Below are 69,333 nucleotides of genomic sequence, written 5' to 3'. Positions count from 1 at the left end.
ATATGTAAGAGGAGAGTTATTATAGGAATTACGTGATTATGGAGGCCAAGAAACCCCACAACGTGCTGTGTGCAGACTGGAGACCCAGGAAAGCTGGTGGTCTAATTCAGTCCGAGTGTGAAGGCCTGAGACCCAGGAGCATCGACGTCTGAGGGCAGAAGATGGATGTCCCGGCTCAGACAGAGACAGCAACACCCTTCCTCTGCCTTTTTGTTGTCTTTGGGTCTTCAACAGATTGGATGATCACGCCCGCCCACGTTGGTGAGGGCGAACTTTCACTGTCTCCCAGTTCAAACGTTCATCTCCTCTGGACACACCCTCAGAGACACACTCAGGAAATCACGTTTTGCCAGCTATCTGAGTATCCCTTAGCCCAGTCAAGTTGACACACGGAATTAACCATCACAGGGAGTTCTTTGCATGGTCTCCAGGCAAGAGGCTGCTATTCTCGAGCAAGGAGGAATGGGCCACTTCTGCTGGCTCAGAGGGGAATCTGGGGTTCAAGATTCTCAAGCCCATCTACTCGGATGTCCCCATGCTAGCTGTCAGTATCCCGCTCCTTCCCTTTTGTGACCTTGACTTGAGCACAGGCCTTACAGAGCTGTCTTTTTGGCCTGCTATGGAACACCACTGTCCTCAAGCAGGTTCTGGGCCTTCACCAGCACAGTCCGCCCTCCAGCTGCGGTAGACGAGAGTCTTTACACACTGCCGTGGAGGGCTCCTGGCTTGGACACCGGGCCAAGAGTTGATAAACGGCTGTCCTGAGCCTGTTATTTTCTTCCGTCAGCACATGGACGCCACTTAACAACAATCAATCAACTTCGCTTTCCTTATAAATTACAGTTGCCCCCTGTGTCTCACCTGTTAGAGAGATTGCCTAAGCCTGGGCGCCCCCTCCCCACTGCGCGCCATCACAGTGCAGAACAGATGAGTCTGAGGAATGGTGAGGACTCAGCACAGGTGTTATCAGCACACGGTCCAGCTAGCTGTTGCTATGTAACAAACTACCCCAGAACTTAATTGCTCAAAATAGTAGCCATTTTATTATATCTCATGATTTTATGGGCGAGGAATTCGGGCAGGGCCCAGCTAAGTGATGCCTTTTCTCCATGTGGCATTGACTCAGGGCGCTCAGTGGTATTCAGCCGGCATATGGGCTGGTCTGAAGGGTCCAAGTCAGCTTTACTCACATGTCTGGCACCTTAGCAGGGATGGCTGGAAGGCTGGGTTCATGTGGGACTGTCAACAAGAGCGCCTACCCATGGCTTTCCCAGTATGTGGTCGGTCTTCTTATATAGTGGCTTAAGGCCCCCAAAGTGTGCTCCAGGTGCAGGAAATGGGGAAGCTGCCAATCTCTCAAAGTCTGGGCCCAGAGGCTGGCTGGGTCATGTCCGGTCAAAGCAGTAACAGAGGCCACTCAGATTCAGGAGGGGCACAGACCCCACCTCTTGAAGGGAAGAGCGTCAAATAATTTGCTGTCATATTTAATCCACCACACCATCCCAGTTTCCAACAGCAGCTAGGCCTTTGTTGCCATCTGGCTGGTGAGCCTTCCACTGTCGGAGTCAAATTCTGAGGATCTATTTCATAGGCCCCCTTCTGGTACCAACTGTTGTAGAGTGGGTTCTCCCAGAAGCAGACCTTGGGACAAGGATTCAGGTGCAAGTAGTTTATTTGGTAGGCGATCACAGGAGACAGCACTAAGGGAATGTGGTGATGGCTCTAAGTTCCCACACTCCGCCTCATGTAGGCTGATAGCCTTGTCCCCTGTTCCCTCGTCAGCCTTTGAAATCTGGCATTTAAGTCCTTGTGATCAACAAATAACATCGGAGTAGCGTAGCTCCACTGTTGACTTCACATTCCAGAAGCTAGAGTCTTCGCTTTTGTACCTGGAGAGATTCCTTATTTTCCCGGGTGCACAGCTCTGAAAGGAAGGTTGTCTGCTATGTGAAGAGTCTGTAGGGGTTTTGTAAGGGAAGGGTTTTCCATGTTACTTAGTCCTGCTTATTGCTGGAAGCAAAGGTCCTGTTATTTCAGCCTCAAATGGTCTCTGTGGGAGATTTTTCTAAAGATGGCCACCAACGATTCCTCCCGTCTCTGTATGTGCATGCCACTGCTTTCATCAAATGGGGGGTCTATGTCTCCTCTTGAATCTGGCCAATCTGTGACTTGCTCTGTCCAACAGAATGTGACAGAAGTCATAAACTGGAGTTTTCAAGCCCAGGACTTAAGCTTATAGCTTCCAACCTCTTGGGATCCAGCAGTGTAAAGAAGCTTGACCTAGATTTCTTTTCTTTCTTCCTTTTTTTTTTTTTTGAGGAAGATTAGCCCTGAGCTAACTACTGCCAATCCTCCTCCTTTTGCTGAGGAAGACTGGCCCTGAGCTAACATCCATGCCCATCTTCATCTACTTTATATGTGGGACACCTACCATGGCGTGGCTTTTGCCAAGCGGTGCCATCCGGGATCCGAACTGGTGAACCCTGGGCCACTGAGAAGCGGAACGTGGGAACTTAACCACTGCGCCACCAGGCCGGCCCTTGACCTAGATTTCTGATGAGACCACATGGAGAGAAAGCTGCCAGCTCAGGTGGTAGGCACACGAGTTAAGTTGCATCGGATGTGCTAGCCCCAGCTGAAGTGACAAAATGAGGCTGCACCAGTGACCCCCAATAATACCATGTGGAGGAGACGTAAGCCATCTCTGCTAAGCCCTGCCCAAATTGCAGAACAGTGAGAAAATAAACTATTCTTGTTGTCTTAAGCTGTTTTTTATAACAGCTTTATTGAGATATAATTCACATACCACAAAATTCACTGTTTTAAAGTATACAATTCAGTGCTTTTTAGTATATTTACAAGGTTGTGCTACCAACACTACTATCTAATTCTAGAACATTTTCAGTATCCTAAAAAGAAACCCCATACCCATTAGTAGTCACTCTCCATCCCTCCTTCCATCCGCAACCCCGGTAACCACTACTCTGACATCCCGTCTCTGCGGACTTGCCTGTGCCGGATATTTCGTATATATGGAATCAGACAACATGTAGTCTTTGTGACTGGCTTCCTTTACTTAGCATAATTTTTTCAGGGTCCATCTATGTTGTAGCTTGTATCGGTACTTTGTTCCTTTTGTAAAATTGTGATAAAATATACATAAAATTGACCATTTTAACTATTTTTAAGTGTACAATTCAGTGACATTAAGTAAATTGACATTTTTGTGAAAATGTGTCCTTTGTCCATCTCCAGAATTTTTTGATCATCCCAAACTGGAACTCTGTACCTGATTGCCCCTCGTCCCAGCCCGTGGTAACCACTATTCTACTTTCTATGAATTTGACTATTCTAGGTACCTCATATAAGTGGAATCATGTAATATTTGTCCTTTTGTGTCTGGCTTACTTCACTTAGCATGGTTTAAAGGTTAATCCATGTTGTAGCATGTGTCAGAATTTCCTTCCTTTGTTAGGCTGAATGATATTTCATCGTATGCATGTACCCCATTTTGTTTATCCCTTCATCTGTCAGTGGCTGTTCGGGTTTTGTGCTCTTGGCTATTATGAATAACGTTCCTATGAACATTCATGTACAAGTTTTGTGCAGATGTGTTTTAATTTCTCTTTGGTATATATCCAAGAGTGCAATTTCTTGGTCATATGGTAACTCTATGTTTGACTTTTTCCAAAATGGCTGCACCATTTTACATTCCCCCCAGCAATGTATGAGGTTTCTGGCTTCTCCACATCCTCGCCGATACTTATTGTCTTTTTTTTTCATTATCGCCATCCTAGTGGATGCGAAGCAGTATCTCATTGTCGTTTCGATTTACATTTCCCTATTGATTAATGATGTTGAGCATCTTTTCATGTGCTTATCAGCCATTATCTAATCTTTCTTTTTGAGAAATGTCTACCGAAATACTTTGCCCATTTTTCAGTTGGGTCGTCTTTTTATTGTTGAGTTGTAAGAGTTCTTTCTCTCTTCTGGATACAATTCCCTCATCAGATACACAATTTGCAAATATTTTCTCCTATTCTGTGGGTTGTCCTTTCACTTTGTTAAAGGCGTCTTCTATAGCACAGATGTTTTTGGTTTTGATGAAGTTCAATTTATTTTTTGTGGCTATCCAGTTGTCTTTGCAATGTTTGTCGAAAAGAATATTCTTTCCCCCACTGAATTGTCTTGGCACCCTTCTTGAAAATTAATTGACCAGATAGAGGAGGCTTGATTTCTGGACTCTCCATTCTATTCCATTGATATAGCTTTCTATGCTGATGCTAGTACCACACTGTCTTGATTACTGTAGCTTTGTAGTTACGTTTTGACATCAGGAAGTGTGAGTCCTCCAATTCTCTTTTTTTTTCAAGACTGTTTTGGCTACTCTGGGTCCCTTTAGTTTCTTCAACAGTGTTTTGTAGTTTTCAGAATATAAGTTTTACACTTATTTTGTTAAATTTATGCATAAGTATTTTATTCTTTTTGATGCTAAGTGGAATTGTTTTCTTAATTTTATTTTTATTTAATTAATTTTTTGGTGAGGAAGATTGGCCCTGAGCTAACAGCTGTGCCAATCTTCCTCCACTTCGCATGTAGGATGCCACCACAGCATGGCTTGATGAGTAGTGCATGGGTCCATGCCTGGGATCCAAACCTGCGAACCCCAGGCCACTGAAGCGGAGAGCGCAAACTTAACCACTACATCACTAGACTGGCCCCGACCTTCCTCTTTTTTTGCTTGAGGAAGATTAGCCCTGAGCTAACATCCCTGCCAATCTTCCTCTATTTTTTTACATGTGGGTTGTTGCCACAGCATGGCTGATGAGTGGTGTAGGTCCATGCACCGGATCTGAACCTGCGAACCCAGGCTGCTGAAGCAGCTCGTGCTTGACTTATCCACTAGGTCACAGGGCCGGTCCCTCTTAATTTGATTTTTAGATTGTTCATTGTAAGTATATCAATTGATCTTGTGTCTTGCAACCTTGCTGACTGTGTTTATTAGTGCCTGTAGTCTTTTAGAGGATTCCTTAACATTTTCTATGTACAAGACCATGTCATCTACAAATAGAGATACTTTCACTTCTTTCTTCCCCTGAGTCTGGATGCTTTTTCTTTCACCCTAATTGCACAGGCTCGAACCTCCAGTGCAATGGTAAACAGAAGTAGTGAAAGCAGACATCCTGTCTTGTGTCTGATCTCAGAGGCAGAGCTCAATCTTTGACCCAGAGATTATTGATTCCACTGTGAACAAAGACACACTGTGTGATTTCAGTTCTTTCGCATCTGCTGAGATTTGCTTTACGGCCCAGGATGTGGCCTGTCCTGGCGTGTGTGCCGTGGGCACTGGAAAAGAGCTGTGTTCTTGGGTGGAGTGTCCTATGCTGTTTGGATCCTGTGTCGATGGTGTTAAGCTCTCCACCCATGCTGATCTTCCATCTAGTTCTACCAGTTGTTAAGAGACGGGTGTTGAAGTCTCCAAACATAGGTGTGGATTTGCTCCTTCTTCAATTCCACTAGTTTTTGCATCACGTGTTTCGCAGCTCTGTTGTTTGGTAAACACATATTTAGGATTATAATGTCGTCCTTGTAGATTGAGCCTTTTTCCATTATGTAATGTCCCTGGTAACTTTCTTTGCTCTGAAGTATAATATATCTGATATGAATACAGACATACCTCAGCGATATTGAGGGTTCAGTTCCAGACCACTGCAGTAAAGCTAGTCACACAAATTGTTTTGGTTTCTCAGTGCGTAAAAAAGTTACATTTACTCTATAGTGTAGTCTGTTAAGTGCACAATAGCATTATATCTAGGAAAACAATGTACATAGCTTAATTAAAAAATTCTTTATTGTTAAAAAATGCTAACCATCACTGAGCCTTCAGCGAGTCATAGTCTTTTTTGCTGGTGGAAGGTCTTGTAAAAAACGCAGCATCTGTGAAGTGCAATAAAGCAAAGCACAATAAAACAATGTATGCCTGTAAATCCATTTCTTTTTTTTTTGCTGAGGAAGATTTGCTCTAAGCTAACATCTGTTGCCAATCTTCCTCTATTTTGTACGTGAGCTGCTGACACAGCATGGCCACTGATAGACAAGTAGTGAGGGTCCATGCCTGGGAACCGAACCCAGGCCACTGAAGCACAGCATGCTGAACTTAACCACTAGGCCCCCGGGGCTGGCCTCCATTTCTTTTTTTAAAAATTAATGTTTGCATGATATATATTTTTTCCATCCTTTTATTTTCAACCTACTTACATTGTTATATTTGAAATTAGTTCTTGTAGACAGCACTGTTAGATTGTATCTTTTTATTGACTTTGCCAATTTCTGCCTTTCAATTGATATATTTGGACCATTTATCATTGAACATACTTAGTGATATGTTAGGGCTTAAGTGTCCCATTTTATTTTTTGTATTCTGTTCTGTTGTCTTTTTTCTGCCTTCCTGTGATTTACTTGAACATCTTCTTAGAATTCCATTCTGATTTATCTCCTATTTTTGGGTGTATTTCTTATGTTTTAGTAGTTGCTCTAAGAATTCCGTTATATATACATAAGGTACCACGGTATGCTGCTGTCCACATTTTACCAGTTCAAGTGAAATGTAAAAAACTTTCCTCTATTTATATCCCTGTGCCCTCTCCCATTGTAATTGTTTTAAATATTTCCTCTTCATACATTGAGAACCGCATCAATGTTATAACCTTGGCTTCAACCATCAACCATAATTTAGAAAGCTCAAGAGAAGGAAAGTATATTATTGACCCAGAGTTGTACTGTTTCTATTGTTTTTTCCTCCTTCCTTTCTGATGTTCCCGATTTTCTTCATTTTTCCCTTTATGTTTAGAGAATTTCTTTAGCCATTTTTTTTTAGGGTAGATCTGCTGGCAACAAATTCTCCTATTTTTCTTCATCTGAGAATGCCTAAATTCCCCCTAATTCCTGACGGATATTTTTCACTGGACATAGAATTCTCAGTTGTACTTTTCTTTCACTGCTTGAAAAATGTGCCACTTCCTTCTGGCCTCGTGGTTTCTGATGAGAAATGTGCTGTCACTCAAATTCTTTCCCCCTATAGATAAAGGTCTCATTTCTCTTTTGCTGCTTTTGAGAGTTTTTGTGTTTTGTTTTCACAGGTTTGACTGTGATGTGTCTTGGGGAGAATTTCTTTAGGTTTATCTTGTTTACGGTTCTCTGAGCTTCTTGAATCTGCAAGTTTATATATTTTGCCATTTCTGGGGAGTTTACAGCTGTTATTTCTTGTAATACTTTTTCAGCCCTACCCTTTCTTCTTTCCTTCTGGAATCCTGAGGACACAGATTTTAGATTTCTTGTTATAGCACCATAGGTCCCTGAAGTCCTTTAGTGTTTTTTTTTTTTTTTTTGGTCTGTTTTCTGTGTTTTGTTCAGATTGGGTGATTTCTATTGTTTTGTCTTCGAGATTAGTGATTCTTTCCTTTCTCCTCCATTGTTGCTTGTTTGTTTTTGGCTATTGTATTTTTCAACCCTAAACGATTCTTCTTTATATTTTCTATTTCTTTGCTGATACTTTCTATTTTTCACATGTTTGAAGTGTGTCCATAATTGCTCGTTGACACATTTTTATAATGGCTGCTTTTTAAATCCTTGTCGGATAATTCTAACATCTGTCATCTCACTGTTGATGTCAATTGTCTTTTCTCCTTCGAGATTTTCCTGGTCCTTGGTATGAGTGGTTTTTGACTGAAACATGGACATTTTGGGAATTATGTCATGAAAAGACGGGCTCTTACTTCAATCTTCTGTTACAGGAGACCTCCTCTGACAGGGAGGGCAAGGCCCCACGTCATTACTGCCAGGTTCCTCACTCACTGTCTGCTAACACCCAGGGTGGGAGCGTCTCCTGGTCACTGCCAGGCGGGCTGAGCCCCATCATCCCTCTACACCTCTGCTGCCAACACCCTGCTTGGGAGAGGCTGGGGCTCATTTCTCCTCCTCAAGTGGCCTCCACTGAAAAAGTCCCAGCTCCCTACGTGCCCTTCTCTGAAGTCACCTCAGCAGGGATTTTGGGGTGCCCCCAGGACAGCCCAGTGAGGATGGAAGTCTAGGCTCCCAACTTGGCCTTTGCTGGTAAAGTTGGGGCTGGACTTTCATCTTGCTCAGGAATCTCTTTTCTACCCTTCCTTAGGACGTTTTTTTTGTATGCTTCTCCAGCACCCAGTTCAGCATATGTGAAGCAAAAAGAAAACCCAGAGAGCTTAGTGCCCGTCATCATTCCTTGGGTCTGAGGTCCCCAGCCAGTCTGCCTTCCTCTCTCTACCTTTCCAAAGTTACGTCTTTTATATGAAACGTCCAGGGTTGTACTTAGTGGAGGAGAGGGTAAGTACCTCCACTCCATCTTCCCACCAGCGACTCCCCCTCTGGGTATATACCCCAAAGACCTGAAAGCAGGGTCTCAAAGAGCTATGTGTACACCCACGGCCACAGCAGCATTATTCACAACATGTAAAGGGCGGAAGCAACGTGTGTCCATCAACGGATGAATGAGCAAAACATGGGACATATACACAACAGAATGTTGTTCAGAAAGGAAATTCTGAGACATACTACAACATGGATGAACCTTGAGGACATCACACTAAGCGAAATAAGCCAATTGCAAATGACAAATGCTGTATGTTTCCACTTATACGAGTAGTCAAAATCATAAAGACAAAGTACAGTGGTGACTGACAGGGGCCGGGGAGGGAAGAATGGGGGGTTGCTGTTTAATGGGGACAGTTTCAGTTCTCTAAGGTGAAGAGTTATGGGGATGGACGGTGATGATTGCACAACGACGTGAACGTACTTAATGCCACTGAACTGCACACTTAAAAAGTTGACAGTAAATTTTATGTGTATTTTACCACAATAAATAAAACAACTAGTTTTATTCTAATGTATAGCTGATCTAAGAGGTAAATTTCTGAGTCTAACCTCTTCAAACCAAGGCAAAGGCTCCCTCATTCCCTGGGAACAGATCCAACTCTGCTGGAGCGACCATGCTTACTACCCAGCAAGGCACTTTAGGCCCCGGAGGTGCTGAGTTACAGTGCCGGGCGCTTCCCCAGACACTGGTGCTCACGGCCAGCAGCTTTGGAGACTGAGGCTCAGCGAGTCCTGTGAGGAGCCGCTCACAGAGCTGGTGAGTAGCGAAGCAGAAGCAAATCGCTGTTTTCTGGTGCCAAGTTCCAAAAGAACACTTAGCAGAATCTTTTAAGAAACGACAGCTCGGGGGCCGGGGGCCGAGTGGTTAAGTTTGCATGCTCCACTTCGGCGGCCGAGGGTTTCGCTTGTACGGATCCTGGGAGCGGACATGACACCGCTCATCAGGCCATGCTGAGGCGGTGTCCCACATGCCACAACTAGAAGGACCCACAACTAAAATATACAACTATGTACTGAGGGCATTTGGGGAGAAAAAGCAGAAAAGAAAACCAACCCAAGATTGGTAACAGTTGTTGGCTCAGGTGCCAATCTTTTGTTTTAAAAAAAAAAAAAAGAAATGACAGCTCAAAGGTAGGAATAACAAATGTTTATTCAGAAATGGATAAGTAACACAGTCTCCTCCATCCCTTAATGCCTCTTCCTCTCCTTTTGGACAAGAGACACAGACGGGGGATGCAGGGGATTGGGAGGTGGGGAGGGACACAAGGACTGGCCCACCACCTTCTCTTCCCTGTTTCCCACAATGACATCCTGCAGAGCAGGGAAGGCAAACAGCCTCCACCCTGCGATGTACCATAGAGTTATCCAGAGGACAGGGCCCAGCCAGCCAGGCGGCTGCAGCTGGGGTCAGTGGGACTCTGGTAACCAGAGCAGCCTGGCTGGGACTGGAGGGAGAGCGGAGGGTAAAGCCATGCAGGCAGGATATTTACCAACCCTACTCAAAGCAAGTCCAAGCAGTGATCCAACTGTGCCCACTACCTGAGAAACCAGGTCCTACTGCCTTGTGGGTGCTCCCTTGGGCCAAGAAGGGACAGTGTAGGAGGAATGTCTTCCAGCTGCTGAAGAGAAGTAAGTTTGCACCCGTTGAAAGGGGGAGAGAGAGAACAAGAGCAGCATTCTTAAAAAAGCTGGAAAGTGAAGCACCAGCAGGCACATTCCTTGGACATCCCAGGCCCGGGCCACCTCTGAGCTGGAGGACTGGGCTGGGTTCAAACCCTGGGTCCTTCCTGCTTGACAGATTTAACTCAGTGAAAACATGAGTTTCCAGGTTTTTCTTCACCGGGCTGGCCCCATACAGTCAGCAGAGGCTCTTAATGTCTCAGGTCCCCTCTACCTCCTAGGTTTGTGCCCTTCACAGCACTTGCTGTGATTCTGTAGTGCTCCCAGCATCCTGCTCCAGCTCCGCCAGCCTTGATCTCCTTTCTAGTCCCAGCAAGCCAGGAGGAGACTGCGCATGACACGGAGCAATGCGCTCCTGGTATTCAGGGGCTGCCCCTGGGTTCTAGTTTTGCCCCAACTGCCTGGAACCACGCCAAAGGAATAAGCCCCCAGCTCTCCTGGAAGGGCTACTCTGCTCTCTAAACTCCCTCCCTCCCCACACCGCCAAGGCAGGAAAAATACCCCTCTGGTCATAGGTATTGGGATGGGTCTCCCAATAGTGGAGACAGTGCCCCTTGGTGGCAGCTGGATATATGCCTCTCAGCATCCCTATTATCTTGCAGACACCTGAGGCCAGAAAGAAAGAGCCAGGAGCAAGCCTCCATCTCCCATTCAAGGACTCCTCCAAACCCAATCCCTGTGTCATAAAACACGAGGCGGACTCTTTGAAAAACCCAACTAGCAGAGAGCTGGCATTTGCACCAAAACCAGAGTGAGATGAGGGCTGTGCTAGTGAGAACTGGGAGGGCTAACAGTGTAAGCCCCTCTCAGCGGGGACACCCAGAAGGCCAAGAGCTGAGTGGGGCACAGACCATAACCCAAAGGAAAAGGGAAATGTGAGAATTTACTCGGGGTCACCTGTGACAGCATGGGCCTCCAAGGCAAGAGCTGGGGGCCCTCTCCTTACCAGAACGGTCTGGAGCCAGTCATGGGGAGAGGACAAGAGGCCTGTGAGCTGACCCCCGCCCAGGGCCATCTCCATTGAGCCGGTGGGTGAGTGGCACGGCTCTCAAGCTAACCTGGCTCCCATTAGGATGGCAGGGGCTTCCATTCCCCGCTTTGTTTGAAAAATTTAAAAAAGAGACAGGGGAGGCAACCCCTCACCCCTGGAGAAAGCAGTGTCCTTCAAACAGCCCCTGCCCTGCGTTCCACAGGGCCACAAGAAAGCCACTCAGAGAATTTAGGGCACCATTTCCAGACAAGAAATCAGTTTGGGGCTGAGGTTGGGGGAGAGAGACTCTGAGCAACACGAGCCTACCTTGGTGATGAGGTGGAGGGGCAAGAAACATACTACAGGGAATGTTAATGTACACAAGAGCACAGGGTAGAAGACAACACGGAAAGGTGGGTTCCGTCCAGTGAGGAAGCTCTCTGCCCCCAGTGACCCTTCCCACGCTCAGGGGCCTCCAGTCCAATGGCCCATTGGTCAAGGCTTTGCTTTGGGAAACAGAGCCACCCTCCTCTGCCCCTGCTTCTGGCTGCCTCACGCCCCTGCTCAAAGTTTGATTTTGAATTCTGTGGGCTGTGTGGTCACAGAGGCCCCTGAGGACTTGAAGAGGGCCTTCAGGATGGTGTCAGGGTCCACTTCGGCAGGGGGGTTGGAGGACGCGGCAGGATTCACCCTGCGAGGCAGCTCACTCTCCTTCTTCACCGAGGGGCTGTCACTCAGCCGTCTGCGGAGGGCAGAGAAGAGTCAAAATCCCTGTCAGTTTTCCCTTAGACGGGGAGAGGACCACCCAGCATTTACTGAGCACCTGTGGTAAGCTAGGCGGCAAATGGAATGCTTTCTGTACCCCCTTATCTCATTTCATCTTGTAACAAACCTTTCATTTTTTAATTTGCTGATGACAAAATTGAGATGCAGCTTGCTGTGTTGTGGGATATTAAGTTTAGGAGACACTGCATGTGCCCCTGCGATGGTCACACACACATTAGTATATTATGCATTGTGAGAAATCTTTTTTTTTTTTCCTTTTTCTCCCCAACCCCCCCAGTACATAGTTGTATATTCTTCATTGTGGGTCCTTCTAGTTGTGGCATGTGGGACGCTGCCTCAGGGTAGTTTGATGAGCAGTGCCATGTCCGCACCCAGCATTGGAACCAACGAAACACTGGGCCGCCTACAGCGGAGCGTGTGAACTTAACCACTCGGCCACGGGGCCAGCCCCAAAATCTTGAAGTAAAGAAATCGATATACGTTTTTCAGAATACAACCTACTTCTGGAACATCATTTGAGAAACTTGTCTAAATCACACAATTTAATATCCAGGGTTCAAATTCTGGTCTTTCTAAGTTTCACAGTCTGTTTCAGGCCTGCCTCACATTACCCCACCCACCTTGGCAAGTCTAATATCCTTGCAAGGTCTCTGTCTCCTTGTCTTTATTATAAAAGGATGTCATGTCAGTCTAGACATTTTATACGTCTCAGGCTCCAAAAAATTCCTTAGTCCCAGGTCAGGCACATATGCCCAGGTGTGTGTAACAAAATGAGGGGTAGCACCTGGCACTGTCCCCATCAGAGTCAATGACAAGGAGGCCGGGTCTTCCATTCACTTAGACAATGCACACAGTTGTGGCAAAGAGGGACACAAGTGGCCTGCTCTCCACTTTCTTCTCAGGTGTTTCTAAATTAGAAGGCTGGGAATGAAGTCTTAAATGTTAGCCCCTGGGAAGTCCCCATGGAAATGAGACAACCTACTCTGTACAAATTTTAGCACCCTGACTGACCACCTGCCATCAGAGCAGAGGAAATGAAATGGAGCTGTGATGCAGGCAATTTACCCCTCAGAATAAAGAGAGGATCACGTAGAGTAATAAGCAAGCAGAAAAGCTCCACCCGCTCCCCAGCACCCCTGCCTTTGGAACTTACAGCAGGATGGGCTGGTCTGAGGTGATAACATTCCCATTCATGTGAAGGTTGCATTTCATTGGTTGTCCTGAAAAACCAAAAAAGAAAAGATCTGCCATGAGATTTCAGCTCCTCAGGCAAAAGGACAAGGGCTACCACCTCTACCACCTGGGGTCAAAGCACCCACCACTGGCAGCTCTGGCTCCACGGCTGGGGATGGGGCTGCCAGGTTTCAGCAAAACTCAGAGACTAAGAAAACCCCAGAGCATGAGGTCCATGAAACCTTTGCAGTGATAGCACCAAGAAGCAAAGTGGCACGAGACCTTGCTTCATGCAGGAGATAAGAGTCCAACTAAGGGAGAAACTTGTTTGTGAAGCAAGCAGTAAGGGAAAATGTTTACGTTATGAAATTAAGTGAAAAGTGGATTCAAAAGTATATGTATGGACGGACTTCCACTTTGTCCATGAAGGATTAACTGCTACAAGTACCGCACTCCCACTTTACATAATATGTGCTAAGTATAACAATGACAGCACAAAAAAAGGGGAAGAGGGAATGGAGCCATACAGGAGTAACATTTCTATGTCACTGGAATCAATGTTAATCTGAAATAGATTCTGATAAACTATGATATATACTGTAAATCCTTGAGCAACCATTAAGAAAGTGACTCAAAAAAAATGGTGAAAAAATCATTAAAGGAACTAAAATGTTACACTAGAAAATATTCATGTAATGCAAAGTCATATTAAAAGTGAATGTAATCCAACCAAAGGCAGAGACTGTCAGACTGGATTTAAAAAAAAGATCCAACTATATGCTATCTTCAGATTCAAAGACACAAAAAGGTTGAAAGTAAAGGGATGGAAAAAGACATCACCCAAACAGCAACCCTAAGAAAGCTAGAGTGGCTATACTAATATAAGACAAAATAGACTTTAAAACAAAAAATGTTAAGTAGAGAGAAAGAGGGACATTTTATAATTATAAAAGGGTCAATCCATCAGGAAGAAAATGCTTATAAACGTATATGCAACTAACATAACCTCAAATACACAAAGTAAAAACTACCAGAATTGAAAGAAGTAAACAAACAATAATTGTTGAAGTTTTCAATACTTCACGTTCAGTAATGGACAGAACAAACAGGCAAATCAACAAAGAAAAAGAAGACAACATTATAAGCCAACTAGACCTAAAATAGACATCTACCCAACAGCAGCAAAATATATATTCTCCTCAAACACTCATGGAACAGAAAGAAATTTGGTAAATTCAGAAATATATGGAAATTAAAAAAAACAATCCTAAATAACCAATGGGTCAAAGAAATCACAAGGGAAATTAGAAAATACTGTGAGATGAATGAAAACAAAGATGCAACATACCAAAATGTACGGGATGCAGCTAAAGCAGTGGTTAGAGGGAAATATATAGCTGTAAATGCACAGATTAAAAAGAGGAGTGAAAAGACAACGTACATAATGGAGAAAATACTGGCAAATCAGTTATCTGATAAGAGACATGTTAAGAATATATAAAGAATTCTTTTAAACTCAATTAAAAAGTGGGCAAATAGTCCAAACAGACATTTCTCCAACATATACACACATCCAACAAGCACATGAAAACATACTCAACATCATTAGCCATTCAGCAAACGCAAATCAAAATCCCACTGACTGTTTTCTCAGTAATGGCATCTCCACTTCTGGCACAGGGCCTTCGCCCACAAGTGCACTCAACAATCACTGACGGAACAAATCAGTGGCTAGAAGGGGTCTGGCAGGCAGTTTCCCTCTACAGGCTATCCTGAGATGAATAACGTGCATCTGAATGAGGTAAAATCGGTAATTTACTCACTAAGAGCAGAGTGCACCCAGGTGCCAACATTTGGAACCCGAGACCAAGCTGTAAGCAGACCAACCACTGGAAGGGGGAGGCTATGGCTCTTGGCTTCCCTGGCAAAGATCTCTTAAGAGAACCATCCAGGGAGAAATGGTGTTTTTCTGCTCGCTAGACTTAAGTGCTAGGGCTGAGTGAAAACCCAGGGTCCTGTGGAAGAGGCAGCTTAGTACTACCAGGAGACTGCACATCCCTGCCTGTTCTCGGTGCACAGGAGGCTCCAGAAGGCTGAGTGCACCAGGATGTCTTCCCACCCATCTCAGAGGAAGGCTTGCTCCAAATGCCCACTGCCTGACAGTGAGAAGCAGGAAGGTGAGGTGGCTGCTTTCCCTCTACTTACCGTCCAGACACCGGTTGTTATATTTCTTATATGCAGTGATAGCATCATCCTTCTTCACAAAGACCACCTCTGCTACCCCAGGATGGACCAGCCGAGCCCGCTTAAGGGCTCCACACACACAGAAAAGCTCCTGCAAAGAACAAGAGGGGCTGGTGTTAGGGGAGAATTGCAGGCTGTCACCCTGCCTGCCACTCACACACTCCAGAGGGCTCTGGGTTGAGTGATGGCTGCACTCCAGCTGAATACGCCCAGTGCCCGAGATTTCAGGGAGGCTCCATTCTAGGTGGTGTTGCTGGGACATCCATGGGCCTCAACATGGGACCAGATAAGGAGACAAGCTGTGCTGGCAGGGAGAAATAGGTCTGGGCTTATCAGGCTTGGAGTCCCTGTGACCTTCAGCAAGTCACCCCCAAAGTCCTCCTGCCTCAGTATCCACTTCCTCCACAAGAAGAATAGTCATGGAATATGGACTTTCTCTCAGAGAGCTCTGTCATGAGAATGAATGTTTAGGTTCATCAAAGATAGTGGCTAATATGTCACCTGGGAATCTGTTAGAAACACAAACTCTGGAGTTCTACACAGGGTGACCAACCATCCCGGTTTGGCTGGACTGAGGGACTTCCCAGGACATGGGATTTTCAGTGCTAACCAGGAGTCTCCAGCAAAATCAAGACAGTTGGTCACCTTAAGTCAGAGACCTGGGTTTGATCCCTGGGGCTCTGCCTCCTATCAGCTGTGTGGCTTCAAGTAAGTTATTTAACTTCTCTGAGGGTGAGTTTTCTCTTCTGAAAAGAAGAAAAGGACTGGTCTAGCCTACCTCTCACGGTTGCTAAAAGTGCAAATGAAAGCGTTCTTAAGGCAGTACACACGTGTTACCATCGTCATTTACTTCAGTCTCTCCTCATCTTACAGACCAGGAGACTGAGGGCAGAGAGGGAACACAATGTCGTGATGGACCACAGAGGCCAACTAGCGCCCGAGCCATTTCTTCACGGGCAACTGGCCTTCACAAGGTTATGGGGACAAAGAGAAGACTCATGAAGAGGTCATTGAGATGATTTGTTTCTAATGATAAAACGGAAAATGTTAAATATCAAAACCAAGACATGGAACTGAATACTAAGTGTGATCCCAATTTTACTACTGCTGTTCTTAAATTTTAACATTACCTATTTGGGTAGAAAAGAGGCGAGGGTGACTATTACTGGCAGTTTATTCTGAGTGGTGATCATTACAGCTGTTTCCTTTTTCACTATTCAGTATCCTTAAAGATCCTGCATACAAAGTGCCTGCCACACAGTGAGTACTCAGTAAATGATGGCTATTATTTTCTAATCAGGAAAAAAATTGTTTTAATTCTTTAAAACTTGTCAAGTATTACACAAAGTAGGTTGCAATTTCCATTCTTGTGTGCACTGTTCACTGGCATGCCTGCTTCGTTCTAAAAGCAACCACACAGCACTCACGTATTTCACAATTAAAATCATTAACAAACATGGTGGCCAGTGTGGCTGTTACAGAACCTGGGACTCAGGTGCAGGGAGAGGCTGGAAGCCAGTTACACTCATTCTGTGATGTGACAGTTCAGAGTTAAAAGGGTACCTGGATTGTTAAACTTACAGCTTTTTTTGGTGCCTGAATGAAAACAAGGTTGAAAAGAAGTCCTGGCTACATCTGGGCACCCCCTCACCAGGCACCTGAATTAGGCTTTGCCCATGACTGCCAAGAGTGGGAGAGGATGGCCCAGAAAGGCAATCCAGAGGGGCCAACCACTAGCTAACACCAACCCATCTCATTCCTTTTACTTTGAATCATAACGAAAACCTCTAAAGCAGGCAGAAGTTCCAAAGACTCGTGGGAAAATATGAACCACCAGATTTTGCACAGTGGGACTAAAGGATCCCATTCAAGACCCATTCCAGCACAATGCCCTGGCCCTGAGAGTCAGGCCGGACACCTGGCCCTGGTTTAGAAGCTGGGAGGAAAAGAGCTAACACTGCCAGCCTGAATGCTATCCTTTAGAAGGCCTGCTTCCGAGGTAGGCCCTTGGCTGGTGTCTGGGAACTTGGCTTCTAGGAGGGCTCCAACTACCCTAATCGAGAAGAGTGGCTCACTGTGCCTAAGCTGTTTGTGCCAACAATTGCGGTTTATACTCAATACCTGCCTTCCTTCTGGGAGTCTGGGATTTTGGTACGCGTGAGGCAGAGTGCCTACGTGACCAGGCCCCAGTAAACACCCTGGGCCCTGACTGTCTAAGGAGCTTCCCTGGTTTCACGCGTGTCGTCACAACTCACTGCTGGGGGAGTAAAGTGCATCCTGTGTGACTCCACTGGGAGAGGACTCTGCAAGCTGTGCTTGGTTTCCCCTAGCCTTTGTCCCATGAGCCTTTCCTTTTGCTGATTCTGCTTTGTGCCCTGTAAGGAATCTTGGCCCTGATACGACTCTATGCTGCATCCTGTGAGTTCTCCCAGAGAATCAGTGAACCTGGGGTTGGTCTCAGGGACTCCCGACAGAGAAGTGGTTTGAGATTTTAAATTCTGGCAGGCCACAGTACTTACAACAATGTCCTCCTCGGTGACTCGAGGATGCAGATTATTCACAGTCATCTTGGTGCCTTCCAAAGGGCTGAGGACAGGCTGCCAGACAAGAGCATTACCAGAAATCAAAGAAGAGCTGTGCACTCAAACAGCAGCACTCACTCCAGGGAAACACGAGGGAGGCCCAGAGGGAACGATCACGGAGAGCCCGTCACAACCAGGCCCCTCCAACCTCAGCGCCCAGCACACCCATCACCCGATGCTAAGGCATGGAACCTCTTATCATTTCCCAAACACGCCAGGTCCTTTCAGGCCTTTGAACTCTGCCTGGAACGCCACTCATGTTTCAAGACCCACGCAGCTCAGGCGGCACTTTCTCCTTAAAGCTTTCCCGGATCTGCCCAACGGAATTAGATGCTCTCTTCTCAGTGCTCCCAACAGCACTCTTCTGAGCAGACCTCTGTTGTGTCAGCAGACACAGTGCTCGTCTGCAGCTCTGTATTCCCCACTCGCCTGCAAGTAGGGGCCACTGGGTCTGGGTGTGCTCACTTGTAAAGAGGGGCGGCAAAGCCCATTTCCCAGAGGCGCTGTGAGGGCTCAACAGGGTACACACAGCACACCACCCACCCAGCACAGGCTGAGTCTCTCCCACCCCTGCACCTTGCCCTCACCTCAGCAGGCGGCAGCTCTTTGGGGGGCTCCTCCTTGTTCACTAGCGTCCGGGACATGCTGGTCAAGGCTTTTGTTCGAACAGAAGAGGGGAGAGTAGGAGCTGTGTACGCATCATTCTGAACCACTTTGGTGAGAGGGAGGGCCTTCGATGTGGAAAGCTTGGAACTGCTCAGCCCGGCCTAAACAAAGAGGCAGACAGGAATCTGAGAGGCCGGAGACCTCGATGCCCCAAGGGGCTGACAACCACCACCCTCGAGGCCTCCCAGCTCCCCAGTTCCATTACCAGTCTGGAGCCAAAAAGGCTGCCGGCTGCCAGTAACATGCCACAGGGAAGGGGCGGGAGGACAGAGAAACACACAGCCTGCACAGAAGCCACCTTCCAGGGTTAGAAGCTCTTGGCAGGAAGCTTCCATGCAGCCCTGACCAGGAGACACGGCTCACCCACACCATTTAGACTTTATACAAACCCTACAATTTGGGGCCAGTCAAAAGGCCAAAAGCTTGGGGTCATGTTCATTCCCAAATATGCTTCTATCACGATAGGCTGATCATCAGCTCTGGACTGGCTGGGCATAGGAACCCACTCTTAAGGCCCAGATTCACAGCTTTTCGGTCCCTGTTGCGGCCACACAAAGGCTCCACACATAGCCCCGGCCTCACCAGCTTCCAGACTGTCAGGGACGTGCTGGCAGAGCTGGCATGTGCAGACCAGCAGTGACAGTTCCCTCCCTCCCCTGCTACCCTGAGGCGGGATGTGGTCCCTTGGAAATATAAACCAGTGAACTCCCGGCTATTAATGCGTCTGAGGACAAAGATGCATGAGGCACAAGTGGCAGGTGGCCTTGCTGATTTAGGATAGGGTCTAGCAGGTACTGACTCAGGGACGACGGAGGAATGCAGCAGCCAGAGAGGCAGAGTATGGGGCGGGCTGATCTACCAGCTTCTCCGAGTCTAGCTGAAATGCTCCCCCCTTGCTGGATTCCACGTTTCTCAAGCCGCTTCCTGAGCCTCGAGGGCCAGTATGGTGTAAACCCGTGGCCCCGGAGCCAGACTGCTTAGGCTTGACTCCTGGATCCACTACTACTTACAAGCTGGGTGATACTGAGCAGGTGTGTTTAACCTCTCTGTGCCTCATTCCTCATCCATAAACCAGGGGTGATAACAGTACCCATCTCACAGGGACGGAGGGAAGGGCAGTCTTACATGAGTTAGTAAGAACACAGCGTGTTTGCAGTTAGGGTTAGCCACTAACTGAGCTGGCTGACAGGCCCCCTGGTGCAGACCCGAGCAGTCTAATCACTGGAAAGGCCCAGCCCCTTTGTAACACACTGGATCACTCAGCTTCCCACATCCCTTTAAGAGCTTCGAGGGTAACCAGGAAATTACACTGCACATTCAATGCAGTACCCAAAACTGAGTCTTTGGGCCTCTGAAGGCCAAACAAAGGCACTTGGCTTGGGTACCCAGTGGCCTCCTGTCTGTATCTGTTATACCCATGAGCTGAGCCGGGCAGACCTCCCTGATGTTCCCATACCGATACTGCTCTCTTTCCTTCTCTCATGGTATCTGACCAGCATCCTAGTCAACAAGTTTCCCCTGCATGCAGGCTGCAATGGCAGAGCCCACAGGCAAGGTTCAGCTTATTCTTGCTACACACCAGCCAAGGGAATCCAGATTCAAGAACGGGGCCAGAGTGCTGATCACAGAGGGAAGGGGAACATACAGAGCGTCCTGCCAGAAAGGGAAGAAAACTGGATTCCCTTCTGTGGGGCGCACCCGTTTCCCCCAAGGGGAATCAACACAGCAACTGGGAGCTGCAGCTCTGCCCTTCGCTAGCCGTGGGCGCTCTGACGAGTCACTGGACACCCTGCGCTCAGCATTTATAGAACGAGTGCTTGATTAGTTCCAGCTCTGAACATCTTATGACCCAAATGAAGAAATACTTTTGAATTGAAAGGCCCTACTCTCCACCACCTTCCCCATCCACCTGATCAGACACAGAGTGAGTGTAGGAAAAGCAGAAAATGCCCTACCACGTGGTGGAGAAAGCTGCCTGAGGTGGTGAATTTCATCTGTTTACTAGGAGTGGGAGCTACGACGTCTTCGTCTTCATCTAGGTCGTATAAATTCTGAAAATAAAGAGACAGAAGCTAACGTGGCATGCAAGTTCTCAACAGACATTTGGAGTGAGGACAGCGAGCAGATGACTACTGGAACGTGTGAGGCCAAGGGAGAAGTGGGCACAGGGGAAGTGCCTGGGGAGACTGTCCTGGGAGGCTGGGGCTCATGTCCTGGGAGGCTGGCTCCTGGCCCACAAGGGCCCGATCAAAGTGCCTCCAGGTACATCTGAAGTACCTTCCTACAAGTGAGCAGTACCCATCAAGAGTCCCTAAAATGTCTGCTTATATCCTTTGGCAATCTGGCCTACAGAAATCAACCCAAACCCTAGAAAAAGCTTTATCCACAAAGACGTTCAGAGAAGGATTTCTAACAGTGAAAATCACAAGAAAATGGTTTAAATAAACTGAAACATCAATTCAAGGATTATGTGATTATTAAAAATGCTTAGAGTAACTATGAACCATATAAAAATGCTTCAGTTATAAAGTGAAAACAGAATGACACAAAATTGGATAACAATATAACCACAACTACAGTAGGCATTAAATAAATAACAATGACAACTTAAAGAACCAACAAAACAGGCAGGAACCAGGGCAGAATTCCCACAGTGGCTGGCTTTGGAGCGCAGGAGCCTGAGGAACTCTTTTTCTCTTCTTAATCTTTCTCTATTTAATATTTCTATATTAAGCACATACTACTTTTTGTTCCTTTTTGGTGAGGAAGAATGGCCCTGAGCTAAGATCTGTTGCCAATCTTCCTCTTTTCACTTGAGGAAGACTGTTGCTGAGCTAACATCTGTGCCCATCTTCCTCTATCTTACGTGGGATGTCGCCACAGCATGGCTTGATGAGAAGTGCGAGGTCTGCACCAAGGATCCGAACCTGCGGACCCCAGGCCGCCAAAGCAGAGTGTCAGAACTTAACTACTATGCCACTGGGCCAGCCCCAAGCACATGCTACTTTTATCATAAAAAAATAAAGACTTTTAATTTGCCTCTCTGCCCCTTATGTATCACCTCCTCCACTTAAGAAGTTTCTTCTTAAAACTCAAACTGCAGAAAGCCAACTATAACCCATCCTCCAACTCTTCAAAGTGGGAACCTTGGGCCAGGCCTCAGTTAATTCACCCAGTGCCTCCCATGAAAACACAAGTGAGTATGTTTACACTCTCGTACACATAAATCACACATAAATTACATACACATTCTACCTGCTTGGCCTGGTGGTTATTGACGACATTGATCTTCATTCCAGCAGGATGGGCATGAAGTGGTGCCATGGCCTTCTGCTGAGGAACCTAGAAACACCCAGGAGTCATAACTCATCCCACAAAGATGGTGGGGACACAGTTTTGGTCTATGGTAAAAGGCCCTAGAGAGTGCCTCAAGTCCAAAGCAGGAGAGTGACAGGAAGACTCGCCTTCCCAGGGACCAGGTGACAACGCATGTGCAGGGCTCAAGGAACCTGACTCCATAAATGTCTGCTGCAGCGGCTCTTCCCGTTCCCAAAGTCGCTGTGCAGGTTAAATGATACTGTTCCGCTCCCTTTGGGCGGCAGCTGTGCAGGTGGCCAGGCCCAGCACTAGGAGCCAGGTCTGACTGGGCTCCTACTCTGGCTGTGTAACTTTGGGCACAATTCACATCTCAGGGCCTCAGACTCTTCTTTTATAAACTGGGGTGATAATCCCAGGGTTGCAGTGAGGAACAACTAAGGTCATACATGTTATGTGCCTGCCACGTAGCACGTGCTCAGCAAATGCTCTGTCCTTCCCCTCTCGTCCCTCCACCACAATGGCACTTGGGGAAGTCACTTACCTCCAGCAGACCCCCCCCTTCCTTTTACATAAAACTGAGACAACAGCTTGCCTTCCTCATATGGTTACTATACAAACACCTAGGAGAATTGTCATTTTGTCCAAACACTCCTGGGTCCCTGCACCCTGCCTCAAGCTGCAGTTGTAACTGGCTTCTGGGAATTCATGACAAGAGCCATAGGCTACCTGGATGGTTTTAGTGAGCTTCAGAGCAGGGGTCACTGTCCCGATGGGTGGGCTCATGAAGGCAGCAGGGGAATTTCTCTTCAAGCTGATCTTCTCTCGGGCATCGGCCACCTGGCGGGGCTTCTGGGGTGCCGTGCTCTGCTGCTTGCGGGAGTTCAGCATCTCTCTGGCATCCTGCACTTTCCCTTTGATCCGGAACCGGGCATCTTTCTGCAAAAGCTTTTCCCGGGCATCCTTGACTCCCAGCTTGAGCCGGGCATCTGAGAGGCCAATCTTCTGCCGGGCATCAAACCTCTGCTGGAAGGCGGTTGTGCGTGCTGGCTGGCTGAGGAGGCTCTGCTGGAGCCCAACACGAGACCGGACACCTCCAACCCCTGGTCTGGCATTGAGCCTGCAAAGAAAATGGCAATATTAAGTGGATCTGGACATCAGCAGTAGCCCACGGAAGGAGAGCTGTGGTAATACTGGGAACAGAGGCGGCCGTGGAGAAACAGAAAGCTGCTTCCTGCCTGAGGAAACAATTAAACCTATGTAGAGACTTCTTCCCTAGTTTGTGGCTTTAACTACACGTTGTAAACAGAATTGGGAAGGAGGGCCTGGTGGTCTCTTTCACTACCCAAGACTCCCTAGTCTTGCTGGTCTCCCTAGTTTTGCTCCCTAGATCAGGTGTTTTAAGACACCCTTATGGACAATAACCTCCAAATGACGCCAATCAAATATCCCCAAAATATCACACCCTCACACATCTGAAGAGCAACTTCGGTCTCCAAAGCTCTCCCAGGCCCCCGCTCTCCACCAGCCCTCTCAGCGCTGTGTGAAGTGTCCATTATATGCCCATTCTGCAGCTGCGGACACAGGCTTGGCGAGGCTAAATGGTTAGCAAAGGGCGCCCAGCTGGCCTCCAGCAGCCTCATGCCTCCAGTGCTGGCAGACACCCCTGCTGGGCCGGGAGCAAGAAAGCCAACAAGCAGGTCTGCCTTGCAGCTAGTGGACTAACAGATGACACGAAGACTCGATAAAAAAGAAAAACAGTCACTCTGTCTGAACTGTTTCTTTCTTTTTTTTTTTTTAAAGATTTTATTTTTCCTTTTTCTCCCCAAAGCCCCCCAGTACATAATTGTGTACTTTTAGTTGTGGGTCCTTCTAGTTGTGGCACGTGGGACACCGCCCCAACACGGCCCAATGAGCGCTGCCATGTCCACGCCCAGGATCCGAACCGACGAAACCCTGGGCCACTGAAGCAGAGCATGTGAACTTAACCACTCGTCCACGGGTCTGGCCCCTGAACTGTTTCTACTCACAACACTTCTGACACCAATGCGTGGGGTTTTTCCTCACGCCAACCAATTTTCTAACTCTCTAGACACCAACTGGGTGTCCTACAGTTCAATTCTACCACTAACTACTTGGAGTTAGCACAGACCCCACAGGTGAAGGGCTGGGTCCCACAGACTGCCTTCACTGCGGACGCCGGTCCCAATCCGGGGCTGCCTGTCCTTCTGACCCATGCTCCCCTCAAGTTCGGCAATTTGCTAAAACAGCTCACAGTACTCAGGACGACAGCTTACTTACCACTACCAGCTTACTATAAAGAATATAACTCAGGAACAGCCAAACAGAAGAGATGCAAAGGGCAGGGTATGGGGAAGGGGTGTGGAGTGCCTATGCCCTCTCTGGGCACACCACCCTCCTGGCACGTGGATGTCTTCACCAACCCAGAAGCTCTCTAAACCCCACTGCATAGGGGTTTTTATGGAGGTTCCACTACATGACCATGACTGATTAAATTACTGGCCATTGATGACTAACTCCATCTCCAGCCCCTCTCCCCTCCCTGGAGTCCAGGTGGGGAGTTGGGTGGGGCTACAAGTTCCAACCAGCTAATCATGCCTAGGTCCTTCTGGCAAGCAGCCCCAACCTGAAGCTACCTAGGGGCCCACCAAGAGCGGCCTCATTAGAACAAAAGCAGCTCCTATCACCCTTATCACTCAGGAAATTCCAAGGGTTTTAGGAACTGTGTACCAGGGACAAAGACCAAATATATATTCATCACACTTGCAACAATAAAAATGTCAAATTCAGAAACTGTTAAAATTGGAAATGAACTAAACTAACACAAGCCCCATCCTCTTCTGGGGTTCCTCTGTTGGCCCTTCAATGGCTTGAGAGTAAACAGAAGACTCTTCCGAGTACGATCCTGGAAGTCCTTCCTGGGGTCTGCGGGCTTCTGCCTCACCCCACCTGCCCACCCCACCACGAGGCATCTCCACTCCAACCAGCACAAACACTGCTCCTGCGGCTGGCGCCCAGCCTGGAGCCGCCGACTCCCAGGGCAATGACTCCTCCTTGGGAAACCCTCCCTAATTCTTCCAGGACAGCCCTCCTTTGTGCCTATTATTACATCTGCTTGTCTTCTCTCCCCACCCTGGACTGGGAAGGGAGGGGAGAATGGGGCTCATTCCTGTTTCAGGGCCCAGTCTTTTGTAAGTGGCATTGAGCCCTGGCTGAGCATCAGAAACTGCTATGGAGCTTCTTAAAAGTACAGCTCTCCAGACCCCACCCTAGAGCTACTGAACCCAAAATCTGGGAGAAGGCAGGGCATCTGCATTTTTCACTCCACAGGTGATTCCGGAGAACAGCAGTGCTGACAATCTCTGACCTGCTGTCAGAAGGTGAAACTGCCGAATAAACAAGTTCCTGTGCTGTTCCCAACCACTGTCCAGGTCTCCCAGGAGGCACCCCTCATTGTGGGCACGTCACCAGGATCCTCCTCCTGCCTCATTCTTCCTCAACTGCTGGAGTGAGACTGTCTACCAGCTCCTCTGCCAACAGCAGGAGTGTACCCAAAGGTGAGTCTGCCTGGTACGAGTAAAAGAAAACCTGCACCTTCATCTTATTATCCTCAGAATGATGGAAAACACCTGCTGCCTCCAGTATGCCAGAGCCAGACTTAAGGCAGTGAGGCACAGTACCATTTTTCTTAGAAAGCATGGCAAATGACTTTAGGAGTTAAATACTTTCCAGTGGGTTTATACAAGAACTGGGTAGGAGAGAGAGTGGAAGAGGTCATTTAGAGAAGTGATAAGGTTAGATTTAAGGGGTGAGAGGGAGCTGCCTGTCCGTCCCTGCTATATTTTCTCATGTAAAGATTCTGGGAGACGGAGGCACTAGAAAAAGCAAGGCCAAAAGGTGCAGGTGTTCAGGGAGGCAGCACGCACAATTAGGGAGCAGCCATCCTTCCCTGGACTGGGCTACCCTGGGCTTCGTGGCCTGCAAAGCCACTGACAATAGTGAAGCTATGCTTTGTGGTGACCTGAGAAACCTGCAGCGACACTGAGGGGGCCCTTGGTGTTCACGGAGGCAACAACATGAACTTCGTAACAAAGCCCTACGCCACGACCAAGTGGCAGGTGAGGTACCCCCACTGGCTTTTTTCCTAATGCTTTCAACTCCCATCATCTGTTGATGATACCCACCAAAGAAAAGCAACAGGCTATCAGTTCAGACGAGGAGCTACCACCGAAGCCCTGCTCACAATGTGGAGAGGACTCTGCTCAACACTCACCATGCAGATCCAGACGAACCCAGAGTTCGCGGAAAGGACTCCAGATGAAACCCTTCGCTTATCATGCACTGGACCGCTCTGAAGGCAGAGGCCTTGGGCTGGGCAGTCGAGTCACCAAAAACAGCAATGGTGAGGGACAGGCCTTCAGGGGCTCCAAACGGGAGGGGCGCATACAGATATGCAAATCATCATCACACTCCTGCTCTAGGAGAGGACGGTCCAAAGTCTGCGGGGACACCACAGCAACTGGACACCTGTAGGGCTGTGGGAAGGCTTAGAGGTGGCCCAGGGGTCTGGGAAGAGTAGAGTGTCAAAGGGCATTCTAGGCAGATGGAACGTGGGAAATGCCCCCCACAGCCCACAGCTGGCAGCCTCTTTGTTCTTACAGCTCTGGCGGGCAGCCGTGGAGGCACTCAGCTTTCCCCACCTCTCTACCCTCGAGAGCATTCCCTCACTTCTCGCGCATCACTTCCACGGCTGGAGGCTCCCTCCTTGGAGCATCAAAGCACTGGTCGAAACTTCTATTAAGGCACTTACCATGAGGTATCACAATGATTTTTGTTTACAAGCTTGCATCTCCCGTAGGACTAAGAGCTTCTTAGGGGTACTCCATGCATCTCCTCACCTGTGTCAACCCTGCACCAGGGGAATGACAAAGGCTCAAAGAGCTTCTAAGTCCTGAGCTCCTGCTGTCAGGTACCCTACAGGGCTCCTATGGCACATTCTCCTTTCAGACTCACAATCTCTGAGGTTAGCTGCCATCACTTCCATCTTATAGGAGGAACCAAATCATAGAGCTAGTGGCATGGCTGAGACTGGACCTCAGCTCTACCTGACTTTAGAGCCCCAAATCTTTCCATTATAACAGGCTCTAAGATTCCTTCTTTCCTATTCCAAGCCCTAGCGGAGGGAAGACACGAGAAGCGATGGTTGCCCCAGAAGGGCTTCTCCTTTGCAAGGGCAGCCCTCTACCCAGCCCTCACCGACTAGTCCAGTGCCCTGCTAGGATCCTGGCCACCAACTGCTCCTCCTAGGGGAGAGAGTGGCACCCACACAGCCATGGCACAGGGCCACCCTAGCCCTTACCCTAAGAGCCCTTACCCCACAAAAATCTCACCAGCCCCGAGCTGCAGGAGCTTCAGGAAAGGGCTCCTGGAAGAGAGAGCAGCTGGTCTCTGCCCTGAGAGGACATTATGAACGGAACCAGACTGCATAAACATCGACAGTGGAAGACGTCACTGATGACCACCATGTCCACCACACAGTGAGGGCCAGACACTCCTACTTGAAACCTGAGTATGTCCTGAAGATTTCCTATCTTCATCTGTCTTCTCCAAATCCCACCTCCTCGCATCACCAGGGTACCCCTCGTTACCAAAGGTCCCTGATATTTATAACGAAAGGAGGTGGGGGGGATATTATCATGTAATACTCCATGACCTTACAATACCATAAAATCGGGCACATTGAGACCCCATGGCATCAATTATGCTTTCAAAAAGTTAAGTCACCCAATTTCACAAATCATTCAAGCAATTCAACATAACCGTCAAAAAAAAAAATTGAAAGCAACTGTTTCAAATAATGAAAGGACAGTGAGATTCTCAAAAACAAATATCACATCCCTGGGCAGAGAACAGAGAGAGGGGCAGATTCCCAAGTTTTCTGGTTCACTGCAGTTCTGTGTGAATAGTAAACCTGCGCAGGACGGGCAGGGGAGGCTGGGCCTCTGCAACCTGAACTTACGCATTTGCCTCAACAATTTCTCTTCTCTGATCCCCAGTAGTGGCTGTCTGAAGCATTGTATTGGAAATGCACAGGAGTCTCTGGTTGACAAGCAACGCCAGCAACACAAGGGGCAACCGGCTATCAGGGCTTATGAAAGACTATGAAGATGGTGATCTCAACCAACATTTCTGGGCACTTATGACAGGCCCATAAACTTTGACAACCTCCTTTAACCCTCATACCTCTGAGAATTAGGTTATTATCCACATTTTATAGATGAGGAAACCGAGATTCAAGGAGAACTATTTCAAATCCCAGAGCTATAATGGTGAAGGCTGGATCTGAACTTCACTCTATCTAGTCAAAGCACCAATAAATTAAGCATGGGTCAAAAATAAAGACCAGAACTTGACAGTTAAGGAAGGGTGAGCACTGTCTCCAGGCTAAGGAACTGTTAGGGCTCTCTAGTGACCGAGGGTGCGCACACACGCCGAGGAGGGCAGACTGTGCTCACTCGGGACCCACACACCATACTGCCTGTCTGGCAAGAAAGACCACCAAGATGCCTTGTGCTGGTATTTGTATCCATCTGAACAGCGCAAAAGATACATTTGGGGCGGGAGGTGATGGAGCTGCGGATGCAGGGGGTGAGCCGCTGCTTTCCCTCAGCTCTATGCAGTCAGTTCCCTGGTTGCGCCAGTTCTTTCAACTCCTTTCACAAACAGCTTTAGGGGGCTTCAGCGTGCAGGCTTTTCAGAACCACTGCTTCTCTTCCTGCATGAAAAGGCAGCTATTCATCCCAGCAGGCAGCCGTGCTGGTTATAAGGCAAGCATTAGTCATCAGGAATTCTTCAAATAAACACTCCTGCTAGGGGTAGGTCTCTAAAACATAGAGTCAATTTTGTTACCCTCCTGCTCCCAGAACTGCCGAGGGCTCCCTAACAAAGCCCAACCCCTCAGCGCAGCCTCCCATCTGCTCCCAACTTCTGCCTGCAGCCTCACCTCCCACTGCAGACTATCTGATGTTCCCAAAACACATTCTGCACTTTTGCCCTTAGAAAATGTTTGGGAGGGGGGACGGGGGGGAGGTTGTGAGCAAGTCTCTTAACTGCCCTGCCCTGTCACACCAGAAACACTGCAACTCTGCACCACGTCCAGACCCTTGCCAGGTACTCTGTGGGTCCTAGGAAGACTGGTGTGGGTGAGAGGGCAAATGCCCCACTGGAGCCTGAGCTTGCCCCCAGCCCCTGACTGGAGCCGGGCACACACGTGAGGACCAGGGAGGGTCTGTCTGGGGCTAGAATGCCTCACCCTCTTGGCTCTGTCTGTGAAGGGCAAGCAGCAGCCGCTCTGGACAGATGTCCAGTCTAAAGGATTCAGGCTCATGAGGGGGGCCCTGGATTATTATAAAGTGGATTTTAATCCATGGGTGTCTCTAGGTTAGAATACCTGTGTGTTGAGACCATCTTTATGGGACGAAAACACAGCTTAGTTCTAACTCTTACTGAGGATCAATTCTGAATTAGGTGCTTTAGAGAGACAAAGAAAAACGAGACTAACCCCTTACCCTCCGAGAGAGTCTTGTGCAGATGTTTCATTTTAAATCCTAATTCTTCCCCTCCAAGTTACGTAATAACTCGCTTCCCTCCTCTTTGTTTTGGGTCTACATTCCCTTTATCCTATTTCAACAAGGCAACAAGCAATGAGCACCAGGACCAGAGCCCTAGTGGGAACTGAGAAGTGCACCAGCCCCTCCCCCCAGGGCTCCAAGGACTCCCCAGACAAGGCCTCTGGCCTGGAGCTGCTACACTCCAACTGTCCCACTAAGACTGCCTGCCACCTTCAGCCAACTATGTGCAGGCAGCGGACAGAGCGAGCCTCAGAGTTAGACTAAGCAAACTCAAGAGAGGGGACGCCTCCACTAACTTATCAGTGATATTCTCATACCTAAAGGACAAAATCAACAAGAGGGGCAGGCTTGCACTGGAGCTGGGGGCCAGTGCTGTCCTGGGGAGTCTCATCCATGGGTCTGGAGCAAATGAGGTCACTGGAGAGTGCTGTGCATGGGGAGGACAGCACCGCAAGATGGCCTGGATGAAGCAGCACTCAAAACCACTCCCTCACTTTCTCTAAGTTCCCACTAATCAAGGAGCCTTTTGACGATTAAGTGGGGGCCCAGATAGTAATAATAATGACCCCTTTCTTGACTTACAAGGTGAGAGGAACACAAAACAGAACGGCTGCTCTAAAAAACAAGCACACTCCATGACCTGCAGGAAAGAGGTATTCACACTTCCACCGGCTCAGTCTTCTGCTATTTCCACGAAGAGGAGGAAGGCAGTTTTCCGAGACAGTCACAGGTTCTTCCTAAATTATTAACCATAAAGCTCTTCCTGGGACATCCATGCGACATTAAACCTAAGTTCCCAGGAAGGAGCGCTCTTCTAGGAAGCATGTAGGATAGATTTACTGTAGGAAATGACATGTTTAGACTTTCGACAGTTCTTGAAAGGGGACCCCCGGCCCCCGATCTAGTTTTTCTCTGTTGGCTGTGCAAGTGAAACGAAAATGAAGTTTCCAGGAGGTTTAACTCAAATGCGGCATGCAGTCCACTTTCTTCAATGCCAGTTTCTTTGCCTGCACTTCCCCAATCCAATCTTCACATAACAGCGAAGCAATATCCTCACACTGCCAACTGGATGCTGCTACTTTACTTAAAAGCCTTCAATAACGATGACGATAACCAACATCCATCGACCACCTAGTACTCATCAGACACTCTGTGAACTACTTTAGATGTACTAATTCACTTAGTCCTGACAATAACCTGACAAAGGAAACGTCATCCATGTTTTATAGATAAGGAAAGAGAGGCATGGAACGGTTAAGTAACTTGTCTAAGATCATAGGGAAAGGGGGAGACGCAGGGAACTGAACCTTGGCAGTGACTCCAGGCCCCAGTGCTTACCTATCACACCCCCTGGAAAGGGGTTCAGGCTTCTCCTCCTCTGGGGAAAGATCCGCAACCACCGCCATCATTTGCTGAACTACCTGGGACAAACTTTAAAGCATACATTCTTATATTCTCCTATTTAATCCTCTCAACGATCTACCAGGAACCACTACTGAGAACCACAAGTAGGAAAACTGCACAGCTCACAAGTCATCTAGCCAGGGGGACACAGAACCCAACAACAGGCCCTGCCAGGCGACCAGGTCTGCCCGGCTGCACAGTCCCTGCTCTTCCCATGGATCCACACATCCTCCCTTCCCTGCATCCCCACTCACGGCCCAACACGAGACCCTGAGCACATCAACATCAAGACAGCCGGCGGTCAGGGGCGCAGGGGAGCGGCTGCAGAGACAGCACGTCTTGGGAAGAGGCTCGCTCAGCAACTGTTGGGGAAACCTATGAAACCTGGACGGGTTTAGACGGGGCCAGAGGACCCAGCACCAATTCCACACCTGTCACCAGAGGAAAGACCTAGGGGAGAGCTACTCACGGATAACGGCTGAGGAAATTACTACTTACTGCCCGCCTGTTATGAACAGAAGCCAGGTGAAGAGCTGGCTGGTGAATTACGTGGCGGCGGCTGCAGTGGCTGTGTGTGTAGGGGGTTGGGGAATACATTTCACATAACAAAACAGAGAATCTATTTTCTAGAGAAAACGGTATCGAACAGCTTTACAGCCAGCCTGGCTGTTTACAGAGACATCGGAACTAACTGAACGTGCGCCGGAAAACTCTTGACCAAGTTCCCACTTCTCCATACAGGTAAACTGGAGCTCAGAGAGGCTGGAAACGACTAGCAGTATTGGAGGGTCCAAACGAAGGCTGGGGCACGCAGTTGCACGGCATCTCCCCAGCTCCTGCCCCAGATCAAGCACGGTCTTCCAGAACCACGAAGGCCGGGCCACCCTCCAGCGCGTCCCACCTGTTTTTCTGCCGCGTGCCTGAGGCCAACTCGGCCAGCTCGGAGAGCTCCCGCGGCCTGGGCCGAGGCACGCTCCTCTCCAGCCCCCGCTCTCACCTGTAACTGGGGCCGACAGGACTGCGCGTGGAGCAACAGGACCGCATGCACACGAAAGCGCCCCGAGAACTTAAAACGCGCCCGGCGGGCGGCAGCGCTCACGAGGCGGCCGGCGGGGGACGCGGACGAGGACTCGGAAGCCAGAGGTCTGGGTCCCGGCTTGGCAGCCCCAGACGGCGCACTCTGAGCGAGCCACGTCCCCGCAAACTTAGTGGTGCTGGGATAATGGAGCAGCGGGCCCGATGCCCGTCCGCCCGGGACAGGGGGCTGCCCCGGAGACCCTCCGCATCCCGGGGCCTCCCCTCCCCTCCGCGGCCGGCACCGCCCCCCGGTCGCTCCCACGAGCCGAGAGCCCGGCTCCGCCGCCCTCAGCCGCCCCGGAGCGCCGGCGCCTGCAGCCAGTGGGCGGCCGGGCGGCCAGGCCCGCGGCGGCGGCGGCGGGGCCGAGCCAATGAGGAGCGCGGCTGCGGCAGGGGGCGGGTGCAGGCGGCCTCCGCGTCGCGCCCGGGCCGCTCCCTCCTCCGCCCCGAGCCCCCCAGGCCGCAGCCCTGAACCCCGAAGGAAGAAAAGGATGCTCACCGCCCCTTCGCCGCAGCCCCGCGCTTCCGGATGAGCTCGTCCAGGGAGATGTCCGCCATCTTGCACCGCCGAGCGAGCCGCGAGCAGCTTACACTCCCTCAGCCCGCGAGCCCGCCCCTTCGGCTGCTACGGAGCCACTAGCTGCTTCCGGCCGAGGAACTCTCGCGACAGCTTAAACCAGGCAAAGACCGGAAGGGGCAGGAGCTCCCCGTGAGCCTTCGCGACGCCGGCCGCTTATCTGCATACGGCGGCTCGGAGAACTACCTTTCCCTATTCTCCCCAGACGAACAAATAAAATGCAAAGCGACATAAAAAATTAATTACCGAGTAAGACAAGCTTCGAAAGAGCGGAGTTCTTAGGTCGATGGTCCACTTTGCTACTCGCCGTAGGTCTAATGAGAATAGAATTCATTACCCAGGAAGTAAGGGGAGCGCATGTTTATGCCTTAAACTTATGAGTAAGGAAAATAACGATTCGGGGTGACGCCCGAGTCCTCACTGCTAATGTGAGACGAATTTTTGAGCGGGTAAAGGTCGCCCCTAAGGTGACCCGCCTACTTTGCGGGATGCCTAGGAGTCGCGGTCTGCCCGTCCCGTTTCCCCTTAAAAAGCAGACTCACCGGGAAGATACAAACACTTGCTGCTTCTTTGTGGTTGACAAATCGAGAAGCGTGCGGCTCCCGGCTGCACCCAGTAGGTGTTCCTCCGGGGGAGGGGGAAGCTGGGACGACGGTGCGGGTCATGTCTCACGGGCCACGCCTCTTGGCCGCATGACCTTCACACGCAAATCACTTCTCGGTGCCTGTTTTTCTGATCTGGAAAGTGGGGCCGATAACCTAGGTTGTCGCGAGGGTTCAACAGACTCATTCACCGCGGTCTTCGGGATGTGGCGTTGCCTTTCCATCGATGCGACCCCAGCCTCCGGCACTGAGCCTGGCGTGAGGTGTGTGTTCGATACAAAATATCTGTCGAATCAATCAATAAAAATATATGCAGGGGGGCCGGCCGGGCGGTGCCCCTGTTAAGTTCGCACGTTCTGCTTCGGTGGCCCGGGGTTCGCAGGTTCGGATCCCGGGTGCGGACATGGCACCGTTTGTCAGGACATGCTGTGGTAGGGGTCCCACATGTGGGGTAGAGGAAGATGGGCACGGATGTCGGTCAGGGTCGGTCTTCCTCGGCAAAGAGAGGAGGATTGGCGGCAGATGTTAGCTCAGGGCTAATCTTCCTCAAAAAACAAAACAAAAACAAGCAGGGCCTTTAAAAGAGTGGCGAGCATGGATTAAGTGCTCCATGAGCTCTAAGCCCAACACTGCGAGTGGAGTTAGGTGCTCTTAACTGAACATCACACCGCAACTAAAAATCTGGCATCAGAGGCTCCGTGGAGAAACGAGCAAAAGCTGGCAAAGCCACGAGGGTCTTGGGTTGGGCGGCAGACGGGGCAGGGGAATCGGGACCCAGCTGCGCAGAGTGACGGGGCGCTGGCCGGGCCGCCTTCGCTCAGCTGTGAAACGGGACCGCGAACCCGTCCCCGCCGCCTCCCTCCCAGCGGGGCGGGGAGGAACCCCGAGCCCGGCAGCAGGCAGGGAGGGCGCGCGGCGGGACCGCGCAGGGCAGGTGCGGAGGAACCAGGACGCGGCCAGAGGACGCACGAGCTGAGGCCCTGTCTCGCCTTACGTGAAATGTAAAAAAGGTCACTTAAATGACTTTTGAAAGCCCGCACAATAGGGTCATTAACTGAGATCAACTAATTCTGGGATCGTCAGCGGGGTGGCCCTCCCCCAGGGCCACTTCTGAGCTTTCGGAGTCTGGCTTGCCCGTGTTTCCTCGTCCAGGCCACACAGACGGTGGTCACGTGGAGGTGGGGACCGGGGTGGGGCGGGCCCGCCGGACCCGCCAACGCCCGCGACTTTCCGGGAGCCGGTGCCGGAAGGGAGAGGCCCGGGAATTCTCGGAGCTGACTTCCCTCCGTGCCTGTGGGAACACGCAGCACTTTCTGCTCGGTGTGAACAGACACGGCACCGCCATGCAGCCATGCAGCGGCACCGCAGCCCGAGTTTGGAAATCCACCGAGAATCGTGCCGCCTGCAACAAGCCCGCCCGTCAGCAGAGCCCGGAGTCGGCTGCGTGTGGGGCCGTGACAGGCCAAGGACCCCACATCTGGGCAAACCCCTGCCCCCACCCCCCCCTTCTGGGGAACTTGGGCCAGCATTTACATGCTGAAATGTGTGCCCTTTTATAAATTCCTCTCCTTTCCTGCTCTTTTATAACATAGTAGGAGCTTTGTGCTAATTTTTGAAAATCCTGTGTGTAGGGAGGTGATAGAACCTACAGGCGATTTCACTTCAGGAGCGTGGAGGGGCTGTTATAAACGTTCCTTTAGAAGGGCGTCAGCGCTGAGAGGGGAGTCACCCACCTAGTTCACTCACCATTTTACAGACGGGGAAACTGAGACCAGGAGGGAGGGGCGGGACCGGGTCCAACTCATGCCCTCCTTTCCAGCCCCAGAAGACACCCTCTGGTGGGCTCAGGCAAATTTGCATCAAATCCCAACCTGAAGGCCTGTTTTCTTATCCTCCAGAAGGGGAGAGGAATGAGACCTAATGTGTGTTCAGTGGGCAGCAGAGTCCCCGGCACACAGTAGGTGTGGACAAAGGCCATCAAGGCCAGGGATTCCCTGCCCACTGAGGAGTCCCAGTCCTGCTCCAGTATGTGTCAGGGACAGATGGAAGGTGAGAGATAGGAAGAAAGGGGCTCCCGTGCCCCAAGGCTTGGCCACAGGTGTTCCTGCGAACTTTCCCCATCTTCTCTTCCCTACTCCGCTCTAGCCACACTGGCCTTCACTATGTTCCCTGGGCCATCCAGGAGGTCCCAGCCCCAGGGCCTTTGCACTTGCTGGCCACTCCCTCCAGAGCACATCTAGTCCTGCCTCCCTCTCCAGCCTCATTGTGACTGTCCCCTTAGCCACCTGCCTTCTTTGATCTGTTTCTGGAAGTTTATTCCCCATGCTTGTTGCAGTCACAAGGCCTTTGCACCTGCTGTTTCCACCACCTTGAACACCTGGCCCAATAGGGCCAGCTCCTTCTCTTCACATCAGAGCATAAAGGCCAACTCCTCAGAAAGGGCTTTCCTGCTGCCCGACTGCAGGAACCGCCCTCACGCCCACAGTGTCTCATTACTCATCTTTAATTTCCGTCTTGGCATTTACCAGCATCTGTTACTTGTCTGGTGTCTTTCTCATCAGTATCCCCTGGCCCAGCCCTCTGTTTCCACGAATCGATCCTAAGAAAATCATTTGACAGGTGGGGGAAGATGGCTGCTGTTATTCCTAAAATCCACAAACTGGAAACAGCCTAACTGTCCAATGATGGGGGATTTGCTACATGAGAAATCATGGCCCATCAGTTATGGCCAGCGTCTGCCCCCAGGGGGAAAGCGGCCGCCACACACTGGATGACCTGGTTTCGTCAGTCACAGGTGTATGCCTCTGGATGTCCAGTGTTTTTTGTTCCTGTGTATGCTTTTCTGTCCTCTCCAAATTTTCTACAACAAACATATCCATAAGAAATAAATGCCAGGCCTCGCGCAGCCCCATCCTGTCCCCTCTCCCTGCCAACCCCCCAAGGACATGGGTGACAGAGGCTCAAGGAGCGGGAGAGGGTTCATATTAGCAAAGTTTTACTTCAATGTTTTTTCTGCTCATAAATGACTCTAAAAAAGCCAATATGCAAGAGGCCGACACACGGTCGTCTAAAGGCAACGTCGAGACCGCTGAGAACATCTCTCAGACAAGAGGCTCTGCTCAGAATCTCCCCGGATGGGGGCAAGGGCAGCAGGAGCAGGCGTTTGGGACAGAGGAGCAAATAAACGTTGTCTGAGCTCTGCCATCAGGACTGCGGCCCGGGACACAAGGCGGTGGGTCAGGCTGCCGAGCTGACAGCCCACAACTCCCGAGGCTGCCCCACTGGGCGTGCTGGGGGAAATGCTGAGGTTTCGGGATGGCCCAGGTGCCAGCTGGAGGGGCCCCTGGCCAGCCCCTTCCTCCCACTCCAGCCCCAGGAAGAGCCAAGCTCCCTGCGGGCCGGGCCGGCCCGGGCCCCAGGGTGGGGGCAGCCTCTCGCCCCCACGGCCCCTGCCAAGAGGGCTTTTTGGTGTTACCTGTCATGTAGTGTCAGGTGCTGAGGCCTGGCCGTGAGGGGCAGGCAAGGGTCCCGAGGCGGTGGCCGGGGCTCCCGGGCACCCGCAGCTCTGGGCTGCCCGTACCTTCATGTTTATTTCCAGAGTGTGGTCTGCTCTGGGAGAGGGAGGTGGGGCATGGTGCTGGCCTCCTCGGCCCAGTAGTGTGGGGGTGGGGAAGAGGGCCGGAGCCAGGGCCAGGACCAGGCATCACCAGTAAGAACCAGTGAGGGGCAAACAGGAACCTGCCCTGAAGGTGGCCAGTGGCGGTGGCCCATCTGTAACAGAACCCTGCTCCCAAAGGAGCCCCTCGGGGGCCAGCCCAGCTGGGTGACCCCCCAGGCACACGGGCAGGCCAGGCTGAACCCGGGGCCGCGGCAGGAGACGTGGGGGACAGTGACATGAAACAACAGTGGCGGCAGGGGGGGTGGTGTGAGGCCAGGGCCCAGTGAGGATGCGGGGCGGGCAAGCGCGCGGCCAGGGCCCGGCCCTCAGAAGGTGAAGCAGCGATCCTTGGGGTGGCCCACGCGCTCCAGGTTGGGCAGGCAGGCGTACTGGATCATGGGTGGCGGTCCACACATCAGCACCAGCGGCTCGTCCTCCGGGGGCGGAAGGTGGTCCCGGATCATCTCCTCGTTCACGAAGCCCTGGCTATAGTCCCAGGCTGCGGGGCGGGAGACCAGGGCAGCCCACGTGTGACCGATGACCGCCCATCTGCCCAACAGCCCGGCCCCTGTGCTCCTCTCTTCCATCCACAAACAGTGAAGAACGAGCAGCATGACCGAAGCAAAGCCCCGCCCCGCCCCGGGGCCCCTGCCAGCCCAACTCGCCCAGAACACAAACGCCAGCCCTTCAGGGCGCCCCAACACACTTCACAGCTTGCCAAGCCTTTCACTTCCATTTGGCCTCCATGTGGCCCTCAGACAGGGCGGACAGGCCAGGGGCTACTGATCCCATTTTACAGATGTGGAAACTGAGGCCCAGAGAACCCAGAGTTGAGTTGTCCAAGGTCGCACAATGGGGCAATGGACACGGCTGGATATGAACTCCAGGTCCAAGAGGTCCCCAAGCCAGTGCCCAGCCCCAAGCTGGTCAGGTGACATTCCCTACCGCCAGTGCCTCCAGGAGCCACGCTCTTAACTCTCTCCCCAGCAGGGGGTCGGCCGTGAGAAGCTGTGTCTGGTCCACAGTGTGTCCCCAGGGCCTAGAGAGCCAGGCCTGCAGCTGTTGCTCAGTAAGTAATGAACAAAGGGACGTGTCCCAAAGAAGCAGTCGAGAAGCCTGGAGACAGTGAGGTCACACCTCTTGGCTGCATGACCTTCACATGCATGGCGAAGGTCCAGCACCCGGAGGCTGGCGAAGGCTTTAGTCCACAGGGACCCTCGGAGACTGACCCACCAGGAGAGGCTGCTCGGAGAGGGGACCAGCCAGCCCAGGCGCAAAGGGGGTTAATGGGGACCGTGGGCTGGCAGGGGTCAGACAGGGGCTGTGATGACAGGGGGCTGCGTGGGGGCAGAAGAGAGGAAGGAGATGGACGCCCACTCTGGCCCCAGCTCTGGCTTCCAATCTGCTGGGCAACCGGCACCACTCACCAGCCTGCCTGCCTCGCAGGGTTAGGGTCCGCGTGAGAGAAGGCCTCCCTGTCTTCTTTCGAACGTATTGCTAACCAGCTGACCAGCTCTGGGTGAGCGAGGAGGGGACCCTGGGCTGAAGCTGAGTCCCCTCATGGTTCTTTAATGTTCCGTGGGGCAAACACTACCTGGGGACTGAGGGCACACGCTGGCCTAACGACCCCGTGCCGAGCAGCGCAGCGGGAACTCAGCCCCAGAGGGGCGGACAGACAGAGGGACCTGCCAGATGCCCGCCGCCTGCCCCGTGCTCCCTCCCTCTGAGGAGCCACCACTGGCCACCTCCTGTTCCCACTGTGGGCGCCCAGCCCCACCAGCCTCTGAGCTCTGGCCAATGGGTGGGGTGACCACCCAGGCAGATCCCCTAGCTTGGGTCTGGAGTGGGGAAGAGGGTGGTCAGAGAGAGGCTGCAGGCAGAGGTCCGGGGGCAGGGGGCAGGGCTGGCAGGAGTGCGAGGAGCAGGTGGAAGTGGCAGAGGTGGGGACGGAGGGATGCGGGCTCTCTCAGAGATGCCCAGCGCTCCACCAGGCCTGGCTGAGGCTGGGGGACGGTTTCCTGTCCCCTGAGTCCCTCCAGCCCTAGGCAGCCGATTATCTGGCTTGTCTCTGTTTTTCACAGTCTGAAAGAGCCCGCTAAGCCCTTAACACCAATAGAAACGCAGCTGTGGAGGCCAAGGTCAGGAGGAGGTCACCGAGGGACCTCGTCTAGATGGCTAACGCTCACTGCATCACACCATGTCCACTCTATAGGAGGTCCCATGGGAGGGGCCAAGAGGGTCCCAGCCCATCTCAGGACCAGGAGGAGTCTGCCGTGCTGAGCAATGAGGTATCTTTACCTCATGGACCCTGAGCTAAGAAACTGACCACATCTCCCTTTTCACTTTGGCTGCTGGGAAGCTCAGAGTGATAGGCATGGCCCATCCGTGGCACAGTCCATGTTTTTGTACAAACCTCACTCCTGATTGCATTTTATGGCCCTGCCCTTGTTTTTGTTTCACTCTCATTTTCCATTTGTACCACTCTGACTCACCCTTTGAGTCTCTGTAAGCTGCCTAGAATCCCTTTTGGAACAAGGCAGGGCACAGACAGATAACATTTTTATAGCTGAACAATAGAGCTGAAAGAATTTCGTAAAAAGTAACATGGGACTAAACTGTACGTGCCAGTGTATAAAGTGTGCAGGTATACAAGACATCTCAATTTTACAAGGATTTTCTTCGACAGTATATTTTGCTTTCTACGTGCACTGAAGGCGACTTTGTCGGGGAAACACAGTCAGCTGCATTGGCCACGTGAGCCGGCCCCGCCCCTGCTCCTTCGCTTAGCTCCACAACGGCCGTGGGGCTTGTCCCCATTTTCTTTCTCAGCATCTAGCATGTCAGCTTATACCTGACGGTATAACAACACCTCAACTATTGACTGGTGGGGCAGGGTAATAATAAATGTAAGTGTCAAAGGCTGGGAGATTACCCCAGCAGACTGCTCCCTGGCCGCTAACTGTTCTTGTTAAAGCAGTCCCTAGGAGGCAGCCTTTGGTCTTGTGTTGCCACCATGAGGGGTCAGCATCACCCCCCCCCACCCCCACTGCGGGCAGGGGGCCTTCCTGGCAACCGGGGAGGGGCTCCTGCCAGGCCAGGAGGTCCCCAGGAGGGTCCGGCCGTGGCTAAGGCGCCCATCCCACCACACGATTAGAAACTAGACCCAGAAGAGAGCCAACCCACCTCTCGTGCCCCCTGTGATTGAGACATGGGTGCAAAACAAATGTTCTTTTACCAGAAGGAAAACAGCAGCTGACCCCCGAAGCCGCGCCTGGCCTCCACTCTGACCCCCTTCCCGATCTACTTTGTGCTTCCCAGGCCTCACTTACCACCTGCTCCTCTGCCCTACAATTTACCACCAGACCCACGTCCTATTCATCCTCCCCTCGGCAGACTATCCACTCAGGACCCGGGTGGGCTTCAGAGCACACAGGGTGGAGGGGCCGGCCAGGAGGGGACCTGCCTAGCTCAGATGGGCTGGTCCAGGACAGCCAGTCCCGAACAGGCCTCGGGACACAGCTGTCAGGTCCCTGAATCCGCCCAGGCCCTGGCCTGGCTGTCGGCCCAGGTGGCCCAGGACCTGGCTGCTCAGGGGTGGGCCCAGATGACCCAGCCCATGAGACGGGCGCCCCCAGAGCCCATCTCTCATTTCTGGGGGAACCACATGGCCAAGTCCCCCGGGGACTGCAGGGCTCTGTGAGGAGCAGGAAGCAGAGCAGGATGCACCCACAGGGGTGCTTCAAAAATGTCTGGTTTCTAATGTTTAGAAATTTCCCACGGAAATGCAGGTCCTCAGCTTCCCCTGAGAAGCGGAAAGGCCTGGCCACACAGGGCTGTATCCTGCATAGCAGGACTGCCCGCAGCCGTGAGGGGGCTGCCCCCTCTGGATGGGGTAGCTGCCCTCCAATTCACCACAGTCCCCACCCCTCCCTATAGTCTGTTCTCCCGACCTGGAAGCCAAACACACTCCTATTATCTACCAAGAAGCCTGAGCTGCTGCTTTCCTCACAGTGAAGAAGAAATTCAGGTATTTCTTGTGTCTACATCTACCCAAGGCAGGAGACTGAAGTAGAGTTTAGCTCCCAGAGGGCAACCCTGTTTCACGTTTGGGAGCAGCCTCACTCACTGCCTCCTACGAGACTCTGGCAAACTGCTTAAACACCTGGACAGGCAGAAGGAGGGTAATCATATGTCAGCCCCCTCCCCCCCGGGCTGATGACCAGAGAGAAAACAGCTGCCCTTCAGGCTACAAACTACAAAGTGGGAACAACCAGCCCACCCCCAGCACTGGCCCTGGAAAGCTGCCCCAGACGGAGCCCCAGCCCAAGGGGAGAAGGCCGCCTGCTTTGTCCCGTGGAGAGCAGTGCAGCTGGGGGATGGCCTCGGGCCCTATGGGTTCTGGCCCCAGCTCTGGCACTTTCCAGCTGTGTGACGTGGGGCACTTACTTCCCCTCTCTGATCCCTCCTTCCTCCCTCTCACCCCCATCACAGGGCCACAGTGAGCACCCAAGGAGACCACGTGAGCACAGGGGAGCTGTGGGCTGGTGCCCCCCAAGCCCGGCCGGCCTGGGCGTCCCTCTCTCACCTTCAGGGGCTTTGTCCACCGTGTACCAGAGCTTGAAGCGTGCAGAATGCTCGTTCCTCAGCTCCTCCAGCTCAGGCCGCAGCAGGATGTCCTTCTCGGTCTGGGGGGGGACAGGGCCAAGCTGTCAGGGGGATGGCGGCAGGGACTGCCCTTGGAGACACTCATCATCCCACCCACCCGTGGGCCACCCGCCTAGCCGAGCTTCCAGGAAAGCCGTGCTCCCGCCCTCCGTCCTCCTCCTGCCTGAGGAGCGGATCAAAGCCGCCGCCGAAGAGGGTCACCACAGACGGAGCTAGCAAACGGATGCTGACACGCGCAATACGACAACAGCGGACGAACCAGAAAACAAAATGAAGACGGGGCGCTCGACGGCAGAACAGAAGAGAAAGACGGAAGGAAGTACACCGAACATTAATAAGCGTCCCCCCAGGGGTGGCTGGGGGACTTGGAATAACGAATAGTTCAGTAAAAAGCACCACGGTTCTCCACCCTCATCCCTCGGACAAGTCTTTTCACATTCCGGCGTCTCAGGCTGTACTTCCATCCATCAGGAAATACAGACACTTCCCCCCGGATCACATCTGCCCCTCACGCAGCCATGCCCACACTCACCCCTCTGCATGGCTCACAGCCCCCCACTCTCCGCCCCACGTCTTCACCTGGCCAGCCCCACATGGTCCTGTAGGGCTCAGCCCGGTGTCACTTCCTCCAGGAAGCTTTCCTAGACTCCCCAGGGGGCATCAGTGATCTGCTCCCAACACGCCCCCTCTTTCCATCTCTGACCACAGGCCTTTGCCCTATGTGTTTGCAGGTCACCCACAGACAGGGTTCCTCGGGCTAGTGGGCAGCGTGACTGACCTCGTGGGACTGTTATGAAACTGGGGGCAAAGGAGCTCTGGCAACCAGAAGAGGTCACCAGCTCACGTACCTCTCTGAGCCCCCAGGCTGGGGCAGGGCAGCAGGCAAGCGGAGATGCGCCCTCTCTGCTCCCTAGTGCGGGAGTGGCGCCCACCCCACACGGCCAGCAGCGCCTCAGCACCCTCGGCAAGGGGGACGGCCAGGGGCCGAGTTGCAGCCGTAGGGCGGGCGGGAGAGGACGGGCAGTTCAAAGCCACAGCGATTAATATTCCCCAAGTCCCCACGGCACAGTGGGCGCCATGCTGAGAACAGGAGGGACAGAGACAGCCCGTGCTGTGTCTCCATCCTCACTGGACCCAGGCCTGGCTCCTCGGTGCTCCCCTCCAGGCGGGAAGCACAGGCCACCGCCCCGTCCCAGAGAGGGGTGTCGACAGGGTTTCCCATTTCCAAGGCGGGGCCCAGGGCCCTCCTGCTCCGATGGGGTGAGGACAGGAAGGGCTCAGGTTGGACGAGCTCTGGGGAAAAACCCAGAAAACACGGAAGAAAACAAGAATCACCTGGAGCTCTTCAGCGAGAAGGCCATTAAGATTTCACTGCGTATCTTTCAGATTCCTTTCCCTAATAACAAGGTATACTTTCCCTTTTTTTTAATAAAATAAGATCAAACCATGAATGCCACCTTGCCACCTGCTTTTTTCAGGTAAGAACACAGCAGCCTCCAAGTGCCAACACTTTCCTTACTAGCTGCCCAGCTTGCGCTGGACAAAGGGACCACCTGTCCCCAGCTGGAGGACATTTGTTTCCAACAGAACATCCTCCTTCATAAACAACACCTCTGACCACCCTCCCTGCCCGCCCAATTCCTAAGGATAAATTTAAGGAAGTGGAATTCGCAGTAGAAAATTCCACATGGTCAACGTGTTGACACACGCAGCCAGTTTATTCCCCAGACAGCTCACACCAATTTGCACGCCAGCAGCACGCCCCAGAGGGTCCACCTTCCCACCCGCCTGCCAGCACTCGGTAATGACAGTTTAATCTTTGGCAGTTAGACTGAAGGAGAGTAAATCTCATGCTTTATTTATTTTTTTAATTTTTTTCTTTCTGCTTTATCTCCCCAAACCCCCCCTGTACACAGTTGTATATCTTAGTTGCACGTCCTTCTAGTTGTGGGATGTATTTTTTATTATTAATAGAAAACAAGTTTGTCACTGGCTCCAAATGTATCTTCTCTTCTTAGTTTGTAAAAATTTTTTATATTAAAGATATTTTTTATTGGTGACACACTGTACGCTTTCCCCCCAGTTATTTATCTTTCTGCCTCATTTACAGTGTTTGTTCTTCCAGAGGAGCGTGGCATTTTTAAGCAGATGACGCCATCAGACTTTTCCTCTGCGGGCTGGCTCCCGTGGTGCCTTGATCAGACTGACTGTCCTCATGCATTCATTCAACAACACTTCCAACAAAAATGCTCACCCAGTACTTTCAAAGCTTCATTTTTTGACATGCACATCTTTAACCCAAACTTCATTTCACTATAAAATAAAGTAGGGATCTATTCAGTTTTTCCCAAATGCCTAGAAACTAACCCAAACCTCCTTTTCACCTCTCTCCTGAGGTTTGAGATGTCACCTGCATCACAGGCAAAGTCTCACATATCCTTGGGTCTGTTTCTAGGCCAGCGCTGTTCGCCAGAACTTTCTGCAGTGACAGGAATGTTCCAGTGTTACCCAATACAATAACCACTGGCCGCACGTGGCTATGGAACCCCTGAAGTGTGGCTAGTGAGACTGGGGAAGTGAATTTTAAATTTTACTTAATCTTAATTTCAATGAAACAGCCACATGTTCTAGAATGTTCCAGCACAGTCTAGACTTTGCATTGTGTTACCCAGAAGTGCAGTAAGTCTAGTAAGCCCAGGTCTCGGGTGTGCCTCTAGAACCACATCGTTTTCATCCCTGACACTTTTTAGTCTTAACAGCCAGTGTGCTGATCCTTGTTACTCTTCTTTTTCAAAACTTTCTTGGCTGTGCATGTATACTTTGTCTCCCAGACCATTTTGCATCATTTTGTCATATCAAAGGGGGAAAAATAGCCCACTGGGAATCTGAGTCCTACTTTAGAAAGAACCAGCACCTTTAGAGCGTGGAGTCCCCCGTCCAAGCACCAGGCACATCTCACTGTTGGTCCAGCCTCTCTCGCGCCCTCCTGGAAAGCCTAGCATCCTTTAGGTGGAGGCTGGGGGCTTCCCCGACTTGGTCGCCCACCCTCAGCCCTGCCTGTTTCCGGCTCCACACGGGTCTCTCCAGGAAGAAGGCATGTCTCTGAAATGTTAAGGCCCCCCTCCAAGGCCGAGGTGTGTCTCATGTCTGAATCCTCACAACCATCCAAGAGGCAGGGACCCCATCACCCCACGCGGCAGATGAGGAAATGGAAGGGCTGCAGCCCCAGGGGGGTGGTCCCCCATCAAAGACAGGCACCGAAGTCACTGGAGGGAAGGAGGGAGGGGCCACGACCTGACTGGAGCAAAGCAGCAGTTCTCAGAGTGGCCTGCAGACCCCCGGGGTCCCCGAGACCTTCAGAGGGCCCGTGGGGGTCAAAACGATGGTCACGTGACACTGAGACTGTATTTGCATTTTTCACTCTCGCTCCCCACGGGCGCGTGGCCGAACCTCCAGAGGCTCCGTGACGCGGGATCTGCACCGACCGAACGCAGACACGGAGATGGAAGCTGGCTGCTTCTATCATGCTAACATCACAAAGGTTCGCAAAAATGTAAAATAAAACAACATTTTCTAAAATATAGTTATTTTTCATAACACGTGTTCTGGTTCCACCGCCGCCTGTGAGACAAGGAGGTCCCGGCCTCCCTGGGCCTCCGTGTTCAGAGCCGCAATGCGGGGTGAGTCCACCCCCCGGGGGAACGGGCTGATGGGCACAAAGATGCCCTGTGATGACGACAGAGGGCCGCCGGGCTCCAGAGACCCAGCAAGCACCACCAGCCCGCCCGGCCCACAGCCAGCTGGAACGTCCGGCTCTTCCCACCCACCCCGGGGCCTAGTCGAGGCCACCTCGGTGTCCTCAGGGCAGATTTTGGCAGCTGTGCGGGAGCTGAGGACGCTCCTCCAAGGACCTCAGGCGAGCCCCTCCCCTCTGGACTCAGTCTCCTCAAGGACGGAAGGTGCACAGCCTCAGCCAGGTGGCCCCAGGGCAAGCTGACCTACAGCACATCTGAGGCGCAGGGGACCCGGGTGTGGCCCCCACACTGTTGGGAGGGGTGGGTGTCTCATCTTGGCTTCCTCCCAAAGGGGCGTCACTTTACAAGACCACATATTGAGCCAGGAAACACTGAGCCTGGAAAGACCCATCTGATGACCTTGCTTCATCAGCTCATTCCACAGTGAGGGAGCAAAGCCCAGAGAGGAAAAGTGACTTGTCCAAGGGAACACAGCAGGCCAGGGCAGGCAGGCAGCAGGGATGGGGAGGAGGCCATGCAATCCGCATCAGGGAGACCAGGCCCACCCCTGCCCTAACGCCCCGAGCTCAGACATCTCTCAGCAGCTCATCCACAGGAGTGGCCCCTGTGTCCCCAGGCTGGCCCAGGCCAGCGTTCTTCCCACTGCACTGGTGGGTGCCAGAAGCTGCTTGTGGGGAAGGGCACTCCGAGGTTCTGGGGCAGCAGCCAGGGGAGCAAATCTCAGGGTGGGGGTGCTCCAGGCCTTGCCCTCCCCGCCCCACGGCATCAGGTTGGACGCTCCGGGCTCTGGACCGAAAGGCCGACTCACGCCCGTGGCTGCGAAGGCTGCCCACGCACGGCTCAGAGCAGCCTCGCATTTCGGCCGTCCCAAGCATCTCCAGAGAGCCACACGGACCCTTGAGCAGAGCTGTGCCAGGCCCTGCGCCCCTCTCAGCAGGAACTGGCATGCCCACTGACCTGGTTGGCAAAGAGCAGGTGGCACACGGTGTGGTCGTCCGGGTCCTTCATGATGGCGCGGATCACCTGCAGCATCGGGGTGATGCCTGCAAAACAGTGGCCAACACGCGGACTGAGCACCCGCGGCACACACAGGCCCGGCGCCAGGCAGGCACCCGGGGGGAGAGGCGCCAGGACAGCTGGCCTGGGCTCCAGACCTCGGGGAGCTCACAGTCACTGGTAATCCACGCCCCGTCCCACGCCCTGATGCTGACCCGTGACATCTGCCCGCTGGGGACCCAGCGACGGGCTACGGAGTCCACATACCCGTTCCTCCTGCGATCATGCCGACACACTTCACCGTCTTGATGACGGGGCTGGACTTCTTGTCTGGACGGATGGCAAACTTTCCTGGGGAGAGGAGAAGGGGGGAGGCCCAGCTCTCAAACGGGCCCTGCTTGGGGTCCGACGGGCTGGAGAAACTGCCCCTGCTTCAGGGGTCTGAGAGGCTGGCGGCCACCAGACAACCTCTGCCAGTTGGGGTGAGGGAGAGGATGGGAAGGTGGCGATACCAGGACCAACTCAAACACCGAGGGGAACACCAGGGTGAGGCGTGGGGGGCAGCAGAGAGGCTGGAGAGCAGGCGTGCCAGCTCCACCCTTTGGCTTATGTGTTTTCAGCCAAACAAAGCTGGTCTGTGGGCCAGATCTGGCCCCCAAGGGGAGCCAGTCTGCAGCCTCTACGCTGGCCAGCTTATCCCCTAGACAGCTGGGGAAACTGAGGCCCCAGAGAGGAAGTGGCTCACCCAAAGGAGGCCCCATCCAGACAGCAGTGGAGTCGGGACCTGCAGCCAGCGCCCCCCACGCCTGCTGCGTCCCCAAGGGATTCCAACCCGAATCACCTTTGCCCTGGTAGACCAGCAGCCCGTTCGGGCCCCGGAACTCAATGGTGTCTCCGATCTTCATGTTTTCCAGGTACTGGGACATCTTCCCTCCAGCGGGAAACTTAGGATGGGTGTCTTTGAAGTAAACCTGCAAGACACACCCACGGTCCTCAGCCACCGGTTCCAGGGCCGACGGGTAGGCTCTGGGCCACCGCGGGAAGGAAGCGCCTCCTTCTCCAGAGTGCCCCATCCACCATGGAAACTTACACTTCTGTGTCCCGTCCCCCCAAGAGTCTGCCCTCCCCGAACACCGCCTTGGAACACAAAGCGTCAGCCTGGTGCGCGAGGGACCCAAGGGCTGGATGTGTTAATGTTCCACCAAGAACCGTCTCCAATGGGAGACTCCAACACTGTGAGCGCAGCAAAGGCTGCGGAAGTTGGTTCAGCCACACCCCTCCAGTGGATGTCCCATTCTTTCCATTTTGTGCTGCCATAAACACGCTGCTCTTGGAACAACTCCCTTCCCTGTGCCCTTTGGGATTCCAGCTTTGGAAAAAGGGAAGTGCTGCAAGCCTCTTCCAAAGGGACGGGCAGACGGAGGGGGAGCAGCTCCCTGCCTCCCAGGGCTGGGAGGGCTGCACTGGGGGCATCTGTGCTGGGCCTCGAAGGGCAGGCAGATTGATGGGCAGAGACGGGGGAAGGTGCTGGGAGGGACGGAGTGTGCGAAGGCCAGGCGGCCGGGGGCAGGGTCGGTGGGGGGGACAAGCGGGGAGCTCATTGTGGCTACAGCACAGGGGAGGTGCCTGTGTGTAAGGGGGAAGCGGGGAGAGGGAGAGGCGGGCAGAGCACACCATGCCCCAGGCCAGGACTCTGACCTTTATCCAGAGCCAATGGGGGGCAGCAAGGTCTCCAAGCCAGGAGGGGCCTGGTCATCGTGAGTTTTTTATTCTCTCCTTGAATCCCCACCCACCTCCTCCAGATCTGGCTGGAGCGAGTGCAGCAAGAACAGGGGCTCAACTCTCACCACCTGCCCTTTGCTTCTGGACAAAGCCGCCACCTTATGGGTCCTCCAGGGCCCTGCCTGGCCCCCGACCTCTCCCACCCCTCGTCCCCTCGAGCCCCATCCCCTAGAGCCAGGGCCCCTCGGCCGCCTCAGTCTTCAAGGCTCCTTCTGACCTAAGGGCCTCTGCACCTGGAAGGGCCTTCCCCTCCCTCTCCAACTGGCCAATGGTTCCTCAGCTGCCGGCTCTCACCTCACCACAGCCTGCTCAGGGGAGCAGCTCTTGTCACCGCACCCCTGCCCAGCGCTGGTGCCAGTTCCAGGTGCTCAGTACCCTGGAGCAGGCACTGACCTTTGTGCGACATGCGTTCACTATCCACTCTCCAGCCAAAGACAGGCTCCCAAGGCCTGGCCTGGGCACCCAGCATGGGGCCTAAATGACACCAAGCTAAGAAGCGACCGACAGGCCCAGCTCCCTTCCTGCCCTCACAGACCCAGCACCTGCCCCAGGACCCTATTAGCTTCAGTGGGGGTCTCTGCCTCTTTCCCTCCCCCAAAGAAGGGCCCAGAGAGGGGGCCCTGGGGGCCCAAGCAGTGGAGTTAGGACTGTAAGCCTGGTCCCCAGGGGCACAGAGCCAGGGTGGCCGTGGGGGTTTGGGCCTTGCCTGGGGACGGTCTCCAACACCCCAGGCCCAGGGTCAGGGCTGGTGCACACGTGTTGGACATGTAATCAGAGAATTTGGATGGCTGCTGTGAAGCCTGTGTGTCTAATTTTCATAAAAGTGTCCCGGGCTGCAGTTGTCATTTCTCCATCCGCCCAGCATGATGTTTTCTAAGATCCTTGCTGGCTGTGCTGTGTCTCTCTGGTCTGTTGCTTCTAAGGGCTGCATCTTGTCCATGGCATGCACCCACCCCCAACCATAACGGATCCCAGGAGGCCCCTCGCCCCCGCTCCCCAGACAACACCCTTGGAGCTCCTCACACTGCTCGCCCTCTGGGCCTGGGGATGTTTCTCAGGGAAACCAGCTCAGAAAAGGACGCATAGGGTCACAGAGACCCTGCAGCTCAATGGAGTGGCGCGGGCTGCCCCAGGCCATGGTGCAGGCGCCCAGCTTCCTGGGCCATGCCGGTCGGAGCGGGAGTGAGCCCTGCACGAGCCAGTTGGCCTCCCAGCTCCTCTTCTGCAGGGGACCCGCCCTCAGCCCGAACCCCAGGCCCTGCCCTCTGCCGAGGCCCCGACACTGGGCTTTTGCTGGTAGACTGCGATTTGCCATTCACTCAGAGACCAGGCACAAGCGAGCATGGGACCTTCAGAGACCAGGTTGTGGGGTGCGTGGGCCCACGGGGACTGGGCTGTGACGTGGTCACCCCTGCCCCCGAGGCCTCACCTTGATGACCAGGTCCACGAAGCCCTTGTCATCATCGCTGGAGACGGGCGTGTAGGGCCGAATGACCAGGTTTCCATCGATTCGAGCCGAGAGGTAGATGTGCTGGCCTGCAGGAGGCGAGGGGTGACTGGGCCACGGGCTATCTCTGCAGGGTCCACGGGGTCCTGTCAACCCTCTGCCCTGTGCCCCGCCAGCACTCAAAGCCTGGCCTGGCCTCAGCTCCCACCGCACCCCCGTCCCCGACAGGGACTCCCATCCCATCCCAGCTTCCTGCCTTCAATCCTTGGTCATGCTGGTGCCACTGCCCAGGACACCAGGACGCTTCCCTTCTCATTCTGACACTTACCCTCAAAGGCCCAGAGTGGCTGCCACCTCCTCCTTGAAGCCTTCCCTGCTCTCCCTAGTTGAAGCACAAAGGCCCCCCCTCTCTGAGCTAGCCCCTAGCTCCATTTGGGCTGGGTCAGGGTCACACTCACCGACGGGGAGGCCCAGGATGTGCTGGGGCGACGGCAGGGCAAAGCGAAACCGCCGGGTGTCATGGCTGACGATCTGCAATGAGGCCCGAGCTGTCAGAGGGCACCCAGGGCAGAGGGGCCACCAGACCTCAGAGTCCCCACCCGTCCCCAGTGCCCCGGAGTGTCGTAGAGAAAAGTGACGCTGACTCCACATGTGGATGTAAAACCTGCACACGCTAGGTGTGCCTCTGCTCTTGCTGGCCCAGAGAGGGCCAGTGACCTACCCAGGGCCACAGAGCAATGTGGTCAGAATGGGGAGTGAACTCAGGATCCCAAAGGAAAGATGCCAGACAGCACAGAAAATTTCAGAAGTGGGAGGGAGGGATCCACCACTGCCATCAGCTTGACCAGCAGCCTTGGGTGGACACTTGGGGACTGGGCTGGCAGGCTAGGGGCAGAGCTGGGATGAGGCCCCATGTGCCCAGGCCTGGGACTCCAGAGCAGGGCTCTAGAAGTCACTACACTGAAAGGCCTGAGAAGCAGGGCACTGTGACTCTCGCTGGGCTGCACGAGGCGTGAGGCGTGGCAGCCTCCACTGCTGAGACGTCCTGGGCCTGGCCGCGGCCGAGAGCCCAAAGCCAGGCCTCTAGCCTGTATGGAGTGGGCACCCTGACGTGGTCAATGGGTGGGAGGGTGGGGCCGTTTCCCGTCCCGGGTGGAGCAGCGGCTGGTTAAGAGCCAGGGTGGGCTAAGGAAGGAGCCAAGACTTAGGCCCCCAAATCCCCACGAGGCATCTTAAACTGAGGTCAGGGGAGGCCGGTGTTGGGCAGCGAGCTGTGGTCAGAGCTGGGAGCCGAACCCAGTGCCCTGACTCCTGACCTGGCCCCAGCAGGCCCCTCTGGGGTCTCCCCTGCACCTAGGTGCAGCCGGTGCGGGTATGGAGGGGCCTTCAGAAGGCAGGCACTGTGCACAGCACAGGAGGACCTGCAAGGTTCACTGCTGGACAGCGTTATCACTTGGAGGAGGGATAACAGACTTCTCCAACGGGACCGGGCATCACTGTGAACGTTGCCGAAGTGTGAGAGCAGAGGCAGGTGGCCTGGATCTCCGGAAAGACAGCGCCCAGCCACTACTCAGGACACAGGGCTTGCTAGTGGCCAGCAGGCCTGTCCCAACAGCCCAGGACGGCAGCTGCCTCCTCTGGAAGCCTTTGCATTCTGGGCACACAGAGCCCCAAGGCCTCCTGGGAGTGGATTCCAGGATTATGGACGGGTCTGGGGCTCAAGGTCAGAAACCCACAGGCTGGACAATTTTTGGAGGAAGAACAGAAATGAAGGAAAGACACTCATAAGTACTGTGCCAGATAAGTCCCAGCAGCGCCCAGCGGATGGCCTGGGGTCACACCTGTGCGGGGCCCACGTGGAGCCAGCATCCAGGAGGCTGCTGGCAGTGACAATCCGAGTCGGAGACGCTCAGAACTTCGGGCAGACCCTGCGGACCACCTGGTCCAGTCCAGTTCAGAGATGCAGGGCAGGTGGCAGGGGCCCCTCCCTGTGCCAGTGGTGGAGCACAGCGGAAGTACTAAAAAGCAGGCCCACCTGCTGACCCCACAAAGCCACCCCTGGGCTCAAGGGCAGGGGGTCAAAGATTTAACTGCGAGCACATTTGCCACATGCTCCAAGGGGCCTGGAGGGTCCACTGTGGGACATCCCTATGATGAAATACTAGACAGTCATCAAAAATAATGCAGCAGCTTTGGGGGGCCGGCCCGGTGGTGCAGCGGTTAAGTTCGCACGTTCCGCTTCAGCAGCCCGGGGTTCACTGGTTTGGATCCCGGGTACAGACAGGGCACCACTTGGCAAGCCATGCTGTGGTAGGCATCCCACATAGAAAGTGGAGGAAGATGGGCATGGATGTTAGCTCAGGGCCAATCTTCCTCAGCAAAAAGAATAGGATTGGCAGCAGTTAGCTCAGGGCTAATCTTCCTCAAAAAAAAAAAATATATATATATATAAATAAATAAATAAAAATAATGATGCAGCTTTGGGTTAGACATGAAGAGCTGTCCATGTTGTGTGGCCGGGTAAAAAAATCCGGTTATCAAGAAAGAGAAGCTATAGACCCCTGAACCTCACACGTCATGTAAACACGAATGGGACACCCAGAAAGGGCTCACGCTGACGGGGTGAGGGACCCTCCACACAGGGGGATGGGAGGGAACATTCATGCTTCACAGACAGAATTTTTATAGTGGGCACAGATAAATCACACATTACTGCTGGAATTAAATACCAATAACAACAGAGAAAAAGAACTTTTAAAAAGGAAAAGGATGCAAAACATTATGATCTCATTACAGGAAAAGAAAATTGGGTATAAATCATATTGAAAGGATTAAGCGTGGTCTCCTCTGGGAAGCGGTGATTTCTTTTTTGGCCTCAGCCCAGTTTTTGACTTTTCTATGAACTCCTGGTACAATTACAGACACACATCCCACCAGTTGCAGGAAGCCCTGGCTCTGAGCCGGGGAGACTCGAGACTCGCGTGGAGCCCGGGTGGGGACTCGGGCAGGCGACTTGCTCTGCTCCATGACTCAGTTTTCCCTGTCACACCCCTCCAGAGGCAGCTGCGAGTGGCCAGAAATAGCACAGGGAGGGGCTGTGAAGAGGGAGAGTACCGGAGGTCAGAGGAGGGAGAGGACGGGTTAAAATCAGGATCAGAGGTCTGAAAAGGACAAGTGCCAAGCAAGGGGGCAGGAGCGAGCCTCTGGGCCGGGGCAGCCGGAGCCCCACGGGCAACTGCACAGATGCAGAGGACGTGCAGGCCCTATAAACGCCAGGCCCAGAGTAGATGACCTGGGGTTGGGGTAGGGGGTCCCTTATCTTCAGGGATGGCACTGGGGACCACCAGGAGGTCTGGGCCTGAGTCCTGGTTCCACTCCTAAGTCACATGTGACCTCAAATGCCCCTAACTCCTCTCTTGCCCTCTGTTTTCCCATCTGCTAAATGGGCATTGGACCCTAAAGTCCAGAGAGGTGCCCCCCCCCGACCTCCTGTGGGCTAGTGAGTGTGGTTCAGAGAACGGGCTCTGTGGTCAGAGATCTGGGTTCCAATCCCTCTGCCACTTACTGGGAGCCTTAGAAAGAGGTATCACCTCGCTTTCCCCATCTGCAAAATGGGCAGATGATAGGACCTACTTCAGAGGGAAACCCCGCCCTGACCACATAGTAGATGCCAGGCTGGCAAGGGGAAAGGTGTGCCTCTGGGGGCCACCTCTGTGACCCCACGAGGCCCCAGCACTCACCTCCTTGTCGATGAGCCGCAGCGGGTACTTGATGTCCGGGTTCTCGAGGGTGATGGCCGGCCTGGAGCGCTGGAACAGCTTCATGAGCAGACTGTAGAGGAACCAGACCGGGGAGAGGACCACGTGGCCCAACTGAAATGACAGGGACAGACGCACGAGGTCAGCACACGCACAGCGAGGGGCCTGCCACCTGCCCTTCCCCCAAACACACCAGTTGGTTCACACCTCCAGGCTGTCCCCTCTGCCGAAAAGGCTCTCTCCCCACCGTCCTCATCCTGGGAACCCCATTTTGGCACTGGCTGGGAGAAGCTACAAAAACGAGACTCATGAAACCCATCACTACATGACTGAGTTGTTGGAAAAGCTCCATTTCCCCTGAGGAACAGGGACAAAGAAGGGGCTGGCCCAGTGGCATAGGAGTTGGGTTTGTGCGCTGTGCTTTGGCGGCCGGGGGTTCGCCGGTTCGGATCCTGGGCATGGACCCACATGTTGCTTATCAAGCCATGCTGTGGTAGGCATCCCACATATAAAATAGAGGAAGCTTGGCACAGATGTTAGCTCACAGGGCCAATCTTCCTTAGCAAAAAGAGGAGGATTGGCGGCAGATGTTAGCTAAGGGTCAATCTTCCTGAAAAAAAAAGAAAGAAAGAAAGAAAGAAAGCTACATAACTGAGTACATGTCCCTTTTCACTTTGGCTGCCAGGAAACTCAGAGTAAATGTCATGAATAATGATGTTTAATCTTGAGCACTGTGTATCCGTGCTCCCTGCCTTCCTTCCTTTAGTCAATCTCCAAGGCTCTATTAAGTGATGTCAAGTGTTAGCTCTATTTAGACAAACAAACCCCTGAGCCCTGAGGTTCTGCCTCTAGGCATGACAGGCAGCTAAGGCACTGAGCTGGGCACTGGGAAGCTCTGCTCCTTGCTGGCTGTGTGACCCTGGGCAAGTCCCTTCCCCTCTCTGAACTGAACTAGACCAGGTGATCGGCAAGGTCCCCCGAAGCTGAGCCCTGCACAAGTGTTAACCCCTCAACAGCCCTATGAGGTAGGCACTGCCATCACCACCACTTTATAGAAGAGGCAACAGCTCAGAGAGGTGAAGCAACTCACCTGTGGTCACACAGCCAGCAGGTGGGGAGCTGTGATTGGAACCTGAGTCCACCTGCCTCCCCAGTCATGCTCTCAAACCTCAGGCCCATGCTCAGCCTCCTGTGTGGCCCTGAGACACCCTCCTTGCCAGCCCCTGCCCCCACATCTCAGCCTCACAAAGACCCTAAGAGGTGGTCTGGATTTTTTAAAAACAGAGAAGACCCGAATCCCATGGCCAGAGCTCCTTGCTTAGGGTGCCCCCGGAGAGGACGCCCTTGCAAAGAAAGACCACCAGCCTTCTGCCCTTTCTAGCTGTTTCTGTCCCTGAGCAAAACCCTCAGCCTCTCTGAGCTGTTCCCCAGCTGTGAAATGGGGACCGTAAGCCACACGCCCTGGGGCGTGAAGACGGACAAAGGCCATGAGAGCGCCTAACCCAGGCTGGGCCCCAGCAGCCCCGACCCCACAGGGTACCTGACACTCGGCAGCTACCCCGTGGCCACGCGGAAGTCAGGCCCGGGCAGCCTCCACTATCTGGACGACACGTGAGACCGGGAAGAAAACAGGAATGGCCTCAAGACGGCTCGGCACAAGCCTACAGTGGAGACCCCGCAGACCCCCACCCCAACCTGCGAGCAGCACAGGAGAGGGGCCCCCCGACACTGCGCACTCCCGACGCGATGCCAGAAGGGCTGCGCTGCCTGGGGGCTTCTTCAGGAGCACACGACCTGCCTCTAGCCACGAGGAAAGACGGAGGGCCATTCTCGAGGAACACAGCCACGACAACCCCAAAGTGTCAACGCCACCAGAAACAACAGAAGGTCAGCAAACTGGCCCAGAACAAAGGAGGCTCTGGTGGGCTGAATGGGGGCCCCTCAAGACATGTCCACGCAGGTCCTGGGAATGTGACCTGACTTGGAAAAGGGTCTTTGCAGACACACTTACACCAAGGATCTTGAGACGAGATCATCCTGGGTTACCCAGGTGGGCCCCAAATCCCACAAGAGGCCTTACAAGAGAGGAGAGGGGACAGAGGCGACCGCCATGCAGAGACAGAGGCAGAGGCTACAGCGGTGTGGCCACAAGCCAAGGAGGCCGAGGACTGCCGTCAGCCACCAGAAGCGGGAAGAGCCAGGGAGGACCGTCCCCTAGACGTCCAGAGAGCGCCACCTGCCCACACCTTGACCCAGACTTCCGGCCCCCAGACCCGTGAGAGAATCAACTCCGCTGTTTTACGCCACCGAGTTCATGGTAATTTTTACGCAGCTCTAGGACACTAACACACAGGCCACAGAGACAGAGCAAGTGAATGCAGCGTGTGGTTGTGGATCAGACCCTGGGCCAGGAAAAAACCAGCTACAAAGGACGATACCGAGACAAGTGGGGAAACACCAACTCAGGGCCGTGGGCTAGCCAACGGCGCTTATCACCACCCCTTTCCGGATCTGCTCGTTGTCCTGCAGTTGGGCAAAGAACGTTGTTGTTCTTAGGAGACGGACACTTAAGTACTTAGGGGCCAAAGGGCATCGTATGTGTAACTTACTCTTAAATAGTTGAGAAAAATTTTTTTAATATACAAACACAAATAATAAAGAAATATAGTAAATGTTGACATTTGGTCCATCTGGGTGAAGAGTATACAAGAGCTCTTTACACATTCTTGCAACTTCATTGTAAGTTTGAAATTATTTCAAAATAAAGTGAGGAGGAGGAGCCCACACTGGTGGTTCAAATAGCAAGGTTGAGAATGAAAAGTTCACACAGAACATTGGTTCTCAAAAACTGGTTCCCAAGAAGCTTGTCTACTACCCTGCCTACCATACTTCCCTTGACTTTAGTTCTCTCAGCAGACGACCACGTATGTTCTTCTTATCACAACCCTACAAGTTCCCCTTTTTGCCTTGGCTGCCAGGAAGCTCAGAGCCAAGTTCCTTGCTTGCACAGGGCCCTTTGTGCTTCCTTTGTGGGCCTCTTGAGGTAATGTATTCTGCAGAACACAGACCTGGAAGGTGCCCCTGCCCTATTCAGGGCTGGGTGAGATGACCCTCACCTCTCAACGCCCAGCCCTGCTGCTCTCCTCTTCCTGGAAGTCCTGCCAGGACGTCCCACTCTCTATCAAACTGAGGAGGGCCCTCTGGCTGAGATCTGAGGCCTCTCTGAGCCTAGATGTTCTCATCTATAGAAGGAAGGTGAGAGTCACTGTCCACCACCTCCCAGAGGAGCTGGCACGTGAGATGAGACGGAGAGGGCTGGGTCACACGGGGTCTATAGCCCGGGGAATGTGTGTGCCCATGCAGGAGCTTCCCTCCCACCTCGTGGGGATCCTACCACCCGGAGATGCAACACCCAAGTGACAGAGGGCAGAGGCACCAGGATGCCATGCCAGGCCTGGCCTCTGCCCCCGAAACCAGCCCAGCAGCTTCCAGTTCCCCCGCTCTGGCTGTGGTTACAGGCCCTTTGTTGGGCTCAGAACAATGTGCCTCTCTTCCAGGCAGGGCCTCCGCCGGGTGCAGCCAAGGCCTCGCCTCTTGGGCCCCCAGTATGTGACCGATGGGTCTGAAGAGAAGGCCCACAGGAGCCGGCCCAGTGCAGCCCCCCAGCCCAGGGCCACACAGCAGGGGTCTCTGGCCTCCTGCCTCTGTAACCAGCACCTGCCAAGTTCTGGGCACCATGTGGCATTTCACCCATCCTGGATCTCATTTCAGGCCCTGGATGCCAGCCCTGGGCTGCAAAGGCTGGGCCAGCTCCCCACGCCTAGTCACGGCCAACAAGGAACGGCAGGCCCCGGAGCAGAAGCCACAGGAGGGCAGGGGACCCGTGTGTCTCCCCACTACTGCATCCCCAGCACTCAGAGCAGGGACCTTCAACAAATGCTTATGGACAAATCAGTGAGGGGACAACAAGCCCCCAGACTCTAGTCTCTCTCTGATTCTTTATTTTGTCTGGAAGTTTCAAGAACCAGGGCAAGAGGCGAGATCCCTCCGGGGTGAGGGTGGGGCCTGGCTCATCCTGTCCGTCTTAACCCATGGCCCTCCACAGAGCACAGGCCACAGGCAGAGGCAGGCTAGCAACCTGGCTTCCGGGCTGTTTCCCTACCTGCTGGGCACCCCTGCCTCCCAGAGGTGTGTGTGTGGGGGGGGGGGGGGGGTGGAGCCACTGCTGGAAGGAGCTGCTCACGTGGGCAGCTGATAAATGCAGTGGCCTTTCTTCCAGCCCCTCCTCCCAACAACACGGCTAGGCAGAGAAGGTACAGCCTCTCTGCTCGTATTATCTCCCGTAATCCTCAAGCCTGGGAGCCAGGAGCTGTTACACCCCCATTTCAGGTGAGGAAACCGAGGCTTGGGTGACAGACCGGGCCCAAGGGCCAAGATTTGAACCCAGGAATAGAGTCTGTGCACTGAGCCACGGTCCCATGCTGCCTCTCTGCGCCCGTGGACACCATCTGGCCATGGAGAGAGCAGAGGGGCCTTTGTATATGTACAAATTGCTATCTGGGGAGCAGCTGTGGGTAGACCCTCACTGTCAGTCAGTCCTTCAGGCCACAAACCCCAGTGGGCGCACCTGGGCCAGGGCCCATGCTGGGTGTGGGGGACACAGGCCAGCGGTCCCCGCCCCTGAGGAGCTCGAGCCAGGAGGGGAGACAGACCCAGGCAGAGCAAAGGGTGTACACACGGCCAGGTGCAGTGGGGGAAGGAAGGCTTCGTCTGCACAAAGTCAGAGGCTTTCCCAGACTCTCGGGGGGAGGATGCCCTCTTCCCACGACTTGGGGATGGGGTGGCTCTGCTCGCCCTCCCAGTCCACAGCACCACTCCCACCCCTGCAAGCAGTGGACCGAGTAAACAGGAGGCAGATGGCTGAGGCCAAGGCCTCGCCCCAGCTCCTCCTCAGCTGTGCGGCTCGTGTACACACACACGACCTCACCCCAGCCACCCAGGGGGTCTAGGGGACAGCTGTCTCCCAGGCCTTGATCTGCTGCCCGTCCTCTGCGCCACCAGGGAACCCACCCCCTGCCTTTCCTCGCCTCTGATAACACAGGAGCAGACGGAGACGGGTTCCAGGGTCCCAGGGTGTCTCCAGAAAGCCCCCAGCTCTCCCAGCACAGCTGAGGGGCTAGGGAGCCCTGCTCCTCCCCACAGGGCACCCTGCCCAGCTGCTCACCCTCTGGAGCTCCCCACTGGGACCTGGCACAGGCTCTGCCTAGGTCAGGTGCAGGGGGGCAGAGGGACCTGCCAGGACCCCCCAGCTGGAAGGCCTGGCCCCCCAGGTACAGCTGCCTGTGTTGAGGCTTACCTGCTCGCCGCCCTCCCTCCAGCTGTCCCACTGGGATCTGAGCGTCCACCTCCCTCCTGGTCCCCTTCTCCGGAAGTGGGAGGAAGTGGGAGGGAGTGGAGGAAGTTCTGCAACGGGGGGCTCCTGGCTTGGAACCGTGGGGGAAGGGAAGCTGGGAGGAGGGGCAGGTGGACAGCAGAGCTGCCCTCTGCAGGGGAGACACGGCCCTGCTTCCAGGGGCTGGGGATCCAGGCCGTGGACTGGGCACGGGGCTGCCAGGGGTTGTGGGAAAGCCCTGGACTCTACCTGTGATGGTGACAGCCTGTCAGGGCCCAGAGCCACTCACAGCTGCGCTGCGGGCACGGGAGCCAGAGTCCAGAATGGCCCGCCAAGCCCCCAACGCTCCCTCCAGGTGGCTGGCAGACTCAAGCGCCAAGCTGTTGGTGGGCCCCAGGGAGTGTGGGAAGAGGCGTCCCTCGGAGCCTGCACGCCCCAGATAAGAATCCTTGTGCCCGGAGGCAAGCCAGCCTCCCGCAGACCGCAGGGAGCACCTACACCAGGAGGCCCGGCTGGGTCTGTTACGGGGTCGCGGGATCCCAGCAGGGCCCACAGAAAAGGGGCATTCCCGGCCCACCCCTTGGACTGTGGAGGCCAGGGAGTTGGTGAAGGTCTCCCGCCTCCCAGACAGGGCTCTGCCCCTCACAGAGGGCCGCAAGGGCCCGGGCTGCTCAGCAAACACGTACGGAGCAGCCACATGCTGGGGACGCAGTGACAAACCCAATCCACGGGGCTAGAAGGTAAGAAGTGTGGGAAAATCAGCGTGGGAAAACAGTGCAGGGGTGGGGGTCAGGGGGTCAAGCACTGAAGGAGGAAGGCAATCGCTGGGAAGGCGGTCATGACTTTACACCAAGGCTGGGGTGATGCCCACAGGTTCACCCCAGGCAAGGCTGCCCCTTGGTCAGAACGTCCCCCAGAGTCCTGGGCTGGGCCACACGTTCGCGTTTGCGAACAAACAGCCAGGCCCTGGGGCCTTTGGCCTCGTCCCGAGGAGGAGCCTCACAGAGGCAGAGGGGGGAGGCAGGTGCCCTGCACGTCCCGGGCGCCTGGGGTGGACGTGGAGGTGGAGGTGAGGAGGAGGCAAGAGGCCCTGGGCCTAGTCCTCCCAGTGCCAGCCCTCCCCACGCCCAGCCAGCACCAGGGGACCAGAGTCGGGGCTGGGGGCTGCCCTCTGGCTACAGCCTCCAGGCGGAGCATAAGCCTCCAGCCCCACCCTGTGGCTTTTGAGAAACTGGACGGAGGAGGTGGGCCTAGGGGGGAGGGGGGGCGGCCCTGGGGAGGACCCAAAAGTGACAACATGACAGTGGATTCTGGAGCCCCACAAGTTCAGGCTCGGCCAGCTGCAGAACTGTGGCCAAGTCTGAGTTGCATTTCACCTGCAAAACGGGGCGAAGGGCAGCTGCCTGGCAAGGTGTCAGCTTAAGAGTGCGGCCCCGGACAGCCGCAGCCTGGCGCTGGGACACGCCAGCACTGACAGGGCCCCGGCTGCCGCCTGGCTCAAAGGGGCATGAAAACCCCACCATCGAACGACACCACACACGCACACACTCCCACATTCTCACACTCACAGGTACTCCCACACAATCTCGCTCAGTCTCACATCCTCACTCAACACACATACACACTAACACACTCATACTCACTCATACTCTCATGCACACTCACACTTCACATATCCACAGTCACACACCCTTGCACTCTCACAACCTCATATGCATTCACACACACATGCACATTTCACTCACTCACACTGGCTCGGACACACTCACAAGCCACATCCACTCGCTCTCCCTCGCACACGCTGTCACACACAAGCTTTCCTGATCACGCTCTCACACTCACTCACGCTCACACCCCTGCGCTCTCTCGGCCGGGACCGGGGGCGGGGCGCCGCATGCCCGTGCGCCCCGGCGGCCGCCTCCCGCACGCCCCGCGGGCAGGACGGCTGCGCAGCGGCGACAGAGGCCAGGGCGTGAATCCCGGCGCCCGCGGGGCACGCCCGGCCCGGAGAGCGGGACGGCGGGCGGGGTGGGGTCGGGTCCCGCGCCCCCCGCGCTCCCCTGCGCCCGGGTCCCCTGCGCCCCCGCCGCCTACCGTGCTCAGCTGAGCCCCCATGGTGCCGCCGCGCTGCGCTCGCTCCCCGCCGCCGCCGCCGCCGCCGCCGCACCCAGGCCCGCCCCCCGCACGTCACCCGGAGGAGGGCGGGGCCCGAGCGGCCAGTCGGCGTGCGCCGGGGCGGAGGCCGAGCCGCTTCCGCCCGGGAAATGCAGCTGGGGGGTCCCGCGCCTGGCAGGTGACCCTGGGCGCTCGCTAGATGCGCCCTGAGTGGGGGCCCGCGGGCAGTGTCGCCCCAGGAGCCCGCGGCTGGACTCCGGCCCTCTTTGTGGCCTCCGGTGGGATGCTGGCCCCTTCTGGGCCTCGTTTACCACCATAAAGGGAAGAAGAGAGCGCCCTCCAGCCATGGGATGTAAAATAAAATCCGGAAACTTCGCTGCAGCCGCGCCTGGCCTGACCTCAAATCGCTTTGTTGAGCTCGTTGCTGCGCCCCCACAAGGTCTTCTTGTTCCTGAAGCTGCTCAGCTTGGTCCCATCTCCAGGCCTTTGAACATGTCCTTCCCTGTCTCTGGAATACTGTCCCCAGCTGCCTGAGGGCCAGCCCTTGCTTAGTGTTTGGGTATCAGGTCAAACGTCCCCTCTTCAGAGCCTGCCGTGACCCCCTCTCCAGGCCGCCCCCCCGTGGTCTTCCTGATGAGGATCAAGGCTGCCCCAGGGAGAGAAGCCCAAGGCGTCCTGCCCCACAGACCGATCTGCATCATCCTCCGGGAAGCATAGGACGTCCTGACCTGATCCGACCTGATTCATATCCAAAGTTATAGGACCGCCCAATAACCCAGACCCCACCTGCACTGATACCATTTTAATGACTTTTTTACGTGATCTTTCTTTTGTCTTGTAAAGAAATAACTCACATACCTATGCCTTATAAATTTAGCCCTACTCTCAACCCGTGTTTGCAGCTCTTCACTGCCCACGGGCCCTGTCCCCATGCTCCTCCATGCTAGTCTCTGAGTAAAGGAGCTCTACTACCAGACCTTGAGAGTCCAAGAAATCTTTCTTTCGCTTCCTTGGCTCGCCGAGCCCACATCATTTCTTCTGGGGGCCTGTACTGGGATCTTGCTTCACTGGCTTGTGAGCTAAAGTTCTGGTAAGTGCACTTTTCTTCCTTGTGCCTTCCTCTTTTTCAAGGATAGAGCTAAAAGCACTTCTTCATCGAGAACCTTCTCGGACAGCTGTGTGAATCCACGTTTGCTGCCCATGGCTACTCTATGGGGCGAAACATGGCATCAGCCCAAAGAGAATTAGTGCCTTAAGCCCGAGGGTGATGAAGAATGAATTTATCCATTCCTTCCTAATCCTGTCTCTAATATATAAATTTTACATGGGCACCGGTCCACCACTTAAGTCATTAGATGGTCGCCAATCTCCAAGACTCCCGTGGCAGGCTTCTTTTCCTAAGGCTGGATTGGGATCCCTCTCTCTGGCTCCTGACCACACTCTGAGACATGGGAAAGTCCCAATCAGGACTCCGGTTCAAGGAAAGTAGCAAACTCTAACCTTCGGTTGAGTATGGGAACCCCTTCTTGGGAGAATGGCTCCAGGACGCAATTGGGTAGAATGTCCCCCAGACCTGCAGAAAATTCTTCACTGTTTTTCTCTATTCTTCTTTTATTTCTGGGACCATTCACCAGGCACCTATTACTGCCAGGCATAATAGGGAAGATATACAGGGATGCAATGCAGGGGACACCCTGTCACCCCTTGCTATAGGAACCCCACAGGAGGACCAATGGGTAGGATGCTGCCCTAGGCTCAGGGGGGATTTCAAGGTAATGGACCCTTTTCTTTTGTCTCTCTTAAAGTTACAGTGACCATTTTGGGTTCCTTTTGAGCTTTGCAACCGAGAAACAAAGACATCTTTAAAGAGTCAAAGGCTGCACCCCTGGGAGCCCCCACTCTGATTTCTGGGCCTGATCCCCCGGCAACCCTAACTTGGGTGCCCTCTCTTTGCAGTTGACTCGTTGAGTATTTTGGGCGCCTAGTGAGTCAGTTGTGCAGATAGGAGACCTGTGATTTATTCTGCGAACTGTCCTGCTGGGTTTGTGTGACCCTTGATAACCCTTGGGAAGAGGCCATGAGGGCGAGGCCTGATCTCTTCTTTTCCTTTCTTTGTCTGTCTCGTTTGTCATCTCCTCTGTTGTCACCAAGTTGAGGTTAAGGTCAGGCTGGACCTGAGCAGAACCTGGACCTTCTGTAAAATTGAAAACTTGGGGGGGCTGGCCCCGTGGCCGAGTGGTTAAGTTCGCGCGCTCCGCTGCAGGCGGCCCAGTGTTTCGTTAGTTCGAATCCTGGGCGCGGACATGGCACTGCTCATCAGACCACGCTGAGGCAGCGTCCCACATGCCACAACTAGAAGAACCCACAACGAAGAATACACAACTATGTACCGGGGGGCTTTGGGGAGAAAAAGGAAAAAATAAAATCTTTAAAAAAAAAAAATTGAAAACTTGAAACCCTTTTGCCAGGGACTTAACTCTCAACCCTGGTGCTGGGAGCCCCAGCCCCCAGCCAGCTCTAGGCCTTTGCCTCTTGCCTCCCTGGCTCGCCTTGTGCTGGCTCAGGGACTAAGTGCCCGGGCTGAGCGGGATTTGACTAAATCTTTTAACTATATTGATGGCTGCAGTCGGGCTCTGCACCCTTCTCCAGCAGCTGTCAGTTGGACACTGGCTTTACTGCCATGGGGAACACCCCAAGCATACCCAGAGACTCACCCGTTGGGTGCATTTTAACTAATTGGAAACACTTTCAATTGGATGGGTTATGCCCTAGAAACTGCATCATGGAGAAAACTTGAGGGGTTTCTCTGTGCCTTAGTGATGTCGTTGGACAGGTAGATCAACCTAGAATGTCATTTGAGTTGCAACCCAGTTTCTGAGCAATCAACAGCAACCGTCCTCGGGAAATCCTTGTAAGGCTGGAAAAGCAGCTCTAGAGGTGGTTCCGCTTCCACCCATTTCCCTTCTCTCAGAGAGCTTGCAAATCCTCTGGGGACTACCTAGCCCATCACTAATTCCTAAGACTGAAGAAAAAAAAAGGGAAAAAGGAAAAAACAGCCATAAGCGTGCCCTTGCCAAAAAATCTAGCATCTTAAATGTTTTCTCCACAAATATTAGTAAAAAGGCTCAAAACAAAATTTGGATTCATAACTGGTCTATATGTCTATATGTATGTCACATGTGTGTGATATTTTACCTCTGGATGGTATGGCCAAAATTAAGGGCTCCGTTTAATTGGCTTAAAGTAAGCACTTACATAAATTCTAAATGTAGTGGAAATTAACCCAATGTCTTTCAAGTTAACATGCTATAGGTTAACTTTGGTAAATGAAAGCTTGTTTAAGATTATTGGTTTGATTGAAATAGGCATGTCCTCAATTGTCAGTATTTGGATATGATGCAGACATGTAGCCTGGGTTTACTAGTCAAATAAGCTCACGTCTGTTAGAAGTTCATCAGCAAAATAACAGCTTTAAATGATAGCTAATTTTGTCTAATGTCTCATGAAGTTTTTGTGGGTAATCTGAACATAAGTGTTGGAAACCAATGATTTAAATATAGATAAAATATAGAAAAAAATAGATAAAAATGGGCAAGAGGTTCTGGGTACAATAATTATGTTTTATGGTCTGTATACCTGGGGAAAAAACAGCTTCCAAATTCTTTTTGGTAACTTAAAACTTTAGAGTTTTGCCAAGTTTAGTTAAATGATAAAAATCTGTTGAGTATCTGGGTCATTTTGGGACGGAATGGAACACTGAAACATTATTGCTGAACATGTCTAAGTTTATCTGCTTTTGGCTTCTTACTACAGAGAAACTAAAAAGTGTTTGGGCCTATTAGTAAACATACCTGTGTTTTACTACTGTGAAGTAGCATGTTTCCAAGAAATTATGAAAAGTATTTAGAATGCTGATGCAAAAGATAGTTCATAGTTGCTTACTTTTTAGTTTTTGCTAGGGTCTGTAAGGGTTAAAAATTCTAATTAATGTATGTAATTAAAGCTACTAAAAATTACTAAGGAAAACAGCTCTGTATACAAGGAAATTAAAATGTTTTCAGTAAAGAGGGTATAAAGAAGGGAATTATTATTGTTTATTGGGTTAAGAAAGATCAATTTGTCCTAAAGTGCTGGAAGGGAAGAAAGCAAGCATGGGACAAATTTTGAGTGTAAAAAGTTATAGGTTTGTGAAAGAGAAGTTCTGAGAGAGTTTTATGCCTGGTCAAGTTGGCTAAGATTAAAGTAAATCCAATTAAGTAATTAAGTTTTAATAATAAGCTGGTGCATAAATTAGAATTTGGTTTTCTCTCTCGAAAGGATAGTTTTCGTGAACTTTTGGTCTGCTCCTGATAAAGAGATTATAAAAGGTGTTTCTTTGAGTAAGTCTACCTAAAAGACAGAAAATCTGTTTTGTTAAAATAACTTCCTATGTTCAGAAGGACTGAAGTCTCTCTATTAAGATTTATTGACTGTTTCTGTTGTCACTTTGAATAGATACCTGACCATTGTTTCGCAGTAAGCATTGTTTCCTATTTGAACAAGTGTTTTAAAATAGTTTGATTTAAAGATTTATTTTTTTTCCTTTTTCTCCCCAAAGCCCCCCAGTACCTAGTTGTATATTCTTCGTTGTGGGTCCTCCTAGTTGTGGCATGTGGGATGCTGCCTCAGCGTGGTTTGATGAGCAGTGCCATGTCCACGCCCAGGATTCGAACCAACGAAACACTGGGCCGCCTGCAGCGGAGCGCATGAACTTAACCACTGGGCCACGGGGCCAGCCCCTAGTTTGATATTTTTGACAAGCTTCTCCCTCAAAAATTCAAATCCTGAAATGAAGGCTTTCTTTTGACCTGATAGAAGAAAGAAAATTTCTCTGCGGATTTTCAGAGAGCCCCTGAGACTTCTCAAAGAAATTTGTTCTCTCTTCCTATAAAAAAGATACTAAACTAGGGGCTGGCCCCCGTGGCCGAGTGGTTAAGTTCGCGCGCTCCGCTGCAGGCGGCCCAGTGTTTTCGTCGGTTTGAATCCTGGGCGCGGACATGGCACTGCTCATCAGACCACGCTGAGGCAGCGTCCCACATACCACAACTAGAGGAACCCACAACGAAGAATACACAACTATGTACCGGGGGGCTTTGGGGAGAAAAAGGAAAAAATAAAATCTTTAAAAAAAAAAAAAAAAAAGATACTAAACTAATTAGGCTTATTTGATCTATTAAATTACACAGGAAGCATTGTCAAATGAGTGATGATAAACTTTCTTAGGTGGTGTTATGTGGGTGAATGCTATTGATATAAATGTTTTAAAATTATATAACATTCCTAAAATTCTGATCTGTCCTGGTTGTCAGCCATAATTTTAGTTATTATCTTGAAGTGTTGTATGTTACAGAAGTAGCCAAGTTTCTTTGTTAATTGCCCTTTTGAGTTTTTTGTCATTTGCAGATAGTTGCTGTTTTACTCTGATGCTTTTTGCTTTTGCAAATATGTTGTCTTCAGAGAAATTCATGGAAAGGATTCTGACACAGAATTCTAAAATACAGCTTTCTGATAAACTTGCAGATCATAAAACTGAACTGGGTAAGAAATTACAGAATTCTAATGGAGAAACTGATGACCACGTAAAACTGCTAACAGAAGATTAAGATCAAGAGTTGATTATACAGGACTGTGTGAACTGATGAGGATGATTATAATTTTTTATAACTTTTGTTTGAAATGTTGAATTTTTTGATGTTTTGTTTTGTTTTCTCAGATTTAAGGAAAACTTTTTCTCTTTTCTCTTATGCTAACTATGACTTACAGCAATTTGGTGAAATTATACCTTGGTGAGCAGAACTGAGACATTTATCTTTTTCTCCCTACCTGGTCCCTCCAGAATTTGGAAACTCTTGTGAGTGAGTATGGTTATTTCGTAGCAATACAGTTATTTGCATAAGTTCAGTAAGAACCTGTTTTCCTTATACAGGACACATTGGTTATATTACCAAGGCTTTGACTGGAATGTCATATTTGAGAGAAGCATACAGGCTCAGATATGACAACACAGCTTTTCAGGAACAAAGATTGGACTTTCTGGAATAAAGCCACTTGGAAATATGGGCCTGGTACCTTGTTTACAGAGATTCCAGCAATCTTTCCTGGTAAGTAAGGAAGCTCACTTATCTGGCAGGTTCAAGGAACCTTGAAATATTTGGGGGGACCTTGGAAAGAGAGGAGTCCACCCAAATCTGTAGGTACTGCAGGCAAAATCTGATGGCAAGTCCTTGGCTTGGCTTTTCTGGCCTCAAGAGGCCTTTAAAGTTCAGTCTGAGATTCCTCATAAAAAATTCCAGCAAAGCAGAGCCTATATGATCAATTGCTATTCTTGCTGCACTTATGTAAATAACTGGACCAAGTTTTATGGAAACTACACTTATTTTGCAAACCAGTTGATCTTAACTTGGCTACCTTTTGTAAAAATGAGGATGATTTTAGAGAGAAAAATTCTATTTCAGTAGAAGCTATAGTATGTATTCATGGATGTTAGATTCTAGCTCTTCTCTTCCACAAGATTCATCTGTTACTAATCATAGTGTCTCCTTGTGGCCATCTGTCTCTGATACCTGGGAGCTCCCTGGCCACAATCAAACATTTTCCTTCAATTCTACTGCCCAAATACCAGCTAAATTTGCCTTGTCACAGGTGGATCATAAACAGCAAGTTCCAAAGGTAAAGTCCCCAACCTATCGATACACACAGGATGGACTATACCGAATTTGGGACGAATATATTTGGCTCACTCCTACTAGTGGTCAACTCAGTCAAAAGGCCACTCTATGTTGGTAACAAACCAATCACACCTGTGATAACGTGGGCTAATAGCACCTGACCTATGGGCCAAAGTCCCCATTGTATATGTTCTCATATCATAGCCTTAAAAAAATACTGATTGGTTTGGGACTGACTGGGATAGACGGCCCAGCACATGTTGGTTAGCCCCTAACGGCAGTCAGTGGTTATGTGGCTCCATCTTATGGCCTTGGCTGCTGCCTGGATGGATTGGACGACACACCCTCAGCTTTGTCTGGATGCAAGGTAGAACTACATTTACTCTATCTCCTCCTGCTAGCCTACCCAACCCACAACAATGCTGGACCCGCTCTGTCTTCCAGTGGTGTGATCACCTTGCCCCAATTTTCCTTCCCCAATTAGGAATGGAAAGTGTCATCTGGCACATGGAAGCCCTAAACAAATTTACCGTGAAAGCATTAAACCATACACAACGTGGTGTTTTGCTGCTCTGTTTAGAAGTATCCCAGAAGCATAAGGCGGTCCTCCAAACTGAACGGCACTGGATGTCTTGACAGCAGCACAGGGAGGCACTTGTGCCACTATAAAAGCTGAATGTTGTGTCTGTATTCCTCACTACCATCAAAATATCTCTGGCTTCCTATCTGATATGAGCCACCAAATTAAATCCATGTCTGACCCCACCCTATCCCTAAACGATTGGACTCCCAGTCAGGACTAGGTCTCTGGACTCCTACCAAAGCCTTATCCACTCGGTTAATCATATTGCTTGGATTTCTTATTGTAATTTGTTGTCTCTTTCATTGTTTGTCTTCCTCATGTCGACAAAGTTTTGCCTCCTGGACCACTTTTCATCAAATGATTCTCTCGTCTCCAGAGGATCTGCACACCTCATCAGCCTTGGACTCTGCAGACGCAACCTTCCAGTCCACTGAAATTCCTGCCTCAACCCCTATGGCCCCACTTAGGGACAGCTCTACGACCTTGTACAGCCGGAAGTAATTACAGAAGATTGACCATCGTCCATATCTCCAAAAGATTTCGGGGCCCAATGGGTTCGGGGGGGTTTATGATGAGGATCAAGTCTGCCCCAGGGAGAGAAGTCCAAGGCGTCCTGCCCTACAGACCGATCTGCATCATCCTCCAGGAAGCATAGGACGTCCTGACCTGATCCAGCTTGATTCGTATCCAAAGTTATAGGACCACCCAATAACAGATCCCACCTGCACTGATACCATTTTAACGACTTTTTCATCATCTTTCCTTTGTCTTGTAAAGAAATAACTCACATGCGTATGCCTCATAAATTTAGCCCTACCCTCAACCCATGTTTGCAGCTCTTCACTGCCCATGGGCCCTGTCCCCATGCTACTCCATGCTAGTCTCTGAGTAAAGGAGCACTAACACTAGACCTTGAGAGTCCAAGAAATCTTTCTTTCGACTCCTCGGCTCATGGAGCCCGTGTCATTCCTAGCACATAGCCTTGAGCTGGAGTCATCCTGTGTGCTCCCTCAGGGAGGGTCTGCCCCCAGCCCCATGCCATCCCAGTGGACAGTGGGCTCCTCGAGGGCAGGACTCCAGTTTGAAGTCCGCTGCACGACTGGAGCCCACCACAGAGCCTAGCATATGGTAGGTGTTCAATAAACACTTGTTAAATGAGCAGATTCAGCAGACGGGGCCCCTCCTCTGTGTAGGCCCCTGCGGGCCCAGGGCCTCTTTGGCCTTGCCCTCCTGGCATGGTCTTGGGCCCAGAAGTGAGCTCCTGGTGTTCTGAGCAGCCTTCCTGCCGTGGACGATGTGTTCCTGGCAGAGAACTGGGGCTTCCAGGCAGAAGGAACT

General features: G+C 52.4%; 2 protein-coding genes and 1 non-coding gene across 7 annotated transcripts; 1 reads left to right on the top strand and 2 right to left on the bottom strand.

Annotated features, from left to right (window-relative positions):
• Positions 1 to 9,541: 9,541 nt before the first annotated feature.
• Positions 9,542 to 34,512, bottom strand: POLDIP3 (DNA polymerase delta interacting protein 3). Of its 4 annotated transcripts, XM_070506776.1 has the most exons (10): positions 33,078 to 34,512; positions 32,458 to 32,727; positions 22,555 to 22,945; positions 21,766 to 21,852; positions 20,466 to 20,561; positions 18,432 to 18,611; positions 17,782 to 17,859; positions 15,224 to 15,353; positions 12,999 to 13,065; positions 9,542 to 11,801 (listed from the first exon to the last, which is right to left on the bottom strand). In XM_070506776.1, the coding sequence occupies exons 2-10, from the start codon at positions 32,514 to 32,516 to the stop codon at positions 11,624 to 11,626; spliced, it is 1,266 nt and encodes a 421-aa protein (XP_070362877.1). In that variant the 5' UTR covers positions 32,517 to 32,727; positions 33,078 to 34,512; the 3' UTR covers positions 9,542 to 11,623. The 4 variants fall into 4 exon arrangements, with proteins under 4 accessions (XP_070362877.1, XP_014723918.1, XP_014723920.1 ...); XM_014868432.3 differs by lacking the exon at positions 33,078 to 34,512 and having other exon boundaries at positions 21,757 to 21,852; positions 32,458 to 32,838; XM_014868434.3 differs by lacking the exon at positions 33,078 to 34,512 and having other exon boundaries at positions 32,458 to 32,791.
• Positions 32,899 to 33,048, top strand: LOC123283678 (U12 minor spliceosomal RNA). The gene has a single exon (XR_006524348.1). It is a non-coding gene; the product is annotated as a U12 minor spliceosomal RNA (small nuclear RNA).
• Positions 34,513 to 36,115: 1,603 nt separating the features above from the next.
• Positions 36,116 to 63,725, bottom strand: CYB5R3 (cytochrome b5 reductase 3). 2 transcript variants are annotated; one of them, XM_044778405.2, is made up of 9 exons: positions 60,685 to 63,725; positions 53,181 to 53,312; positions 49,899 to 49,971; positions 49,423 to 49,529; positions 47,053 to 47,182; positions 46,479 to 46,562; positions 46,173 to 46,258; positions 41,381 to 41,480; positions 36,116 to 37,294 (listed from the first exon to the last, which is right to left on the bottom strand). In XM_044778405.2, exons 1-9 carry the CDS (start codon positions 60,703 to 60,705, stop codon positions 37,122 to 37,124), a joined length of 906 nt encoding a protein of 301 aa, XP_044634340.1. In that variant the 5' UTR covers positions 60,706 to 63,725; the 3' UTR covers positions 36,116 to 37,121. The 2 variants fall into 2 exon arrangements, with proteins under 2 accessions (XP_044634340.1, XP_070362878.1); XM_070506777.1 differs by lacking the exon at positions 60,685 to 63,725 and adding an exon at positions 58,555 to 59,249.
• Positions 63,726 to 69,333: the final 5,608 nt, after the last annotated feature.

Source organism: Equus asinus, chromosome 4 (assembly GCF_041296235.1).
Source record: "Equus asinus isolate D_3611 breed Donkey chromosome 4, EquAss-T2T_v2, whole genome shotgun sequence".
Classification (NCBI taxonomy): domain Eukaryota; kingdom Metazoa; phylum Chordata; class Mammalia; order Perissodactyla; family Equidae; genus Equus; species Equus asinus.
This window is presented reverse-complemented; position numbering and strand designations above follow the sequence as displayed.

Excerpts from the sequence above, each read along its gene's own strand:
- CYB5R3 (XM_044778405.2), bottom strand. The coding sequence starts at position 60,705 with ATGGGGGCTCAGCTGAGCACG. Across the intron at positions 53,313-60,684 it reads TGGGGGCTCAGCTGAGCACG|TTGGGCCACGTGGTCCTCTC; the intron begins GTAGGCGGCGGG and ends CTGTCATTTCAG. Across the intron at positions 37,295-41,380 it reads GGTGGACAAAGCCCCTGAAG|CCTGGGACTATAGCCAGGGC; the intron begins GTGAGAGAGGGA and ends CCCGCCCCGCAG.
- POLDIP3 (XM_014868432.3), bottom strand. The coding sequence starts at position 32,516 with ATGGCGGACATCTCCCTGGACGAGCTCATCCGGAAGCGCGGGGCTGCG. Across the intron at positions 20,562-21,756 it reads AGGCCAAGCAGGTAGAATGT|AATTTATACGACCTAGATGA; the intron begins GTATGTAATTTA and ends CTTTATTTTCAG. Across the intron at positions 13,066-15,223 it reads TAACAACCGGTGTCTGGACG|GACAACCAATGAAATGCAAC; the intron begins GTAAGTAGAGGG and ends TTGGTTTTTCAG.